Source organism: Pezoporus wallicus, unplaced genomic scaffold, assembly GCF_028554395.1.
Source record: "Pezoporus wallicus isolate ANWC-B61680 ecotype Strahan unplaced genomic scaffold, APGP_CSIRO_Pwel_v1 contig_13740, whole genome shotgun sequence".
NCBI lineage: Eukaryota > Metazoa > Chordata > Aves > Psittaciformes > Psittacidae > Pezoporus > Pezoporus wallicus.
Window position 1 is genome coordinate 259,771 of NW_026639057.1, and position 56,641 is coordinate 316,411.

The following is a 56,641-nucleotide window of genomic DNA, read 5'->3' on the forward strand; positions in this document are numbered from 1 at the left end:
CCTGCTTTGTGGGTGCCACCGGTATTCCTATTTGTAGATTATTTTATTTTGAGAAGAGCTCTGCTCTGTCCAGACACCTTAAAGAAGTATCCAGAGTTTCACAAGCAGACAGCAGTTTTAACAGCAGGTTTGGGATCCTCCTGGGAGAAACACTCCTGTTGTAAATCTAGTATATAACAACTTGTACATCAGATTATTTGCTATAGAGACAGGTGGGTTTCAGTTTTTCCTCCTGGCAGGTCTCAGTTTGCCACTGTTACTTTTGACCCAAAATGCCAAGTGCTGGAAGGTATTCCAGCAGATCATCAACTGCATTGAAAAAAATAACTGAGAAGCTTAGTACAATTGCTTTACATCTTGAGCAAGGGCTTACTAGTACAAGCAGCAGAAAAGAGGGATGTTTATTTTACTGTGCTCATCACGACAGCAGCAGGGAAAAGCTGTAGAAGAAAAATACTGAAGCCTAAATCTCTCTCCAGGCAAGTCTGTTGCATAGAGCTGGTCAGGGCAACATCTTTTATCTTATTTGGCTAGAAAATCGTGTGTAGATATGAAAGCCTCACATCATCAAAATCACACCAACAGTTTAATGTATCTCTTTTAATTGTACAAAGTCATCGTCGTGTGTCCCCCCCCCCCCCCGATTATTCAAACATTAACAACTGATCCACTTAATATGAAACTGATTCCTCTAGGCAAAACTGTAGCACAATGTACCTTTCATTGTTAATTAAACATTATCATATCAGTTTGACTAATTATTTTCCTAAATGGTGTTTTGTCTTAATTTCCTAGGGAATCTCTCCACACCTTTGATATGCCACAGTGCACTTCCAATATGCGTATATAAAGCTGTCTACATGAGCCCTTTAGAAACAAATAGCTGTTTTGTTTCAGCAGTACCAAGTTAAACAACATTGAAATTCTGTATAAAACATCAAGTATATTCAAAATGCTGAAGCCTGTGTTTGAAATCAGTCTGTCCTCAACCTGAACAGAAGGTGCTTTAAAGGCGGTTCACCCAAAAAGCAATGCAGAGGCACTGGATTTCAGCCTGCACCATACCTTGCTGCAAATTCCTCCCATGTCGTTCTTGACAAGCACCCACTAATCCCACACCCTGCTGAATCCAGTGAATCATAGTCATAGGCAGCCAAGTAAATCAGGAACCCAGACTGTCTTCAGGCTCCACATCAACTTAACTCTTCCATAATACTCAGAACCAGCTTTTCTTTATAGCAAATCGATACAAAACCAACACATTTTGACTACTGTCAGGAACACAAGAAGGCTATGGAATGCACGTATTCCAGAGACCTTATTCCAAAGTCAGGGAGCCATCTAACCTCAGCAACAGAAACAAATTCAGTGTCATAATAATTTGCTGCTTCCACCTGCTTAAGCGGGAAGCGATCTACCATGGCTCTGGAAAACCTTTTTTAAGAACAAGGGCTTTACAGTGGTAGGGAGGCAGTGCCGTGAGCCTGGTAGCTCTAACATGATCATAAAGTGAGGCAGGGGACTAACCCCCTTCTTCCAGTGGTTGTGACTGCTCAGTGACTAAGTGTCACTCTACCCTCACGTTAACTAACACTCTCAATAGCACTGCCTGCTCCTCAGCTCTTCTCCAGCCCATTTATTCTTTAGAATACATTCTACATTCATCTTTGCTTGTTTCTTCTGGGGAAGATGCTTGGCCAGGTTCACAAACCTCCCCCGAATCCTGACTGTCAGCTTCAGTAGCTGAAACACAAATTAAGAGCAGAAAAAGGTCAGAGTTAAACACAAAGACACAAGCCCCAAACCCTGTATTTCCGTTTCCATTATACTCGGTATCAATCACATTTTCAGTTTGTTTTTCAGTGCAGTTAATTAAAAGGTGCTTGACATCGAGAGCTGCAGCTCTGCGAGCTGACATCCTGCACTTCAGACAGCAGCTGATTGCTTCAGCCATGCTTAAAGAAATGTAGCAAGTGTGCTTCAAGATGGCAAGTGTTGAAGCTTCACTGGAATAGGCTCTTTTGCCCACTTAACCACAGTGATTCTATGCCATGCATTTTTAACACTCCTGTAAAGTCTCAAAGGCCATGACAGACTGAATAATCCCTGCTTCAAATCCAACTAGGAATTTTCATTTTATAAAGTATTTACTTGCCAATTTGAATGAAAAGCTTCCTCATTTCCTCACCAAGCCGACTTGGGGGTTGGTTTTTCTGTGGCTTGCTTGCTCTTTTAGAAAGCCAACTATCTGCAATAGGCTCCATCCTCAGATGCTCTACTGGCTCTTCTACTGGACATACCTTGTGTTTATTTTGTCAAATTTCCATAATGTTACTAATCAATACTGGATTGTGTAATGACACGGCCTATACATCACATCACTGTTGTAACCTTACTGGCGTAAGTCATTCAACTGCAGTGAACTGTTGATTCAAATCTTTCTGGTAGCAGCTCCTAGCCTTAGAAAACCTTTCTCAAACAGGACTTTTTATTTGTCTTCATCCTGGATTCCCTCTGGGGCAGAGATCACAGACATTTCACCAGTTGACCCCTGCTAGAGTTTTCTATATCCATTTTCCTGTGACAGTATTGCAAGACAGCCCATTTCACCCCTATATTCCTGAGGTCACTCTGGAGGAAGGATCTTCCCAAGTCTGACTGCAGGTTTGACTCAGTTCCTTTCTTGGGGAAAAAAGACAGGATGCAATCTTAACACACTCCTATGCACTGTTATTTTTCCAAGCATCTTGAATACCAGAATCAAAGAATTAATGATTTCACTGTAGCTTGCCTCTACATCTGCATCTTCTGCTTGCAGGCTATTTTGTGTATGACCTCATGCAGAAATATCCCCCTCACTGGGTGACAGTTCCAAATTACTGCTTACCCCAGAGCACAAATGCAATGTAGTGGAATTAAATTGTACTTTCTCTGGAGTACTAAGAAAACTGGATTGTTCTCCGAGCAGCACAATCCATGATGCATTGTTTCCGATGGCTTTGTGCCCGAGTTGTCATTTCCCCAGTGTGTAATAAGGGCTGAGATCATTAGATGGCATTTTGCTCTCTGGGGGGGTGCTCTTACGACCTCTCTTCTCTATCCAGTTGCCTGTTTTCACGATTGTTTGGCCAGTACAACTTCACCAATACAGGACTGGATTTCCTGTGTTCTCCTCACGCAATGCCACTGCTTCTCTCCATGTCCCTCATGTTTGGCTGCTACTCCCAGCTCCTTCCCATTCTCACACACTCCAACAGAATAGCTGCAGCTCCCTATGTGTTCTCTGCCACTGCAGTTTCCACCAGAACTTTTGTCCTCTCCAAACCACAAACCCCATTAATCCTCACATACACTTTCTGGTTTGACTGCCAGCCCTTGTTTTTCTTTCTTCCCTTCAAACACAGTCCTGTCATTTCACCAGGATCTCCTACATGCTGCACTGAAGTCCTAATGCCTTTGTGAGTATCTTAAAAGTAGCTTTACATTTCTGTGATGTCTGTACACACATACCGCTACATTTTTCATATTCCCCTTATCCACCAAATCTCTTGCTTCCTTTTCTTTGGCCTTCCAGCCAGACAAGAAGCAGGTATGCTCCGACTGCTCTGGAGATACGTGCTCACTGCTGGCTTGACAGGCAGGCATTTGGTTGTTGGCCAAAGTACCCACACGTCAGTCAGGAACTGAGTGCAAGCTGACAGCCAGCCAAACACCACGACATGGCTGCAAACAAATGGTTGTGTGGGAGGCATCTGCTTCCCTTGCAGATAAATATTGTGTAGGCCTGTGATCACAACAGATATGTTTGGCTGAAAATAACTAATGGGTTGAAAAGTTATGAGAGGCCTGACATTAACAGAAAACGAGACTGCGTGAGCCTTATGTTGTTGAGAAACCAGGCCAAAAAAAACCCACCCTAATTGTATTTTGTCCTACATAACCACCATCAGCATCTTTTTATTTCAAATGAGAATTATTGTACTGTATTTCTCCTCCCTCTTATACAAGAGATTTGATTTTTCACTGGGTGATTATAAACTGCTTCATATATAGATTTACAATCTTTTATTCTCATGTTCAAGAAAAGAAATGCAGTTGTATTTATTTTTCTGCCTTTTTAGAAAGACTTTTAACTAAAACTGGCTATTCCCTCATCCAGTGCCGGTGATTAATTCTCTGAGCAGCTCTACCCTCTTGTGGTCACAGCCAGCTGCAACCAAATGAAGAACTTGCAAATATAACCACAACTATGTCCACATGTAGGCACAATACACAAAAGAGACCTCAAAAAACAGGGGCACAAAGACTTAACCTATGCTGTAAATTTAAAATCCTATGAGATTCAATAAAACAAGTCAATCTTTCATTGACAGCAATTAAAGTGTAGGATTTTCGGATGAGCAAGAAATTTTGTCTTATTTATGCTATTAGTCCTCTTTTTTTTTTTAATTTTGTCTAAATTGAAACAGAGCCAAATAATTTTGAAAACATGTCATGCAATCTGGCTATTTAGAAAAATATTTGCATTTTGAGAACATCAACAGCGCGTATTCTGGAATGCCCTTCAGCGTCTGCATAGGATTGAGGTGTTTCTCAGCTGGAAAGCCTGAGCATGTTAGGCTGCTCCCCCTAAGTAAGCCCTTCCCAGACCTAGACAAGATGACAATCCCTCCTGGGACTTCAGGATCTGTCCTGCCTCTATCACAGGGATCCGGAAGCCTCTGCAAACTAGCTAGAATTGGGGTCTCTTGGGGCTTCTACATCTGTGTTTAGATAGTGAAAACTGGATCTCCCAGGGCTCATCTCACACTCCCTTACCCTGTGCTTCCTTGGTTGTTTCAGCCAACACATTCAGTGAAAGGGGAGGTGGAATGTAATGAATCCCTGGCAGAAGACTTGGTGGGATGAACTGAGGCAGAGGAGCGTAGTATCCTTGGTGTAAATCTCCACCTCCATCTGGAATCTGCGGAAACATGAAGAAAAGCATCTTCCATCTAAAGGCTCTCTCTAGGATACATCTGCAGTATCAAACAATTTATGTTTCAATTTTTACCTGTGAATATTTTTTTTTTGGTCCATTTTCTGGCCATATACTGCCACATCCATACACGTATTGGCAAGTGCAAAGCCTGTGTACAGTGTAATGAGCTGAAACTGAGAAGTAGCAGCTTCTCAGACTATGTCATAGCTGAAACTGTCCAAGTCCTTGTCACTTGTCACATCTCATTAGAGCAGCTGGTTTAAAAGGAGGAAGCTCACCTTCACCAGTGACCTGGTACACTTGTCACTGAACAAGTCTGGGAGTCTTAATGCAGCAGAGAGGCAACCTAGAAAAATGTTCCTTGCCACCATCTCCATGCTAGTCATGGATTCTCCTCTCTGAGCCTAGGGAAGAGAGTGGCTCTACCTCCCACAGGGTGCCCCACAGCCAGGGTGCCCCACAGCCAGGGTGCCCCACAGCCAGGGTCTTCTGTGATCCCCAGACCTGATAAGAGTGTGATAAAACTTACTCCACACGGAAGGAGATATTTCCATCCCTCAGAAACACTAGCATGAGAGAAATAGAGGCATTTTTCTCTTGGCTCTGGCCATGCACCCTGATACAGAGAACATGTGTAAGATCTTTCCATCTATTTCAGAACAGTTAAAAATGAAATTCAAACCCACATACAGAGATGGTTTGGACAAGGCATTGTGTGCAAGAATAATTTATCTGGTGCTCAGAGTGCTGCAAGCCAGCCTCTTTCTCAATAATCCCTAAGATGTGACAGGGAATCTGTTTCTCTCTGCAGCTGGGGCTAAGCCCTGACACTCTCCCTCCCCATTAGATGTGCCCTGCACTGGGGAAGAAGAACCTCCCAATGTACATTCTGTGCCATCTGCACTGGCACAACACAACCATATTAAGTGTCCAACTGCCATCATTCCAAAAGGCTGCTGCAGATGACAGCAGGATATGTAAGCCCCAGAACACTTCACAAGATCTGGCCCCTTGCAAGTTCATGGGTTTGCTTTTCTGGGTTCTCATCAGACTATTAACACCACCATTTGCTGATGTTTTCTTCAGCATAACATACCAGAATGCTATGAGGTAATGCTATGATAATGTTATATATATATATATGTATATATATATAAATGCTATGATAAGCAGAATAACTTTCATGGGTGCTTTAACAGCAAGAAGGCAGCTAAAAGTAGACAGCAGCGTTTCCAGAGGTAATTGAAAGACTGCTACTTACTGACACAGAAGCTGTGTTCCCTGGCCTATAGTTGTTAGGAATGTGTCGGAAACCTCTCTGAAGTGGTATCCCTGGAGGCGATGATGCTCCTCTACAGCTTGACTCACTGATTGCAAATCCCATGGGAAATGGGTGGTAAGGATATACCCCAGAACACCCAGGGTACACTTTTGGAGGTTCTCTCTCCAGGTATTCTGGTTTGACCATGTATTCTGGAGGAAAAGCAGAGTGAGCTAGGAAAAATGAGAGAACAAATAAAAGCATCCATGTAATTCTGTGGAGTTCAGCAGATGTAGCTGCAAGGCTGAATTCCACTCCTGGGCAGGAGGTTCTGGCCTTTGGTTTCATGCTTAGCTCCTCATGAATTTATTTGGTCATTTCTTTTTAAGGAAGTAAGGAAAGGTGCAGCAAATGATCCTGTGACACAGAACGATCAGTGTTCTTTTCTACATGTGCCTTGTGAAGCTACTCCTTAGCTAAGCACTGGCTGCAGAATCTTATTCTTTCACTACATAAGTAACAGCAAAGCAACGTATCTTGAGGCTTTTAACTCTAGCAGAACTTAAACCAAAAACCTACAGAAAGAATAAAGCTCTAACTTTAGTCCTACCTATCACTTCATAAGTTAATTTACAGATAAAAGCTCAGTTTTGGGGACATACACAGGCAATTTCAGATGCAGAAATCAGTTATTTCCTTTTTTATCTGGCATCTGGAATCTCATATAGCCTCTCTGAAGTCTAAAAATGCAGAGAGTGATTATTTGAATATAAATAGGGTCCTTCTTGTCTGCACACCCTCCTGTTGGTGCAGAACTGGAAGAATTTGCTTTGAAAGTAGGTTGACTTCTGGAGTACTAGAATTAATACTATTTGTCCCTCACCTTTTCAGTTGGTCAGCAGGTTAAAAACGTTATTAAGGGAAGGACTGACAGGCACACATCCATAAACATAATTTTCTTAGGAAACAAAGCTAAAAAGGAAAGGGGGAACAGTTATTGACAGATTAGGTGGGAACTGGATGTCCAAAACGAGTCTTTCCTCTGGGGTTCTCAGAACAGCATTTTGTCTTGCCGGCTCCCAGCTCTCCAGAGGCTCAGAGTAATGACTACTGCAGTCAGTAGGGATTTCTGTAAAATTACTACAGTAAACAGTAATAGCATGAAGTTACTGAAATAAATAGTAATAAATGAGACAAGTCACATGAAAGACATTAAAGGAAGCAATTTAAGAGGTCACTGACCATGCAACTATTCCACCTGCAAAAATCTATGCTCTGCCCTTACGCAACACATACACTTTTAAACCGAGTGATCCCAGCCAAGTGCAGATTGCTATGGGAATTAAGGCCAAAAGGTCTCTTTCTTTTAAAATGCTACCATAAAATGCTTGCTTCAGGAAACTGCAGCAGTAACTTCCCCATTTACCGAGGTTTTAGCACTTTTGTTGCTGGAGGCTTGTGCCTGTGTATTTAGAAACAGTGAGCCAGCACTCAAGAGAAGATGGAGGAGCACCTGCAGTGCACACTGGATCACAGTCTGGTTTCCCTCTCACTAACTTCCCTCTTACAGAAAAGCCGCTTGATCAAGCTTCAACTTTGCAATGAGCAGCAAGGTTCAGCACATTGCTCCTGCTGCTGCAGAGCTGCATGACTGCATTGCAGACCCTGCAGGAGGGAAAACAAATGCAGGGTTGCACATTCAACATGCAAGCTGGGTACCTGAGGAAGGAAAGCAGGAGAGACAGCATGAATGGTTCTCAGGAGCCTGAGGAATCAGCGAGTGCAACCTGCACAAGGGGAAGTGTTTGACAGGGGAAGAGGATGAATGTGGAATGGAATGTCAGACAGGGAAGAGACTTTGGGGACAGGTCCTTACCATAGTCCCAGAAGGGAGGGCCGCTGGGAGGTGGTGGCAGTGGTCCCTTGCATGCCGTGCCTTTGCTGTTGCTGCCGGTGGGGTGGGCGTCCTTCATCCCCTCGTGGCTGCTCTGCTCAGGAGCACTGGCTGCGCCGGAGCCTTCGCTCGGAGGAACGGGCCCAGCGGCTGGCTCAACAGGGGGGTCAGGCACCTGCTGCCTCAGGGCCTTCTGGGCCGCCATGATCTTCTGGCGCTCGGTGATGAGGGCACACTTGTCGCACAGGCAGAGCTTCCAGCGGCAGTGCCCGGCATGGCCCTTCACCGGCACCACGAAGCCATGGTTGCGGCAGCGGGAGCACTTGGGTGTGCGCAGGGCTGCCTTCGCTGCCGCAGCTGCTGCCTCCTCTGCCTCCATGGCACACCCGTCCCAGCTAATCACCCTGAAATGGCTGGGCCAGCGCCTCAGGGCTCTTATATAGGGCATGGCCGCTGCTACCCCAGCATGTAGCAACCTGAGCGGGCGGGGCAGGAGAGCCCATGGCAGCGGGTGGGAATGCCCTGCGGCTCAGGAGGTGCCTTGCCCTCGCTGGGCTCCCCTCCCTCAGCCAGGAACGGCTGCACCTGCTCACCTCCCCCTGCAGCCCCTCGGTGCAGGCTGGACCCAGACCTCAGCCATGGGGGCTGGAGATAAAGAGAAAAGGCTCTTTCTGCAAGAGTAGGAGGGATACATTTCCCTGTGCCCGTACATGCAGAGATGGGGAATTCTGGACAGGTGGGGTGTGCATGGAACAGAAAAGCAGTATCCCTTACAATTTGCCTTAAGTGACAGGTTTCCCTTTTGCCCCTTTAACATTTGCACTCACTTTCATACCTCTCATGCATTTACTTGTAATGTGCACAGGGTTTCAGTTCCGTTTTGTTTCTAATTTGCAGCATGCTTCTCTTGATCAGGAGCATCTGCCTCAGCAGAATGAAAAGACTGCTTTCATCATTCTGTTTTTCAAAACAAGGTACTGAGATGAAGGCAGAAAGCATATGTCATTGGAAAGACCTGTCTCCTTCTCTCAGAATTCCTTCTTCTCTGAAAACAAAGACAGGTTTACAGTTAGAAACACAGGAATGCTCCAGTTCAGTATTGCTTAGAAAGTACTTGTTATTTGTTACTGCTGGTAGCTACAAAACCATGGTTTACACAGTAGCCCATTACCAGGAGAAAACTCTTCACTGTGCAACGTAAAGCATGACAGTGCTGGTTTTTTTCTCACATGTGCAATAGCTAATTCTGTTTTAAAATCCTGAGGTGCCAACAGCTTCTTCTACATTAAAGAGTATACCATAAAGATAAACCACCAAGTGGCTGTGCAGTTTTTTACCAGTTAGTTCCAAGAGAAGCAGGTAACATCTATCTGCTGCTCTGAAACAACTCTAACATGCAACAGAGTATGTTTTGCGGCAGCCTTGCAGAAGTCCTTCCCTTGGAGCAAACCTTCCTGCAAAACTTGGGTGCACCCTCAGTATTGGGGGGGCTGTGGGGGGCGTGGGGGGTGTAGGGGGTGTGTGAGCCCCTGGCACAGCAGGACCTCTAAGAGATTTGGCAACAGTCTAGTTTGCCTGAGCAGTGAGCACCCAGCTAAGTGTTCTGTGCCCTGCAAGCCCCCAAGCCTCAGCCTGGATTCAGCCTTTACACTTTGCAAGAGATCCTGTTGGACTTTGCATCTGAGTTCTGGAGGTTTCCAGTAGGATTGAGTCTCCTGGGGAGATGAGTTCGTAAGTGCAGTACCAGCATACAAGCTCAGACTTGCTCTTAAAACAGTTCAGACTCAAATCCTCAAGTGCGCAACATCCCCAGATCAGCCAGCCTGCAGATTTTGCTATTGCAGTTGCAGACTCTTTGGTAGCTGCTGTTTGTGCAAGGCTCTCAGCTGTGCCTTTGCACCCATGCATTCAGGCATCCCGTGCAGGAGAAAGGCCGAATCTGCCCAGGCACACAGCAGGTCACGTAAGAGAGACTACAGTAGTGCTCTGTAGAAAGCAGGTGCTAGATTCCATGCACAGCACCTCCTTTTCTGAGTGGCAGGCAGCAAAGCACACATGCAAATGCAAATATAATCAGCTCCCTGTCCTCCATTGCAGACCATTTTCCCCAGAAGACTTCTAAACACTATCTAGAAAGCCAGCTTCATGTGCATGGCTAAATATATCTGAACATTTGACCTGTAAATGTTATCGTTTCTTCCTAGTTGAAAAAGGAAACTTGGTTGATAGGCCTGCAGTAGAAGCTACTCTTAAACACAGCCTTGAAGTGCTGCTCGCTTGTGCCAGCGCCTTGATGTTCCTGTAATGGTTCTAAATATCGATTCTGTTTTAAATATAGACAGATAATATATTCCTAATTTTATGCTCCATATCTTTTGCTGTATTTTGAAGATGTGCATATTTAGTTGTAGAATGGAAGGGGATGGATGACACGTTTTAAAAAGCTGTCATTTCATTTTTCCATAGATACACAATCTGTGTTCATTTGGCTACTTAAGCAGTGGAGGAGAACGGTAAGCTCTGTACAATTTTGCCTGTAATTTTCTATTCTGAATCACATAATACTATTATTCAAGACATTTACTCAAAAATATTTCTCTTCTCTTTTGAAAAAGGTAGACCAGTCTTTCAAAGTCATATGGATTTTTCTTTTGAACAATGTTCACCTAAGCACTCAGGATTTATACTCTCCATATAGTTTGCTTTTAACATAACTAGACTTTCTTTTTGTAGGAAAGTGAACATTTTACTTTGCTTGTGAGGTAGGTATTTACTTCTGCAGACAGCTCAAAGAATGCTGCTATTCCAATCCTGTGATGTGTTCATACCTACATTTGAGTTAGCATCTCACACACCGTCAGCAAGACCATCACACGGCAAGACAGAACAATTTTGAAATACATATTTGGAATGAGATGTAGAATTAAATGTGGATGCAGTTTTGTGTCTATTATCATTTTCTCCTTTAGTCATATTTGAAAGAAAATGAGGCACAATAAGGACTTTTCTCTAAAACTTACTCAGTTTAGCATTTTATGTAACATATGGTGGGAGTGTAACATAAAGTGGGGACAGAGTTCTGTCTTGAAATAGCATTTATAAGAATTATTATCTTGCCAAAATGAAAACAAAGCAACCTGCTGAATTCATGTTACTGAAATCAATAGCAATAATGCCTCCACTTCTTTCCAACTTCTGAACTATATGAAGTGTATGAACGTTTTGGTATGCAGTTTGCCTTGAATGTGAAACAGTGAATAAAAACAAGGATATCAATAAAAGAGAGCAAATCAAAAGCCTGTCTGCCTTTAAACTGAATAGCAGAAAATTGGGTTGGGTTTTTATCTCCTTTTCAGACTTCCCAGCTAACATTTTCTGCAGTAAATGTTTTTTGGCAAGGAAATTGTTCTGCTTAGATCTGACATTTCACAGAGCAATAGCAACATAATCAAGAGATTTGTTCCTTCTGAGAGCTCTATTAACAAATATTTGCAAACTTGGTTCAAAATAAATGGGGGACTTTACGCAAAACATTGAGGAATATCTTTGGAAATTTTAAGACATCACAAATGAAGATAAAATCCTTGTAAAAACAATCTTTGCAGTTTGGAAGTGTCTGTTATGTACTGCCATAAGTCATTATATTAAAATGGACACAGCAATAGTGTTATCAGCTCTTCTACATTACAGATGATTAGTTCCATGTTTATGGCTATCAGTTATGGTATAATCAACATGAGGACATTTACCTGCACAGGCAGAACTGTCCAAGGAGCACTAGCTAGGCTTCAAATGCTCCACCTGTGGATTGGTAACTATTCTCCTGCCATCATTCACTTTTGAAGTTACAGGGAGAGTACTGAGGCTTCCTGTACTTCCAGATGAGCTTGCGGGTTAATTCTGATCCCTTGCTGATCCCCTGCTCAAGTCAGGTGTAGCCCATAGGCTGGCAAGAAGTCTTCAGTAAACTGCCAAGGAACATCAGTACTCCTTCCCTGGCTTGTTGCTGGGAAGACTCTCTTTTCATCTCCTGACACATCCCTGGGGTATTTGTTCATTAAAATACAGCTTGGTTATCTCCGCACTGTTCTGCAGTCATGTATGTCTCTTCTCTCCACCCACAAGACGAGAAAACCTTCCTTCCCCTCCCATCTAGATTAGGATTGTGCCAGTACCCTTTCCTCTGAACTCCGCATGTGCAATCTTCTCCCACTTTTACACACTCAGAAACCTTCAGAAGGGATTGTTCTGGATTATGTTGTGCATATCTTTGCCTTCCTCTTATTTCTCTTTTGCATTAATTACATCCTGCTTTGCTCCCCTTTCACAAGGGAAGAAGGATCCCTTTCACATTTTATCCCAGTCATAGCTATCAGCTCACATTCACTGTCAAGATGTGGACTGTCACTTTCACCTGGCCCAGAACATCATTTTACTAAGTGGCACTGATAGCACACCTTCTTGATTTCTTCTGTAGCCATTCTCATCTTTAGAAGCTCCTTATAAAAATCACCAAAGCCCTTAAAACATTCTCTGCCTGATCTGTACCACAAAATCTTCCTTTCACCATCCATATGCAGTAGCATATCCATCAATGGTATGTCACAGGTTTGCAAGGTTCAGCTCTCTGCTGACGTGCTTTTGCACTTGTCTAATCCTGCCCGAAGCAAGCCCACATTACAATTAATAAAATTCTTCAGATTGCTTCTGTAGACTATTTTCTACCTTTCTAATCACTGTGAAATTGTACTGTAGTAAATATTGTGTTTTAAATGTGAGGGAAAGTGCAGTATAGAAACAGTTCAATTTGATGAGATCATATCTGCCTTCAGATTTGAAATGGCTAAACTGTGTTTGGGTTACACCATTTTTAAGCCTGGTTCCAGTTAAGTTGTTTAAACTGATATAAACAGATTCACCTTTTCAGTTCTTTTTCAGTGTCAACTCCTTTACTTTAAGATGTTGACTTCAGTAATTCAAACAGCAGTTCCACTGGAGTGGATTTTTTTGTTCTGGTTACACAAGTTTTAAATGGAACACAGTTAGATGTTGATTTTCATCTGTTGTATCAAAAAGGTGAAACTCTATGCTGTGATCAGAGAAAACTGGATTGAGTTCATACAGGAGTTTAGAATCTTAAAAAATTATGAAAGTTATATAAAGTACTTCTGGTTTCTTTAACAAACACAACTGAAATAAAGCTTGAGTACTTAAAATTGTGGATCTTTTTAATACATAACAAGAATCTCAGTTCTTAAATATTAACAACAGAAACTTTATTAGTACAACGGCTGTATGTTACTGTAACAAGATCTTTATTTAAGAGAAAAGCAATAGTGATTAAACTGGAAAGTCTGTGATGTGGTTATTTCATGAGTACCAGAAGTACCAGGAGAGAAATGAACCCTAGCAAGGAAACAAAACACAGAACAGTTCTTACTCTGCATTAATGTCTTCCATATAAGGAGGAAATAAAATGTATTGAGAAGAGAATGAGACAGACATAAACACACACAGACCATTTCCCCGAATAAGTGATGGAGTGTTTAAAAATCCCTATCTAGAACAAACAGATCTATGTTAAAAGCCTTCTGTGGAAGATGTTCCATCAATCTGTAGTAAATAAGGATCAGTGTGTCATCAAAGTCTGATTGTTTCCTTATATTCCTCTGTCTAAGAAATGGAATAATTATCCCTTCAGAAGAAATCTTTTGTCTCTTTAGAAGGTCACCTTCTTAGGCATTCATAAAAAGCCCTGAAAACCAAATAGTCCACTCTGTAGTGCTCTGGCAGCTGCAGGGATGCCTTAGTTACACCACCATTTTACTTTAGTAAGCCCCCAAATCTAGCGGGTTTTAGCCTGGATACCACTAGGCTTGTCAGTCAGCCTTCTGCCTAGAGAAATAAACACAGTTTTAATCCAATGTCCTCACTCTCCTTCCCCTCAGCTATAGTTCTTGTCATACTCTCTTAGATACAAAGAACACAAAATCACATTTGAATTCTCCTAAACAGCAAAAAAGGATTTCAGGCAGAAGCAGTCACGCTCACCACTGTAAGTAGGTGGCCTGTTTAGAGTCATCTTTGCTTAGCACCTACTTTGTGCTGAAATTGTCATATTACCTTGTCAGCAACCCTGAAGCAATGCTAATAGATGGATGAGGCAGGGGACAGCTGAAAGACTACTACAAACATCAAGTATACTTGCTGTGGGCAGGATTCCATTTGTGATTGTCAACACTGGTATATATCCTACGTTTTCTAACTGTGTTTCTCCACCTCACATCTGAATTAGATTTCAGAATATCTGAAGTAGCTTAAACAACGCAAAATAAATAAAACCAGCTGTTTGCCATAATTTCTTTCTCTTCAGCTTGGACTCTTTACAGATACATCAGTGAAGCAAATGAAAATGAAATGACCAAGTGGTTACTTATCAGCATAGCATGGAGACTATCATCAAAATATTTGCCTTTTAGAGAGAACTGGCAAGAATAGTGACGATGAAGCTGTGGCATGCACGCTGGAATTGGTTTCTGGTATTCATACCAATAGCGTATCAGCTGCTTTTTGGACATGATTCTGGGGGTTGATAGATTCCCAGTGAGGTGATAAAAGCTTCTTGCTGGCTTCTTAGCCCCATATATCAAACTGTGGTTTGTAGTGGGGCAGAGGAAGCGAGCACTAGCATTGATGAATTTGCATTAGCTGACTCCAGCCAGGTGTAGTGAAGAATGCTGTTCAGGAGCATTGCTGCTTTTCCATGTATTTCCTTAAAATTCTCCTATAGACAATAACAATGGAATTTTCCCAGGTTATTTGAATATATATGTACACTATATGTAAATATACATATGTTTGAGGTATTTTCACTGGAGAGGACTTCTGAAAATATAAACATAAAAAGATGAGTTGAAAGAATGTCTGCCTGTCTCCAAATTGAGGAATTAAAGCTCTCCTCCCCTGACAGACTTGTTTTCTTGGTAAGTTAAGACAACTTGCCCTTCTCTTTCCAGCATGAAATGTGTTGATAAGATACCTCCGCTGGCTACTGAAACCTTGAAGTCCACTAACAAAATGGAATAGACTATAAAATGAATGCATTGATAGGGCATCCTTCTCTTCTACCTCCTTGATGCAGCACGTTCAAAACGAGTCCACTTATTCAAGAGTGGACAGTAAATCATCTGTGACATCAGAGGTTATGAACAAAGAAGATGTGAAAGTAGCAGAGGGCTGACCAGCAGCTTTGGCAGATACTATGATAAGAGGACACTGGTGTGAAGCCATACTAAAGTATTTTCACTGTGGAAGCAAAAGGGAAACAAAAGAGACAAATTTTCTTGGCATTTCGTAATTTGTGACCAAAAAAATAGACTGACTTTCATCATAATAAATGGAACTATTTGTAAGATAAGTTATTATGAAGCATAAAAATAAAAGAATCAGACCACAGGTAGTTAGCAGATTTCTTTTGAATCTAAACCAAAACTGATTTTAAGTCAGGAAAGTTTAATTTGATCAACTCCAGAAAACAAATAGAAAAAGACACCGAATCATTTCTTCAGTTTCCCTGGAGCTGTGAGACTGAACTGTCACAAAAGGTTGCCTTTTCCTGCAGGGTTGTGCTGTTGGAAAGATTGACCTACACGGCAGTGGCTCTTCCGGGCAGCCCCTCTTTAGCTTTTTCCTCAGCAGCAGGCTGGTGCTCTGCTATCAGATCCAGCTTCTCTGAAGCTCCATGCTTTGGGCAGCCATGGCAGTCATAAACACACTCAGGCTCTCAACAACAGCAGGAAGAAATGAAAGGGCAGCTGAATGCCCAGCAGCAGACCATGCAGCCTTCACCCATCCAGTACACAGATGTGACGTGGCTGCTTGAAACCTTTTAGACTTATGCTTATTTCCATGCCTGTAATATACATATGAAATAAAAGGAAATAGAAGGGCAGCAGTGGTGGGAAGTCATTGCTATGGTGAGAAATGACCTCTGTTAGTGATCCCTAGTTTTGGCTGTGCAATAGTGGTCTTTCTATGTATGTATCTTCATCTTTGAAGTAACAGCACCAGCAAGCACTCACATTATTATTTAAAATAAAATACTGGAGGGTTAAAGTCTTATTAAAATTACTTCTGTGGCACATTTAAACTGAGGACAGCAGTTGAATTTCTGGGAGGAGGCGAGGTACACCTGCCTTGACCCCAGCACGAGGAGTGTGTTTCATGCACAGTGTCCCACTTAGGCATAACATGCTGTAGGGTGTGCTGAGGTTTACCTCAGGCATCCTCAGCCTCTACCACCAGAAATGTCTTTATTCCTGAAAGAGCTTTCAAAGTAGATTGAGCCCACAGATTTCACACTCTAATCAGTTCACACACAACATTACTGTTGTCTTAAAGTTTATTAGGACTCCAGTCTCTTAACATATGGCTCCTGTTTTCCATGGATAACGAGTCTGAAAATGCTGAACTGGAGCATGCTGTTTTGCAATACTATGGTAAACATTCTCATATATATTTAACAGAAGAGTTATCTTTTGATAAACACTGACATGGCTACACATACTAAAGTGGATTAATAAATTCACATCGTGATAAGTGTTCCTGACTAAAGCGGGTATCTACTCAGTTCATTGAAATTGCATATTTACAATATTTGTATTTCATTTTAGCATTCTTTGCCTCAGAGCTTATGCAAAACCAAGCAAGTTTGGTATTTTTTGAGCACACTGTATTCTTAAAGGTTGAAGTGTTAATGATAGTTACTGTTATTTGCAGTTAGCAGGAATTTTCACAGAATATTTACTGGAAGACATCCAAAGGCTTCCTTGCTCTTTAATAGCAGATCTGTACATGTCTGTACTGTACAAATCTGTACTGCAGTGGTGAACTGGTGAGTATTATAGATTGCTACTTACTTGATAATAAGCCTGGGGAAAGAAGCTGAGCTATCTTCATTATCTCAACTAAGACAAGCTTTCCTATTTTTATAGCAGTCTCTTTCACCTGTCCAAGCAGTCAAACATGGAGAGTAAAAATGAATATTTGACATGAGATTTCGGGAATGCCTTGTACAATGGTTTTAATATTTTCATCTATCTACTAGCAATACCAAACCTGGAACATTTTAGGATTGTGTTTAGCTTTTCCACAGCTATCTTCACAGTAGTGACTCATAAGTAGCCTGTCTTCAACTAATGGATCTCTTCCTTGTTTGGTTTCCAAGTGCTGAGGTCCTGCTCATGTTTTTTCATACATACATTGTATGCTGTTAAATTTCATTCCATTTCTGTTATTCCAGTTGTCACAGTATCTATTCCTTTCCTATATGAGCCTTTAATCCTCTTCTATATTAGCAATATCTCTTAGTGTTTGCTTTCTACAAATTTCATTAGCATACTCTCTTTGTGTCACAGTCATTACTGGAATAATTAAGTAAGACAGATTCCAACAGTGATCCTTTAAGAATCACAGTGAAATCCATACTTTTCAGAAGCCTAATGGATAGTACCTACAACACATTCTACTGATTAAAACAGTGGTTTTAATCAAGAGAAGTATATTCACTCAAGCCGCTTTACCTTTGGTAAACTTAAGTTGCATTTTATCCCATTTTCCATTTATGTCTACTTACGTAGACATTTTCTTAAAAATGTCTTCTAGAGCCTTGAATATTGTAGAGGTCACTCTAATGTGTTCTGGTTGTCCTTTCTTCCCCTTTCTGAAATACAGGCGAGAGGTTTGCTTTTCACTGGCAATATGCTACCAGTTGGCAGCTCTATTAAAAATCCTTGCTGCTGGACATGCAATTTTATGTGCCAGTTCTTTCAGAACACAGGGACAGAGATTATCGTGTCCCTTCAATTTCAGTGCTTCAAGCTCTATGAGTCTTTCTTCTACCTCACATATGACAATTTCCATTTCTGTAGCTTCATTCCATTTACATGTTACATTTCTCGCTTCTGGATAGTTTTATCTTTAATTGCAAAGTGCCTGGCAAAGCCATTCTTACTAGGATTTATTTTCATAATAAAGGTCCTTTGATTAATCACAGTTCTATGTGAATTATTAGGCTTTGCCACAATAAATAAATAAACCACAGTTGTGGGGTTTTACAGCCAATTCTATATAAAAACTTCACTGTGAAAGGATAGAAACAGTTACGCATCCATGCATGTAATAGTGCTATGACAATGTCGCTATCAGACCATGCACTATTTAGAATACAAATACATCTGAAAATAACTGGATTTGTGAAGAGCAAATGGCAGAACTGAACAGGAAACACTGCAATTAAATGACTTGCGGGATTAGGGATTTCAGTCTGTTATCAGACTATTTCATTCAGGCACCTCCACCACATCCGTCTGAGCTCCACAGGACAGTCTAGTTTTCTGGGAACTGCAAAACTTCACAGATTAGAGTTTAGGATTGTGGGTGGCTTCTCCTGTGAGGTACTTCCTAAGGTAGGGTGAGTTCTCATGGGCTGTTTAGGAAACAGCTATAATTACTGTGAGGGTTTTCCAGGGTAAAGTTCTTAAGAGTCACTGGTCTGGGGCTGTGAATTAGCACAGCGTAATCTTTAGTAACTTGTGCTAACAAATGGACAACGAACAAACAGTCTGTTTCTTTTGTATTTGTCATATGGTAGTTAGCTTCCACCTTGAGCTACTGGTATAGTAGCCCCAGATACTCAGAAAGTGGATGTAAGCAAATGGCTACTCCATCAGTTTTGGATTATCAGAGAACCTGATGTAAAGAAACTCATGTAAAGAAATAATGAAATATAAACCTTATAAGGATAATCCTGATTTGAGATTATTTTTTTTTTCCTCAAATTGTGCCTGTATCTGATTTTCTGTGTGCAAATTATTCAGTAGCTGTAAGGGCAAGTACAAAGTTTATGTACTGTATATGTAATAACAAGGAGATAAGGGAAAAATTGCAAGACTGTTGATTGGCAAAAAACAATTACACAAGACTCAAAGTAAGAACTAAAGAAATTATATTAAATAAATTGTTATTACTAATTTTCCTAGTTTGAACTCTGTGCACTTGTGTATGAAAAATGACGAAGCAAAGTGTCTCCCTTTTACGCTGATTTCCATGATGAAAATGGGGTTCACATAGAGAAAAGCATGAGACAAATAAAGACCAGAATACATGGTGAAGAAAGACTAGAAATAGAATGAATGAGGAATAATTTAGAAAGAAAATGTATACCCAGGGGAAAAAAAAAAAGGAAAGAGAGGGAATGAACATGTATGGGAGCAGAAGAAAGAATGGAGGTTAGATTTACAGAATTAAGGGAAAACGGGAGATATTGTGCTCGGGGTTTTCAGCCTGATTTTGATCGGTCCTACAGAGGCTGATTAATAGAAAAATAAAACATCTGTGGGGCACTGAAAGAGCAGGTAATTTATATTTTTAATTTCTTTATGTTCATAATAAGGCTTCCAGGATACAGCAATGTAATGTTAACAGAAGTTACTATAGGTGACTCTAATTCATTGGGGGGAAAGCCTTTGCATTCCTCACATGGAACTGTGGAACAATACAAGCATTTTGGCAATTCATGTAACAATAGAAAGAGCTCCCCTCTGGAGTATCTTACCTGGTGTCAAAATAGAGCAACCACCAATGTAAGTGCTTTGTACCAGCCCTGGTGCTGTTGATGCTTCTACATGCAATTTAGGCAGCCTTAAACCAAGCAGCAGTGAGGATGAACTGGTTGATATGCATCTCATAATGCGGAAAAGTCCACCCTGATTTTTCACTAGAATAAAAAAAACCAACACAAAAGCTCTCCTTAATTTAATGAAATTACACTAAATTGATATCAGCATAATCAAAAGCAAAGAAAAAACCTCATAAAAGAATCATACCAGTGTGTTTTACCAGCAGGCCAGAACCTGGCTCACAGATGTTCATGTGCAGGCAGATGGTGTGCATATGTAACACATGTAACAGGACAGATATTTAAGCATGTATAATGACTGTTAAAAGCGTAATTGGATTTCCCAGAGGACTTAAAAGGAGGGCTTCAGTATATACTCAGCTATTTTGTTTCAAACTTTGGTGCTTCACTGAATCTTTTCAGGTACCAGTGACTTGACTGTACATACCAGGCACACCCTGAACTGTGGCATTTTGTGAAAGACAAGCCAATTTCTGTGTAAACGTGGAACTGGGACACACAATACCCTTCAGTTTCAGTCAAAATGCTGTGGAGGAAGCCACGAGGGCACTTGGCTCCTCAAATTGAGCCCCAAAAGTCACCTAGGGCAAGCAGAGCTCCTGCCTTTCATATTGCTGCTTCACTGCCTGGGTCCCCTCACTCTCCACTGTTCTTTGTGTCTGAACAATGAAAGCCTAGATTAAACCAATATAGTATTTCCATTGAAAGAAAACAGCACTGTAGCAGCAGAAAGCTCTGCCTGCTGCCCTGTGCCCCCCAGTCTCCCTCACAGTGTGCTTTCCCTGCCCACAGCAGCCATTTTGCTGATGACAGAGCACTACACCCCGAGCCCGCAGCTAAGTCTCTGTGATGTCTAGGGGCTGGTATGTTCCTCGGGGCAAGGTGAAGGAGATTTCCGTGGCAGCTTTCTCACTTGTGTGCGGTTTGGGGTTGCTCAGGGGTCCTTGCATACTGCCTGCCATGGTGCTGTGGCAGGGCCCTCTCCACCCCTGCACCACAGTGAAGGGGCTGAGGTGGGAAAAATAACATGGCTGCCTCAGGGGAAACTGAGGCACAGTGCTGTGGCTGGGGAGAAGAGCTGTGTGTGGCACCCTTGGAGATGAAAAATGCCCAGGAAGAAAGGAAGAAATAGGAAAAAAGACACCAAAATGCGGAGTAGCTAAAGTGGGCATTGCTTGGTGGGGAGCCATTATTCACGCTCCTTGTGTTTAGGCCTTGTGTCTCTGCCCTGTGCAGCGAGGACAAGAGATGAGCACCAAGGGCCACCACAGCACATCCACCAGCAGCTGCCATTGCTGGAGATCCACACAGGAAGCATGAGCCCATGCTTCACAGAGGTGCTGCCCCAGCTGAAGCATGGCATGGCTGTCCCTGAGGCGGCAAGAGAAGCGCTCTTACCAGCCTGGCAGATGGTGCAGGGCGGCAGCACGCAGGAGGAGCAGACAGCGCTGGGAGGATACCAGGCTTCAGGAGAAGAAATTGCTGAGGAAAAGGTTAGGTTTTTTTAACTAGGGAGGGTTTTTTTTGTGGGTCTTCTGCCATTGCGAGTGTCACCGCAGCTAAAAACTGTCGTAGCGCTTGCTGTGTAGTACCTGGAGTTGTGGCAGCAGCTGTGGTAGCTGCTATGGTAGCTGCCGTGGCTTGGTCTGACTAAAACTCAGGGATAAAAATGAGAATGGGAGAAAAAGGAGGGCTAAACCTGGGGGTTATATTCTCTTCAAAATGGCCTCCTAGAGCAGTCTGCTCTGCAGTTCTTCCTTGGGAAGGACTTCCTTAGCCTGGCACTGCAGAGCTTTTAGTCCATGGCATTGACAGATTTTGTTTGCCAGCCGCAGTCCTCCCTGGTTGGAGCGAATGTGCTGCCGATGGTGTCTCTTGTAATAAAAGTTTGCTGTGTTTCGGGTGGATCTAGATAAAGAATGCATGGAATGGGTTTGGGAGGGATGGTGGTGGTGGTGGTGTGTTTTTCGACAGAGTGCTGTTTCTAGAAATGCAAATTAAACTGGACAGTTCTGTCAAGGCAATGTTGCAAGTTTCTGCTAGATCTTACTCCTTTATGCCAGGCATTTACTCTTTGTTTTTGTCACAGTGGCAGGTGGAAGGCTTCATATGGTTAAAAGTGTTCATGGCTAGGATTAATTAGCAGAATATTATGGATTAGGTGGGTGTTCCATGTACAAGGGCAGAAGCAAAGCAAAACGGATGAAGAGAAGCAAAAGGCTGCAGTGATTAATTTGTCCTAATGCTGGTTCTGTTCACAGTGACCTGTGAAATCAACAAAGCTTTTAGGGTTTCCATCACATCAGGCATATTAATAAAGAAAAATGTAAATGTCCAATACATTTGGGAAAAAAAAAAGAGTTGAAAGCACTGTTTCAGGAATTGCAGCCGGGTCCAGAACAAACTACTGCCTCTGTGTACATGGGCCTGGTTTCATAGTCCATATTCCTGAGGGCATCTTGATTTATTGGGTTCTTGAGATGGTTGGAAATCATCTAGTTAACGTCATTAGTGACAGCAAATTGCTTTCCATAGCTAAACATTTTTGAGACTTCTGTCTAGTTATATGGGGTCTACTCTGTATCTTTTGCTTGAGTTCCTGGATGACTTTGTAGAAACAGACAGTATGATTTTAATTAATAAGTGGCAAGGAACTCAGGATAGAAATAGAATCCCACAGAAGTATTTTTGTTGTGCTTTATTATATGGACAAATCCCCAAAGGAGACTTTTAATGTCCTAGTTTTCCTCTTTGAATATTCGTATATTCTTCTTTAAGTAGAATCCAGTTTGGACAGAGGTTAGCGCACATGATGTCTGGTTGGGTCATTTTGCTGTCAGTTGTAACTGCACTTGCCTGTAGCATTCTTTCTCTTTGTTGGTAAAATGGTGTATTTTTGACCCTACGCTTCCCTTTTTTCTCTCTGTTGCCAGCAGGCTGTGTGCAGTGCTAGCACAGCCAGAGTAATCCCATAGATTCTCCTGCACTGAATTCCTTATGAAACCCGGAGCCTAGCAGGGCATGCCAGGCTATGGAGCAAAGTGTTGCTGCTGTTTCCTCTATACCACAGTGGTACATCTTCCTTTCTGGAGACCAGTCTTACACTGTGAGCTGCATTTAGGATGGCAAAAGACTAAGTACATTTGGGTATTTTGCTACATGCAAAGCTGTAGGTGTGCAAGCAACTGAGCTGCAAAGTAAAGCATCTCTCAGATCTTCTCTAATCAGAACTAGATGCCAGGTCAGGGAGATGCAAGTCACATCTCATCCATCCTTTGTCAAGAATAGGGCAACAATAAGATAAATTTAGTCCCAAATACAAATATACAGTCACTTGCCTGTCTCCATATAGCTGATGTTACAGAAAGTGTTTGTTCTGTCTGCATAGTTTCCAGACTTTGAAATCTCAGTTACAGTCTATTTCCCAATGCCCTGTTACCTTCATACACGTTTAATTTTCCCTGGGCTCTCTTTAAGCAAGTTGGTATAGATGATTGGAAGTAATTCAGTTCTTTCTAAAGAGATCTGACATTAAATCTGTTTTGAGTGCTTTTCATGCTGAATACTCAAGATGATGGCTTGCGTGACTTCTGTTTTCTAAAACAGAGTGCTGAATATATTTATGAAACCAATAATGGACCAAAGAACAATGATTTTAGGCTGATGCATCTCATTTCATCCTAGTGAAGTGACAGTGGAACTGTCCAAGGATAATCTTATGCAAATATACTTGGCTTTTTATAGGAAGAGGATCTATTTGTATTCATTCTCTAAAGATGCATTGACAGTACATGACATACATTATTTCAATTTGAATGTACTTAGTCTGTGCAGGGCTTTTCTCAATCTTGGGGAGGGGTGGGATGGTGGCTGTGCTAGCCTGGGAAAAGGTTGCTTTCATCCCAGAACATGGGACTAAAACAAGTTGGAATTTTCTAAATTAGTTCCCTGTGTTCACTACAAAGCCTGGAAAATAGCTTTACAAGTGTAACTGTGGCACCAGGAGGTTTAAGAACTGAACATTTGCAAGTAGGGGATGCTAGAGATTGATGCTTGTCAAACTACAACGTGTTAGCTGCAGCAATGAAGCAGAACATTGTTATTGCCCTCCTATATGCACCAGCAGTTCTCAGCCTTGTTTATTTGGCTCTTCTTGCAGTGGGATTTACCTTGGTTTGAAACAGAGCCAAGTTCTGTCTGAAGGCTATGGGATGGTTTATAACACGTCGTGTCACCTTTGAATCAGTAGATGGAGCTCCAAGATAGATCGTTCTAGCCCCGAAGCGTTGCAATCAATTAAACATACAGCTGTTAAGAGACGACAGTAATTACAAGACTAAATTATATCCTTAAATAATCGCTAGGGATTTATACATCTTATTCTACAGATCTTATCGTACATACATGGAGGTTTGTTAGAGGGAGAAAATACATTCATTTTGTGCCTCTCTGCCAGATCTCTTTGGTGTCTTTCCAAAGTGTTTAGAAGACTCTGAATGATAGCCAAAGTCATACGTGTAGCCTTGGCTTCAGTGTTTTATCTTTAGCTGCCTGTCACAGTCTAGTTTATAGAAAACTGCTTATGATAATGGGCTTTAATTTTCAGTCTTAAATTCAGTGCATTTTTCCCATATAATATGAACAGTTAGTATTGACTTCCATGTTTTCTGCACTTCACCATTTTGGCCCTTGGTCTCCCAGATTATGGTCTATATTTAGTACTACAATCATTGTTCAAAAATCTAACCCTCTAATGCACTTTTCATTATTCTTCAGATTGTCTTTGTCCTCAATTGTTCACAGATTTGCTAATTGTTCCCACTGTTTAAATGCATCACTTAGAATTCCAAGAGGTGGAGACTGCTGAGTGCCTGCCTGATTAAAACCTGCTTTGAGTAAACTGGTAGAAACATCAACAATAAGAATTACCCCCTTAAACTGTGGTGTCTAGAAAAGAAACAGTTTACCAACAATATTGTGATTGTGGCAGCAGTAAAAGGGAAACTGCCAGAGCACAAATAAACGGTCTTAAAGTCATTAGTGATTGAGGATATGACAGGAATGACAGTTTGTTTTGTGAGAATTGGATCTTTAGTAAGATAGTTGTCAGATACATACAAATTAATCATAACACATCAAGAAGAATGCAATGCCACTTCCTTTTGGGTAAGTGAAATTAGGCAGAGTTAGAAGGTTATGAGAACAGGCCCAGCTTTTTGGTGGTGAAAAACAAGCTAAGGATTGATTCTTATAGGAGACCTGGGTTAGGTCTGAATTAATGTCCTAACCCTAATTAATTTCCCATCCCGTGTTGTAAATGGGATGGTAAATGCTGATGGCTTTGTCTTATATTTGGCTGTCTGATAACTTCCTGAGGTACCAGTGAAATCGGGGTGTCTCTACTAATTTATTGAGACTCTGGCTGCATCCTGTTAGTTAAAAAAATATGTATTTGCTTCTTCTGATGTGTGAGAAATCCACAGAGAAGCATTAGCAATATTATATATTAATGTAAAAGGAAATTAATGGTGATATGAGCTAATAGCTGGGCTTTGAACTTTGAGGGCAATAGGAAAGATTTCTTGCTTGTTCTTCCCACTCAGACAGAGGGATAATAATCTTCAGGAAGGATGCTGGGACCTAGTTTTGGGAATCCTAGGAATGTGAATTGTTAGAGAGGACAAATCACACACCCTGGGGACCTGTTTCCATCTTCACTTAGATTCCTTGTGGTGATTCTCCCAAGGCTGCACCTCACACTGCATCCCAGTTTACCTTCCTGTGCCTCTGGAAGAATGTAACCCAGCTTTGGGAGAAGAGCAGATTGATATTGAAAATGATTGGACATAGATTTATTTTGAGTGGTTTTTGGAAAGCACATTCATTACAGCCAGAGTGTGCAGCTGACAGTGAATGCTGAATAGTGTTACCTCCCATGAGAACAGTGCTGAGAGGTAGAGGACAAAACCCCTTACTTAGCTCCCTGCTCCAGCATGCTGCGGGCCCTGCTGCAGGCTAGCAGGAAAATGCAGATGTGTTGCCTTCTATGAGTCTCTGCTGCAACATGGCTGTACTTTAGGGAACCAGCTCTCTCCTCTTCCACTGACCTTGGAGTCTGTGCTTGTAAAGAGCTGGGCTCTGTTTGCTAGAGTTTCGCAGTGGAAATTTTCTCTGAGGTTCTGCAGAGTTTTCCTGCTGTGAAATATTTATGAAAATGTTTGGCTGAGCTTCTGAGGCCCTGTGAATCCCCAAGAGAGCTGCATGCAGGATTCAGGACTTCCATTGACGCCACTTGCAGCTGACTTTCACCAAAATCCATGTGTATCCCCAACCCCCCCCAAAAAAAAACAACAAAATCAACCACAAAAAACTAAAAACTTCAAAGGGGAAGGCTTTAAAGAAAGGAAATTAATGGGGGGAAAAGCAACACACTTCTTTAAGTTTAAACTTAAACGGGGAAGAAGTTCAGGTTAGATATAGGGAAGAAGTTCTTCACTCTGAGGGTGGTGAGTCACTGGAACAGGTTGCCTCAAGAGGTGGTGCAAGCTCCATCCCTGGCAGCGTCCAAGGCCAGTTTGAACAGAGCAGTGACATGGTCTGGTGTGAGGTGTCCCTGTCCATGGGAGAGGGGCTGGAACTAGATGATGTTAAGGTCCTTTCCAACCCAAACCATTTTGTGATCCTATGATTCTGCTGTTTGAAAATCCAGTTCCACTCAACTATAATGCTCGGTATTCAGAACTGTGGCTGATTTTTCAGCTATGTTTTGTACTGCAGTCCAGCTTTGCAATAGGAACCTTGTCAGAGAGCACTGGCTGGGGAGCAGCTTGGAAAAGCTAATAGCCTTTGGCTTTGCCTGTGACCTGGCCTCACAAGTTGGGTGACATGGTCTAGGGTGATGTGTCACTGCCCAAGGCAGAGGGTTGGAACTGGATGATCTTAAGGTCCTTTTCAACCCAAGCCATTCTATGATTCTATGATTCTATGATTCTATGATTCTATGAAATACCCTCAGTGTTGATTGTTAATTTTTAATTATTGAAGGTAAATATAGCTAAGTATAGCATTTCAATTAAAGGAATATCTAAAATACATTAATGGTGAAATTTCCATATTTTAAAATCCTTTGGGATTTTTTGAAAGAAGGACAGCCATATACATGATGAAGTTTATGATGGAGTTTATGACGAAGCAGAGAAGCCAGATGATTTTGGTAAGAAAGTGCTACAGAGTCCATTCTGAATTCTTAAGCCACCACAGATTAACTTGACCATGAACTAAATGATCAGAGCTAGTTCAGTCTCAATGTACCTATGTGGAGGTACCTATATGAACAGCCCCTGCAGGGAGAAAAGTAGATAGGGAAACGCTTTCTATGTAAAATATTTCATTTCTTCAGGTTGACTGTCTTTGCATGAAGTGGAAAAGTCAGCTGAATGAGAACGATGGTATCAAGAAGTTACACAGGAAAAAAGAAATACAGGATAAATCAGGAGGCTTTGACATTTCCCTTTCCACCTGGCATAACCAGCAGAGTAGCAAGCACTCATTATAAACAGTGCTCTAGGAGAAATTCTCCTGGAAAGATACTGAATGTTCATTTTTTACATTGCACCACCTGCCCGAAGGCCAAACCTGTCCAGAATTTTAAACAAGCAGTCCCAGGCAAAAGTGTTAAAACCAGCTACAACTTATTTGTTTTTTTCTGAAGTAGGTACAGTTTGCTCACAGACACTGCAGTTTTCAGGGAGCTTGCTCTCGTATGTTTGTTAATGTGGGTAAAAAATCCACTACGGAGCTAAAATATAGCAGCAACAGGAGGGAAATACTAAGGGGAGGGGGCCCATGTGCTACTGATTGATAGAAGAAAACATTATTCTATATATCATATCCTTTCTTCTACATCCTGTCAGCAGGACACACAGATATTGAACACTCTCTGGACAGAAAACAAGAGCACAAAACTGCATGACAGCACTGCTGCTCCCTCTTAATGCTTTGTCTTTCTGCAGCCTCTGCCTGGGAATCCTGAAGGCCTCTGATCATTTCCTCCTTTATCATCCTTCAGGACTGGAAAGGTTTCAAAGGAATTAGGGAAAAGCAAAGAAATAATGAGACAAATTTAGCAACAGAATTCCAGCTCCTCTCATAAAATTCTTGCAGCTTTAGCTGGAATTTCAAGGCAAATATTAATGGTCTGATGAGACTTAGAGTCATGGGAGTTTTTTTAGATAGCAATAGCATTGATAATACAGTGAATGATTCAGGAAGTGATCCCCTTTAGACTGAGACTTCAAAGGTAGACAGGTTAGGCTCATTTACTGGAGAAACAGCCCATGTGAAATAATACGCCTGAAATCTCTGACCAAGGAGATAGCTTATTTCAGAGAGAGCCACCCAAGACCTCAGGCAGTGTAAATCAGCATAGCATGATGATCGATTCCTGGGGAAACATAATTGGGTTGTGTATCCCCTCCACTCCATTTCGTGAGAGAGGAAAGGACAGGCCAGTTCTTGTGAAGAGGAGAGAAGCTGTCACAAGTAGAAGTCTACAGTACTGACAGATGAAAGAAAAGAAATTTGTCTGTCAAGGATTCAAAACTAGTTTAAAACAATAAAAAATTGCATTTTAGCTGCTTGTTTTCAAGAAAGTGTCCTAAAAAGGCTGATCAAAAACTCCATCCCACTTTGCAGTACAAAAGATTATGTAAAATTATACCATTTTCAGTGGAAAATCGTAGGCAGAAAAAAGCAAAAGACCTCGGCTCTCATTCTGCAGAGTAATTACTCAGAGATACCTAGTCAATAGCTTTGTTCTGTCAGAGATCATGATAACATACAGGAAGATAAAGCCAGACAGACTGTTTGGCTCGACATCATTAATATAAACCCCACCATTTAGAAACTACCTCTCCAGATAGAAATCTGCTAATGAGCCATGATTCAGTTATATTCCTAATCAGGAGAATGTCTTCCAAGCTGCAGTCTAACTGGGCACTATTCTGCTTCATATGTCTCAAAGACCAATTAAGCAGTTTGTGTTCAGCTATGCTCGAGATAACGAATGTACTGGTACAAAAATGCTTAATTTTCCATTTTGAAGAGAAAAACAGCTTATGTTGTGCTCTGTTCAGTAAAAAGCCAAACTGGATGATTCATGGGGCCTCTCTAAATGGAGTTGTACAAGGAAGAGAGCAGAGCAATTGTAAGTCAGGTTGGGAGCATGACAGTTACCAAGATCTGCTGCTGAAGAAATTGGTGCCTAACCTGATTTTGCAGCATGTCAGTCACAGTATGCTAATGCCACAGTCTTTAGTGGGCTTCCACCAGAGATAAATTTGGTCCACTTAACTTAGCTAGAAGGTCTAGAAGGGGTGAGGTCCTGTCAGTAAAACCTGGGAACGGCTGGGAAACATAAATTCATCCACTAATAGAAAGCAGGACTTTGTAACTCTCTTCTCTTCTCACAGCCACATGGATCTACTTCAGGCAGCTTTTTTTAACCAGGTCTGAACTCTGCATGAAAATCTTCACTGACTGAGTTTAAATTAAATCCTATCTAGCCTTGCAAAGAGAAAATACAGAGGAAATCCTAAAGCAGAAATATCCATATGGATCAGAATAGAATCCAACCTAGGCACCAGACTTCAAACAGTGAACTACTATTTTAATAAATAGCATTTTGAGGAAGATCAGTAAAAAGCTTTCATAAAGGTTCTCTTTCTCTCCTAGTATAAGCAGGCAAGCCATTTCACTTCAGTCAGAGAAGAATCGTCATCTCTGCATCTTAATGTTAAGGCTTAATTGATATTTGAACATTTATCAGCCCAGGTTTCTCCCCAAAGAAACTGGGGTTTATGTCTTTGTCCAGTAAAGATTAAAGAGAATGTGTGAAAAACAAGAAAAAAAGCTCTTTGTTTATGTCTGTGAAAATCTTTTGTTGCCAGATATTTTGCAGATATTTCATCACAGACTGTTTCCTGGTGGCTTGAATTCTGATTACTTATCCTCAAGAAGTCAATGTGATATTAGTTCCACTGATCTTGTTGACTTTGCTTTCATGTGCAGCAGGTAACGCTGGGGAAAAGCAGAAAAGATGGAGTCATTACAGATTCTGAAAGAAGTAAAAACAAACACCCACCACAGAGCACTTGGAAGAACATAGGAGACCCTGCAGCGCAGTTCTGCTGGAACAACCCACTCATCCCCACAAGCTTTATCTTTCTGAGTGGAAAATTTGCATGGCAATACAGACAAGCTTGTGTGAGAGGTGCAGACTAAAGCCTGCGGGTACAGGCAAGCAAGTCAGGGCTTTCCAGCAAGAGACACCTAGTAAATGCACAGTGCTGGACAGAAAAATCTTGATGGATTCCAGCTCCCTGATCTACCCAGTTTTGAGGGACATGTCGCTCTAGGTAAGCATTAGGCTCTGTCCCCATATTTCAGTTTTATGAACCAGCTGTAGAATGGGCAGGGTTTTCAGTGGTATTTAGATGCTGGAAGCCCAGATGTCCAGGGAGAGGAGATAATTAGTTCCAATGGAAGTGAGACAGGTTGTTCCTACTAGGAAAACTATGACACTAGATGCCTATCTCTGTTCTGAAGTAATTTTGAAAGTCTGACCCTCATTTTATTTAGCTCAGGTTGCCCAAGCCCTTGTTCTAAACACTGCAACTCCCAGGCCTGACTCAGGAAAATCTAAGTTAATCAAAGGTGATTAGTAAAGTTGATTAGTAAAGTGGCCATCAGGAAATGCAAAGCACACACACTCCCTCCTGCTCCCACAATCCTCCACAATCCTCTTAACATATCCACATGGAGCAAGCCGCATATGTACCTACATGTCTTCCTATGTATAATTGCAAGGCACAAGGAGATTCCTCACCTGGAAATATCTGTGATTTTGCTTCATTATTATGCTCTATAGGGTGTAGCAAATTTGATCTTTTTCAGTTGTGAGCTCAATACTGCAACTCCTTATTAAAAAGTGGTTCCTCTTTCCTGAAGCATCCAGAGATTCCTGGCATGAGAAGGTTCCTGTCTGCAATAAAGTTTTTCACAAATTGAGGCTGCAAAGGAAAACCTGTTTCATCCAGTTTATTCTTCAGCTTATTTGTTACATGGTAGAATGCTTAGATAGAATGCAAGGGAGAGAACAGGAGCTCTGGTGCTTAGAGAAGAGCATATAGGTGACCTTAATTTTGCAGATTCCCAAGGTATCAGTCAATTGAAATGCAAAGGTTTTGCAGCAAAACCATGGCATACATGACTGACATATCAATGGAACTACAGGTGGACAACCTAACTGTTACTAGATAGTTTTCCCTATGCAGTGCTAAAAAGCTAAGGCACTGCCACTGAAAAACAGCAAGGGAAGCCAGAGAGGGAAAACATGCACACACATCTCTGCATATTTGAGATGGTGGAATTGGAGGATCTTATTCACAGCATGTGCCAGTAATTGCTATTTCACAGTTCTCCAAACTACATTAGGTTTTGCATTCCTGCATTTGCACATTGATAGCTTTGCACTTATGTCCCCTCAAAGCCGCATTTCCTCCAAAATCTAATATTTCCAAGGAGAGACTTGCCAAGCTGTGCTAATACATAGCTCTGCATGCTCAGATGCTGACATTCTTATGACCCATTAATAATCCTACTGGCTAAGTGCCATGTTAAGAGATTGAGTGTTGATTTGATAGAACCAGAAGATGAAACCAGGTGTGCAAGCTTTGATACTTGTCTCTTACAGCTGGATTTGTATACCATCATAAAATCTCTCCATTAAAAGATATTGGCATCTTCTAATGAATAAAAAAAAAACAAAAAGACAAGGGCAGGACTTCATCTGAGAGAAGAAAGGTAAAGAAAAGCCAATGAAGTATTTTGCCTGGCTAACATACAGATGCAGAATAACTGAGTTTGAATTCAGAGTGACACCGCTAAAGCCAGGACTGAATGAGCAGGTATTTTGGGGGATGACTTTTTCCACCCCAGCCTGTCAGAAAGGTTGAAGCAGTCAGGGTGCATGGTCATTCCTACCACTACAGGTAGAGCAGCTATGAGGGGAAAGCTGACTATCTATTGATTTGTTAACTAACCCTCCCCTACCTGGAAGAGTTCCTCTGCTGAATGTAACAGGAATATTTTTATTTCCTCTGAGGCATGATTTAAGGCTCCTGCAGAATTCAGAAGAGCTGTGTAATGTGAAAAAAGAGAAGGGACTTTACAAAATGCAAGGAAATGCAGAGTAGGTGAAAATAAAGCTGAGTGGGGTGATAGTGGGGAATATAAGGAAATGCAAGCGTGACCCTTGCTAAGGCAGCAATCCAGACTTTATTAATTTCTACTAATATTCTCCCTTGTTTTCAGTGGTCTTTAACCAACTCCATATCTGGATCAATAGAGTTTCTTTTACCAGTTTCCCAGTGTACAAGCACCACTGGTGCTAAGAACTAGAAACAGAGGACATAACAGTGGTGTTGTTCCCCTCACAGAGTGCTCTGTACCATTGTGGAGAACCCACCAGCCTACTCAAGGTGATTTGCAAAGAGATTTTCTGTGGTGTCAGCACAGCTGCGTTTCAGGGAATGAAATGAGAGGGTAAATCATTGAGACAAGAGGGGTAAAACTTTTCTGAAGAACTAACTTAACTACCTAGTTAGAATTTGTTATATGGCAGATAGGCCAGACTGAAAGAGTGATAAATGCTACAGTAAGGATTTTCTGATGAGCACTATGGGTCTCCATATCCTCTGCCTTATCCCACATCCCAGATCATTCTGTCTTCCTGTGGAAGATCCATGGAACTCAAATCCAGAGATCTAGAAACTTTGCTAAAACAGGACTTATCAACTTGATTAAAGATCCTTAGGAAAACCAGCTCACGCTTTCTTGCCCCTGCCCAGGACAGCTTCTGTAGAAGGAACTGTTAAAGGCCAAGATGATTCCTGATTATTTTCAAAGGGAGAAATACTTTTATTAAAGGGGGATTACAGTTCACAGGCAATGTTGTTACTCAGTTTTTATATGTCTCATGAAACTAATAAATAATTTTTAGCAGCAAGTGTGCAAGTAAAGAACTGCACTAGGGCAATCCTCTGCAAAATAAAGCAACTAAACCAAAACACTGCACCATTGTAGAGCACCGAAAGGATCCTGTCACTGTGGTTATAGTCAGGCAGGTGGGATTGCAAAACACCTAGAGCTCAGCTTGCACATTTAATGTGCCTTTGCTCTGGCACAACAGTCTTGGGGCAGAGCCATCTCGGGGCATCCATGACACTGACTATGAGAAGAAACATTGAGTGACAGGGAGGCAGTTGCTGCAAAAATCCCCAGTGTGGTTTTCCCAGACAGTCACCCCTTGGGAAATATGCACTCTTACTGTAAGAGTGAACTTGTTGGATTGCAGTTCCTAGTAGTAGCCTCTTTTCACCAGCCTTTCTGTAAAACAAAATAGAAATGACAGGCAGTCAGCCTAGCTCCATATTAGAAATAAGAATGGCTGAGAAAATCGTGTTTTCTAGAAATTAAAGGGAATAATAAGTAGAAAAGCTGGTTATCATTCTTGACTATGCTTTGTGTCAGCAAAACAGCTTAATGTTCTTTATTAAGTTATTTATATAACAAGATATAGAGACTAGAGAAAAAGAGAGAAGAACTATAAAATCATTCAAGTTGTGACAATGATAAGCTGATAAATGGGTCCATGAGGAGCAGAACCACAGATGTATATTGCAAAGCTGTGTATGCTACACTGCATCTGAAATCACATTATCGGGGTGTAGATTTGGCCGTGTTCTGCACAGCAGAGCCTGAAACAGTCAAAAATCTGATGTAATTATTTTCTATTTTAGGAGTAACCATTAAACATTCTGATGTGAATTTTAACAAGCAGCATTCTGTGAAGGAAAGAGATCCTTTAGTAGTGTGTGGTCTGGTGAAGAAAGATTTAACAGACAGTTAGTAAGTCACATGGCAAAGGCAGAAGTGGCTTATAATCTGTACAGCTTTTAATTCAGTACCCCTCTCTGCTGATTATTCCTGATGCGAGCTTCAAAGAGCCATGACAGGTTGCTCTGAGAAACTCTTCTTTGACTTGCTGTAGCAATTCGTCCTGGAGGTACTCAGATTTATTCCTGTCTGCTTCACCTGGGAAGACTGAATTCTCTAAGGCTGAAGCAGTCACAGTGCCTACACACTTCGCTTCCCATGGCAGACCCTGATCTCAGCAGGGGCTTGACATGTCCCTGATAATGAAAACCGTAGCCAGTAGCTTTAGCGAGTGTATGTGGGGATAACCTGACCTTGTTTCAGTCCAAGGCAGGGCTGATATTCAGTACTTTTCTTAAGCACAGAATCATGCAATCATATATATGTGATACAAATCAAAGGCAAGTGGTAATCTGACTTTACTTTCCTTTGGGGAGAAGTCTTGATTTTCCTCTTATCACAAGAAGTGTGTTTAACAAAATGCAGACTCCTCAATCATGTGTGTAACAACCCGCTACAAAACCTTCGATTTCCAGGAAAAAGAGAAGAGTCTGCTTTTACCAAGACAGGCTTGCATGCACAGGAATTTCATAGATCATAGAATTACAGAATGGTTTGGGTTGGAAAGGACCTTAAAATTATCCAGTTCCAACCCCCCTCCCATGGGCAGGACACCTCACCCTAGAACATGTCAGCCAAGGCTCTATCCAAGCTGGCCTTGAACGCTACCAGGGATGGAGCATTTAACACCTCATTGGGCAGCCTGTTCCAGTGCCTCACCACCCTCACAGTAAAGAACTTCTTCTTTATATATATTTATCCTTACATACATATATTTCTAGGGATTCTGTCCCTCCTCCTGCATTTTGCAGCCCCTTTTCACTACAGTATCTTAGGTTTGGGCTGACAGTCCGCACTGGACAGTCCACAGGAGTGGTCTGAGGAGTCTTTGCTTATGTGCAGCCTTTTCACCTGAAAGACCATTGTGTCAACACATGATTTGCAAGTGTTAGTGCAGCAGGAATGCCTTGGGAAGTGCTCATCAGTATGCATACAGTGGCTGCTGTGCACAAATATGTATGAAATTTTGATCAGTGGTATTGAAATGGTGATCCTGAATCTAAATTAGGAGGCTTCTAAATAGATCAAATCTTAGTTAAATGGGAACCAAGTAAATACTGCATTTTAAAATTAGAGTTCTCCTCCATTTCAAAAGGGAAATGTGATGTTAGTTGGTTCTCCAGGCTAGATAAAGACCTTCAGGGAATGGAAAAAAACATTACTAAAATAACAGAGACATTTAAATGTGAAAAATTATTGCTTAGGCATAAGCAGGACTTTTATCATGCATGTGAAGCTTTTAAATCTTTAGATCTTGTTGAGATATGGCAGAGAGGACATAAAAATGCTTACCTGTGCAATACCCTTCTGTAATCTGCTCAGGAAATAAATTCTCAAGTAAAATGATTATCCTAAACAAACAAAAAATCCCTAAACAGAATGTGCTGTATGTGGTTGCAGGTCCCACTTGTGAAGAATCTTTACAGCTTGTTTTGAAAACCATTAAACCTTTGGACATCTTCCACACCATCAAAGAGGAGAGTTATTTCCATCATCAGTGATAGAGGAAAGGCAACAGCAAATTTTCCTCAATTCCCTTTGCACAGGAACTGAAATGCAACTTCCCTTTGCACTGTCAGCTGTAATCCTGCAAGCAGCTCTTCACACAATCAGTACAGAACCCAGCATAGGGAAGACACCAATGATTTTCTCTTGCTTTAGCAGTCCCCATCTCACACACTCTCTTTAATTATATTCTAACAGAGATTTTTAATCCAGCCAGTGAGAAACATTTGGATTAACAGTGCAATCTTTCAGGCTTGTGAACTGTACACTTATGCTTTTATGGCAAAGGTTTTCTATCATGAAAATACCAAGATTTATCTAGCAAGATCCAACTACTTCTCCCTATTTAGGAGCCGTTATTGCCTTCATTCCAAATTGCACTTGAGCAGCAAATCTGCTATCTAACTCGCTGTGTATTCAGTCATGCTCTGTAGCTTCTGTGCATTTTTCTTGTTCAAGAAACACACAGGATGTTGGTAGTGCATATCTTCAAAACACCATGTTGTCAATATTTGATTAGTTATCTGTTCATCTTAAGCAAGCCTATGCTTAACTCATCAAATATCTATGCTTTAATTGTGGAAAAGGAGAATGCAATGAATAGTAAAAGAAATAACGGGAAAGCATGTAAAAAATTCAAAATCAGTTGGAAGTAGCAGTTGGAAAGCAGTACAATGCAGGCAGAATATTATCTCAGATTCCAAAATAACACTGGTACAAAATGCATCTGTGAAATAGAGACACTATCTTTGTGGTGCAACTGTAAGTGTAGCTACTTCAAATATTTCCAGTGTAGCATTACTTGAAGCATATCAGATGTGCTGGACATCGCTCTGTCCTGCTGCTGTACATTCTGGATTCTGTACAAACTGGGATCTCAAAAATGACAGTTGCTTTCCGTTGTTTCCCCCTTCCAGAAGCACAGAGGACATTGAACATCTATAGAATCTCAGGGTGGGAACACAAACACTAATAAATCTAACAAACAACTGTAGTTACCCTGACAGTCTCACATGGATCTGAAGAAGACAGTCCTGTTCGCTTTCAGCCATATTCCATATTCCATCCTGGGAGAAGGGGGAGTGAATGCATTTTCATGCTCCGCTACGTCCACACTTTCCTCTTACACTGCATATTATTGTTGTCACCTACTTGTGTTTTCTCTGGCTTCCTGCAAACTCATTGGGGCCTGAGCATATTGTTTGGTGTTCATGTATCATGCCATATGTGCTGCCACATGCCTGTACTGCACACTAAGTAATCCATATTTTGTATTCTGATCCCTCCAGCATGCTTAGCATTTAACTGGGAAATTACAGCAAAAGGAATCTTCTTATTTTTGGTCACCTCAAAAATAATAGTTGTGTAGGTATAATCAATAAAAACAATCAACCCACAACTGACAATTCTCTCTACAATTTTGACATGACAAATAGTTGTGAACCCTATAGAGAAGAGTGAAATTAGTACCATCTGATACATCTTCGACTGTCTTCCGAAATCATCTTCATCAGATTCAGAATAGCTGCCTATACCAATTATATTGAAGACTGTCCTTTTGACCTGACATCATTTTACCTCCACCACAGCAAGTTACAAACTCTGATCCTGACAAACATCCTGCCCTGAGTGCCAGTGCAAACAGGGTACCTGAGTCTCTATTTTGTCAGTGTAAGTGGAGCAACTCCAATAAAATCAATGAAATGATGCGCGTGCAAAAGCTGTGCAATATTAGAACTGCCAAAACCCCAAAAGCAAGTTTTCCTTAACCTGATACACCTGCTTAACCTCCTGTCCTGTGGTGTATTAGTGTGTAGCTCTGCCTTTCAATCAGGATTCAGTCATGCACTGCAGCATTTCCAAACAAAATTCCTTTTAAAATAACATGTAAATTAATTTTCAAAGGTATTACTTCTGTTTCAGGACAGGGACTCTTATTTTGAGCATGAATCTGGCTTCAAATAAGACTTTACCTGAGGCTCTGAGGATTTAAAAAGTAGCAATTAAAACCTTTTTCTTTATATAAGACTTCTGTAGATCGGTGGGGCTGAGTTCTGATGCTGAGTATCTGGTGTTTGTGGAAAATACTTCCCCAACATTTTATGCTGATATATCTCCTCTCTAGTTGGAGTATGCAGATAGAAGAAAAATCAGGAGCCTTTCAAATGGTGAATTATTTTGAGTGGATGAAAATCATCCCTCTAAGAGGTTAGTACTTACAAGCACAAATCCTCCTCCTGCCTTACTGAAAATTAGGAAGCAATGCACTTTGTGCTGGCCCTAGAAAGGCATCTGATATGTCTTTCTATGTGCTTTTTTTACTTTAATGATGATAATACTTATACAACCAGTAAGTATATATAAGAAGGCATGGAAAAAATAACAACACTTCAGTGGAATGGTATTTCCACTTGCAGATGACATAGTTAATGTTTTATTGAGAAGATGTAGGTCGTCTATATACGTATCCTTTACTTCATTTCCTTTGCAGGCAAGCAAGAAATCTATCATTCACATTTGTCTCTACAGCTTAGTCAGTATTCTCAGTATATAAGACTGTAGCAGTATCATCTCTCATTAAGTTGGTGGCTAACAGCCTGATCTTGTTCAATCACTGTCAGTGGGCTGAGAGATTCCACAAAAGTTTTTCGGTACATGAATGTCTGAGACTCTTGAGTTAGGAAGGACAATCTGCTGTTAATCTGCAAAAGCACTCAGTTCATTTTTTTACCCCTTCCCTCGTCTTCCTTATCACAGTGCAAGTGTGAAGGTGCAGACTGAGCAATGACAGAGGTGATAGAAATGTTCACATACAAAGTCATGCTTCTTTCTAAAGTTGCTTGGATGGAAATCTAAAATTTAATGGAATCGTAGGTTCACCATCTTCACTGAGTTAGCATGTGTTCACTTACAGTAAACTTCATTTCTGTGCAAAGACTTATGCACTGTTTCAGTATCCCTTCAGCGGCAATAAATGTGTCTTTAGCACACTTACTTTCATTCTGATTTATAATTCACTGAGTCAACTCACTGGTCACGGTCATCTTTTGTTTCTATCTGGGCATCAGAATTATTCCTTACGCTTATTAACTGAATCCCTTTTGCAATAATGGTAGAAAATAACCTGTAGTTTTGATGTGGGCATAAAGAGAAGGTTGACTTGGGTACAACATGGAAGTTAGGGATGGCGATCTAGATTTATGCCACTGATTAAACTGCTCAATGGATTTTTGTATTTGAATCCCTGTCACTGTGAATCAAAACTGACAATGGCAAATGAATTGACTCATATTTTGGTTTTTATTTAATTCATACATATTGTAAAGTTAGTTCCTGATGGTGTGTACTTTATTACCCTATCCTGGATCTCACACCTAGTTTTCAGAATGTTAAACCAAGAATGAACTTCATGATGCATAAAATAACAAGTAGAAAGAGTTCAATAGACTAAAGCAATGATTTCTGCAGCACACAAACATGAAAGCTGCCCTGAGGAGGTCCCTTAAGCACAGCATTATAAGAGATTTTTACAAATTGAGTTTTCCATGCCACTAAAGTCTACTGCTACAAAATACACTGTTGCTCAAAGTTAAACTGAAAAGATGCCTTCTGGCAGAGTGGAATCACTTAGGAGCATGGGGATAGATCACCCCCAGCCAGTGAAAGACAGCAAAGAAACATTTCTGTGCCCATTCTTGGTCACTCCTCTTTTCCTATTAGCCAGCAGCTCCAAAAATCTTACTTATTTTCACCAGGCCTGCTTCCACTGTAAATTCTGGCTTTAGTTTCATGTGTCATTTTAATTCCATATTTGAGCAGTGGATCTGGTGGCTCTGTCTTTGTTCATTGCTTTAAGAGTACAGTTGCTGAGGTCTTGCCTGGTTGGTGCTCTTTTTTCCCCAGTGTTATCTTCCACAAGTATGTGTGAGTGTGTATGTGTAAGAAGAAATAAGAGAGCAGGTAGGGGAAAAGAAGAGAATGAGCAAATAAGCACTAGTCATGTCTTTAAATTACATTCTCAAAGATACCTGGATATATTTAATTTTTGGTGGTTTTTTTTTGGGGGGGTTATTTTTCAAAATATAGCTCCTTTCTCCAGGGTTCCCACCCTGCTTTACAAGTAGGAGAATTTATTTTCCCCTTCAGAGAGACAGAAAGATTGATACACACACAAATAATGCCAAGTTAATGATCAGTTTCTCTGTTTTGCTTTGATTTTTGTATTGCTCACCAAAATATTCCCTCATCTAATTTGTATCTCAACATTTCTCTCTAGGAAATACCTATTTTTGTGTGGTTTGAGCTGTGCGTTGACTTTAAAGTTTAATTCCTTTGGTACAGCGACTGAGTCTTCTTCCAAAAAGCACCCGGATGAACTGCCAAGTCAAGACTCAATCTAATAATGCTATCTGAGGGAGACTTTGAAAACATCATTAGCTGTCCTTACTTCTACATGTGTATTTGAATCTATATGTTGTCATCTTTGGAAATTTTAGAAGAGTGTAAAGTTTTGCTTTTCTGCTGCAGCAGTAATTTATCACAAAATGTATTTTAAAGCAGGTCAGTAAAATGTTGATCTCAAATTTTCAAATCTAGTTCTCTTTTGCCTCATATACAGTAACTGGAAGAGCACATGATTTACAGACAGTGCATGCTCAGCACTTTCTGAAGGCAAACTCCCACTCTTATCTTTCAAGTTGAATGTTCAAAAAGAGAAGCGTCCCAAAACCTCAGACACATTTTGGAAGTCAAAGTGAATCTTTGCTATAGCATATTTGTTGTCACTGACTGATTTACTTTTTCTCTCTACTTTTTCAGGCATAAAACACAGAGATTACTAAGTCTTGTAGCCCATGTATGTGGAATAGAATTTGTGGCCCTATAAAAAGAACGCTCATGTTTATGTTCATTATTTTCAAGAGATCAAGCTATTGAGGTCTCTGAAAATAACCATTCCACAGGATTAGAAGTTCTTCATGTTGCAAGTGTGTTCCATTACACTGCAGCACTAGGCCTGAAGGAAGATGTCTGATCAAACCTTCTTCTGCATCTTTCAGACTTCACACCTGCTTGGAGACAAGACAGTTTTCCATTCATAGACTTGGTCACCCCATCACACTCGCCAAAGCAATTCTTAATAGTAGTACTAAGCTGCAACAGCATGTAATTCATACTTGGAAATAAAGGACCAACTTCTACTGATGCAGATGCATGCAAAACAACACAGTTCTTACACTGAAACCTTTTCACTGCTAATACAGACTCAAAGGCAGTCTTACTTCCTGCCATAATACACATTTACTCATCCCTTTAGATCTCACAGAGCAAAAATGGTTTTCACCTGTCACAGAACTACTGGAACTTGTCTTCATGTGCCACTAGCATAAGGGTTTCTTTGAAAATGTCATGGGAGAGCCATTTGCATGCAGTACATTGTGGACATGCTCCAAATGCTGCTGAACCAGAGGCATACAAATGTAGAAGTCTTATAAAATAGGGTTTGTTGTGGCTAGTCCTTGAGAGATGGCATATTGGAAAGAGAGAAATAAATGCATTAATTGATACCATAGCCATTCTTGCCTTAGGAGATACATGTCAACTGCTCTCTATTGGTAGTGCTGGTTAATGGCAACTTTACAGAGACCTTCACATGAAGAATCTCTGAAGAAATAAGTGGGAGTGTACATGGACTTAAGAACTGATATGGAGCAACTGCAGCATTTGCAAATAGAATTTGTAAGACTCTTTATTCAGGATATGCAGATGCGCGTATTGGCACACTTACAGCTTAGTTTGCATCTAGTAATAAAGTGGCAACAATGGGCAAAAAAGAAAAGGTCTTTTGTGACAGAACTTGCACAACCATCTTATAGGACCTATACAAATACAGGGATTAGTGGGCAGAAAGGCACAGAGTTAAGGACATACTGTATCTTTTCTGCATCTTGCTTTTTTGCTATCACAGATCCTGTAGCTACCAAAAACAACCAGCAGTGCAATTAATCATTTTGCTGTATAGTACTTCCTCTGCTTTTATTTTCTTTCACTTACGTGATATATAAAACTCAAGAGATTTCTGTGTATTTTGTTTTCTATTCAATCAAATATGCTATACTTAGTCTCAAGGTATGTGCAACAATGAAAACATAAGGAACTGACATAGCAGTTCACAATATAACTTCCCAGACAGCAGGGAAGACAAATGTTTGTCTTCTTACCAGTTATCTCACTGGCATAAGAATATTTTGAATCTCTCATTGGCTATTCCCTATCCTAACACAAATTCACCCTGGAAGTGCATTGTTAGTTCCACTACAGGAACTAAGACTCAGACTGAAAAAATGACACTATAACCTTTCATCAGAAGAGAAAGGACACGTAAAATGGGCTGAATATAGAGCTCTGAGTTAGGAATCCTGCACTATTTCCTGTGGAATACGCTTCAGCTTTGGAGACCAGAAAAGATAATTAAAAAGCTCTGTTATCAGGAAGCTTAAATTTGTCATATGTGGACGTTTGACATCCCTATGTCAAACAGGGCTACTCGAGCTGAAAATGTTGTTTAATAACTTAATTAATGATTTCAGCGAGGTATTAGAGAATGTGGTGATTAAATTTGCAGATTAACACCAGGACTGAAGGGCTGCAAGCATCCAGGAACATAGGATTAGTATTCAAAGCAATGTTTATAAATTAGAGAAATTAAGTGAAAAAATGTGAAGGCAACGTGGTAGAAGCAAGTGCAGCACAGGTTGGAATGATTGCTCCAGCATCAGGAAACCAGGGTGATGGCTAAAGGGAGTTGTGCAGAAAGGAATCTAGAGGACTTCAGAGGATCATAAATCAGACTTAAACCAGTGTTGTACTACTGTGCACATAAGAAACACCATTTGAGCTGCCCAGACTGATGCACAGCAGTAGGAGATAAATGCTCCATATTTCCCTTACCTCTACTGCAACAATCTAACTCATTTGGCACACTGCACAAAAGATTTGGACCAACTAGTTCTCAGTGATGGTAGCCAGAAGGATCCCAGGTCTAAAAAAAACATGGCTTTGAGGAAAGACTGAAGAAATTGGGATGATCCAAGGATGTCAGGGCTGATGGGGCTGGGAGAGAGAGAAAACAAATTGCCATCTAGTAATAAGAATCTTCTTTCTTACATCTGTGTTCTGTCAGGAATATTCTGTTATCATTGGACTTCTAAGGGAATATCTCTAGACAGCAGCATTTAACTTTTTTTTTTGCTTGCCTACATATTTATATCTGTTTTCTTGGCTGAATAGATAGGAGGATGTCAAATAAGTCCTATTTTTCTAGGCCAGTTTGACAGAAGGAATTCAAATATTGCTGTTTATTGTTACCCAGTATGGCTTTAAAGTTGAAATTCAGTAAAAATGCCTGACTTTGTGATGAAAATATCAAAGTTGGAGTTAGACTTTGTATTTACCTGCCTCTAATGAAAGAGAATTCCCCTACTTAATTTCAAGTACCCAGTTCAGCAGGAACAGGAAAATTATGAAGAGTGTTAATATGTGACCTGTTAGCATTTTACATAGAATAATAGAATAATAGAATCATAGAATCATAGAATAGTTAGGGTTGGAAAGGACCTTAAGATCTTTCAGTTCCAACCCCCCTGCTATGGACAGGGACACCTCACACTAAACCATGTCACCCAAGCAGAGCAGAGGGTCAGGATCACCTCCTTAGACCTGCTGGTCACGCTAAACATTTACTTTATCTGTTTATTTTATGGTATTGCTTAGACCATTCTGGGATCCACACCAACTAGGGCATTAGTGATTTTCCTTTTCCTTGTCTTTGCAGAAGAGGATGGAATTGGGAGTGATTTATAGACCTAAGACTGGTATGTGAGCAAAACATGCTTTGGACACTAGCAACCTATTCTCCCCCTTTAACAAACAAAACATCTATTTTCCTTGGTTTATGTCTCAAAACTAAGTACAGAATAAAAAAACAGAGAGAGAACAAAGGGGACAGTGCTGCTCTGGGTCTTTGTTACCATCAAAATGCTGATGCTCATTTTCAGGTGAAGATAAAAGAGGGTTTTGAACATCATGCCATTCTGCAGACAGAGGTGGACTCTTCTCCCAGAGCATCACAGTCATTTTGCCCTTGACTATTTGTATCAACATGTGAAAGCAGCTATGATTGTGCAACTCTGTAATTTTGAAATGATTTTTAATGGATTGACATGTAATTCGTTGAACTATTTTTCAAGCATCAGCTGTTCCACCAACAAATCTCTGACACTTCTCTAGCATCTCAATCAGAATCAGCTAGGTTGGAAAAGACCTTTAACATCACCAAGTCCAACCATTACCCCAGCACTGCCAAGGCCACCACTAAACCATATCAGTAAGGGCCTCATCTACACTGTTTCTGAATGCTTCCAGGGATGATGATTCCACCACTTCCCTGGGCAGCCTGTTCCAATGCCTGATTACTCTCTCTGTGAAAAAATGTTTCCTAATACCAAATCTAAACCTTCCTGGCACAGCTTGAGGCCATTTCCTCTTCTTACTTGTTACTTGGGAGAAGAAACTAACCCCCACCTTACTATAACCTCCTTTCAGGTGCCTCCTGAACCTTCTCCTCTCCAGACTAAGCACACCCAGTTCCCTCAGCTGTTCCTCATAAAACTTATCCTTCACAGACCCTTCACCAGATTTGTTGCCCTTTTCTGGACCCACTCTGGCACCTCAATGTCTCTCTTGTAGTGAGGGGCCCAGAACTGAACACAGGATTCAAGGTGCAGCCTCACCAGTGCCGAGTACAGGGGGAAGACCCATCCAGAAGGGCTGCAGTGTCTATTGATGATCCTCAGCCTCTTCTATATTCGCTTACATTACAGGTATTTTCCCAGCAGTTAAGTTGGCTTGCCTTCTCTTTATCTGATGAGCACTGGATTTATATCCAGGTTATATAGATTTGGCTTGTCAGAGACAGAATTCATTGATAAACAAGTCATTTATTTCCAAGGTTAGTTATCAAGGGCATAGCTAACACTTCTAGTTAGGATACATCATTAAGAGCTGAGCTGAAGTTTTAAAATTCAAACAGCCAGAAACGGATAATGCTTTGCAGGGCACCTCCAGTAATGACAGCAATTTTCTGAGAATCACATGCTCTTCCATGAAGTGCATCTGTAATTATTTATCTCATTAATTGTATAATCTGTTTTTATCAGCATGACCATGAGAAAATGCATTTCAGCATACAGATACAATGCTAATAATGCCTTGTGTGTGGTTTTATGAGTTTTTCAGCCTTTGAAGTATTAATGCCCTAAGAATGTGCAGAGAAGATACTCTTAAGTAATTTTCTGTCACTAAGGACTGGTTTGCATGTCATCATTACAGATGCATCCAACTTCACCATAGTGGGAGATATACCTTGCTGTCTTCTATGCTGCATTTACATGATGAATCTTTCTTCTCCCCAATACTCATTTTAGGAAAATTACTATTTTCTTCTTTTCTGGTTTGACCTTTCCACTTTTTTAGTCTTTCACTTTGCTCACTAAACTAACTTAATAATAACAGAAACACAGAATGGTCTGGATTGGAAAGGACCTGAAGGTCATGTAATTCCAATCCCCTACCATGGACAGGGATGTCTCACCCTCAACCATGTTTCCCAAGGCTCTGTCCAACCTGGCCTTGAACACTGCCAGGGACAGAGCATTTACCACTTCTTTGGGCAACCTGTTCTAGTGCTTTACCACCCTCACAGTAAAGAACTTCTTCCTTACAGCTAACCTGAACTTCCTCTCTTTTAGTTTTGAAGTATTCTACTCTTAAGTAGTTAACCACAGCTTTCTAATATGGTTAAGTTTGAATAAGTAAAATGTCCTTCAACAGGCTATTTAGCCATCCAACAGCAAAGGAATATTTGCAAAGAGCATTAGAGTTGTTGCTCATCTCCAAGAACTGCTCCTTAGGGAAGCTCTGAGCTTCTATATGGGATGCTTGTTGACGTTGGCATCTTTTCATCTTTCCCTCTTTCCTCCTATCTTTATCCCTCAAAACCAATCCAACCGCAGATCAGTTCCTGTAAGGTGTATGCAAACCTGTCCCCAGTAACTCAGGAACAGAGATTAGTTCAGGAGTCAAAGGAGCTGCAAGAGTGAATTGAATGGATGTGACATCTCTATTCTCCATTTCTGCATTACGGCTCTTATTTTCCTTGAGGAATGAGACAAAAGGAGCTTGTTTCCAAGCTAGTGAGTGTAAAGTTGAAGTAATTGCATCTGCAAATACGTGGTCATGGTTTATATGGTTGGAATAAATGACATCGTTGTCTCAGTGCTCACTGATGTAGAAAACACAGTTAGAGAAAAAACATCATTTTGTTTTTCTTTTTTCTTTTTTTCTTCTCCCTGATTAACCCATATGTCACATCTTCCCTTTACCTGAATTCTACCTCATGTGATGATAAGCAGCTGTGTGCTCATCGGGGTAGAATCTGCAGCAAAACACCTGTGACATGGACATTTGCAAGGGACTGTAATGGTGCTCCTCCAACATTAAGCATGGTGTGATTTGTTATTCACTTTCTGATAGCCTGAGTATACAGCACAAGGGGAACCATATTGATTTGTTATGCTTTAGCAAACAAACAGCGTTTGTGAAACATCCAAAACAAGTCTGCTGCTAGCCATGTGTTGTGTATAGGTTACTATCTTAAAAAGTATGGAGGTTTCCATCAGTGGGATCCTGCAGAATTCAAGTTAATAACGTAGTAGTTAAATTTATTAACTTAATATCTAATACATACTTTGCCATAGTTGAATGAAGTTAAATTCCAAAGAAAATTCACCTCAGTTTGATTTGTTATTTTAAAGGAAAATTATCCTAATTTTCAGGAGTCTGTTACAATACCTGCTATTGATTCATGGGTGTGTTTTATGAACTAAAAGCAATATTCTCTCAAACTATATTTGGGTTGATCATAACATTTGATCTTGCTGTCTTATTCATGGGAAAGAGCCCTTAGATGATAGAATGATAGAATAGTTAGGGTTGGAAAGGACCTTAACATCATCTAGTTCCAATCCCTGCCATGGGCAGGGAGGCCTCACACCAAAACATGTCGCCCAAGGCTCCGTCCAACCTGGCCTTGAACACTGCCAGGGATGGAGCATTTACCACTTCTTTGGGCAACCTGTTCCAGTGCCTCACCACCCTTTCCTTTTATCTAACCTGAACTTCCCCTGTTTAAACCCATTCCCCCTTGTCCTACCATCCAGTCCCTGATGAAGAGTAAAAGATCAACCTGCCACAGGGGAAGACCTGCCTGCTGTAATAACAAGCCAGACTGATCACATCTCTTCTGTGTACTGCAATGGGGACACGGTATCCCTCAGTGCAGCTATTTCCAAATCTCTGTGCTTATTTGAACTGGTTTCTGCTGGAGATTCAGAGTTTGCTGGCTGCTTTAAAATACAAAGAGAAAGCTCTGCCTGTCCCAAAGCAGGGGACTTGGATACATACAGAGATGTAGTGGTATGGCTGTGGATTGTTATATTGAATTGCCACACTGCTCCTGTAGAGGAGCATGTTCTGAAGGAGAGGTTGGATGGAGTGGTTTGGAAGTGAGAGAATTGCTGAACCTGTATTCCCCTGCCAGTAGTAGGAGTGCTGGTTCAGCCTCATGCTCCTGGCCACTTCCTCTGGTTTGGTGAAAGCCAAAAGGAAGAAGGCAGCAAAAGGAGGAAAGAGCAGAGAACAGGAAAGTACACAGGGTTTGGAAATTGCTGACAGAGAAGGCAGGAGGATTGTTGGGATCTAGGAGACATTCCCAGATTGCAGAGAAGGTGTTAGGGCCTGGCAGAGAAGTGAGGTGATTTTCAGAAGAACAAGGAGAAATAAGGCAGCTGAGACTTGAGCACAGTGTTGGTGATGGAGTGGGACATGAAGAAGTGGGACTTCTCATCCCAAGAAGGAATGGTGGAGCACAGCAAAGCATACCAAAACCTTGCCATGCAAACCAAACACATTAGGCTAGAGCATCTCAGTGTGGGCACAAAGTCTACTTCTACATCTGTACAGTTAAAAAGAATGCATTGGAGTATCCTTCCATACCCTGTTCAGAGAGAAAGGTCATGACATACTGGGTAAGAGAGAGATGCACAGACAGCAATAGCTGCAGTGGATATCCATTCCTCCTTTTTCCTAGCCTGCTTGCTGCAGGCAGCTGGAGGGAGTGCAGCCTGGGAGCCCTGAGCACTGCTGCATAATTTTGCACTTAGTAATGATTAAAAATCTGCTCAGTTACTGATTTCCGAGGAGTCAGTTCCAGTTCAGCTGTGATAAGTTCTTTTTCCAGCTGCATCTAAATGATTGTTTTCATATTCAGACCCATCATTAAAGATTTCAGAAACAATAAGGAAAAGTATAGTTTTCATGGGGATATTTGTAACCCGTGTGAATCTGGAAAGTTCCTGTAAATAACCTACTCTTATCTTCATTTGTGTTGGTTTCCTTCTCTTCTTTTTTGCTTTACCTGAACACTACAAAGGCTTCTAGATGAGTGCCATGTGTTTAAGTAGCCAGTGTCCTAGTTTATGCTGCTCATATGATGCAGTTTAACGCAAACCTGCCTTCAGTGCAAATCTGGAGTAATCGCACTATTGGTAAATGAAAGTACTCCAGAATTACACCAGTTCAAATGAGAATAGATTATAGTGCTGTGATACAAACCCAAAGCAATCCACCTGAACTCAGCTCTTAAAGTAACCACCATAGATGTATTACAGAGCTGTGGCCACACAGAATCGCCTCTTCTCAGTTGTTGATTTCAGATGGGTTTATTTTTATTCCCAGCAAACCTGAAGTGCCATCAAACAAAATTCCCTTGATCAGAATGTGAAATCTGAAAATATTCAGTGTTGCTATTTTGCGTTCAAATACCTGACCCCAAATTGTTCCAATTCTTATGTTACTTTCATGGGCAGGTGAAACTAGTGTCATGGTCCTGCATTCTTGGATCCTTCCTGTAAATCCCGTGTACTATGCTTCGGATTGTGTTTTGGCCTCTGCTGGAGAACTGCAGCAAGCACATGTGACAACAGTCAGATGTTTTGGGCTGTTAAATTAGTAGGAGTTGGGTATATGATCGACTATATGAAAACTGCTAAGAGCATTTTATTAAAGAATTGTCATTGATTACAGGTCAGGTTTGCTGAAGTGTCTCTCATAATAGGAAGTGCATTCAACATGGTGATCCATCCTGCTGTGAATTCATTTGGTGATGCCAGTTTGAAAGGTATAAACAGATATAACTTCAGATCCAGTGATCCATTGGCAACTCCACTGAATTCAATCCATGAAAGGACAGACCTCATATGGCTACCTACAGAACATGTTTTTTCCTCATGTCGTGGTTTAAACTGAACCCAGGATATCTCATGTCTCAGAAACTGATTGCAAATGTACTTCAATAGGTTTTTACCACAGCTGGTAATTTCTGTCATGTCTTACACATGGGCTTTATCTAGCTATGGGGGAGGACTGTTTAATGCTTGGCTTTTGTGATGATAATCTGAGTTCCTAGCACCATATTCCTTATTAGTGGCATTTTGGGGATAGTGCATTACTAAACTTTTACCTTACCAACAGTCACCATTAAAATAACTTTGTCTTAGCTTTCTCTTAACAAATGCTTATGAGGAAGTGCACTAACATGGTAAGTTTATTTGGCAAGCTGCAGGTAAGGTCTTACTTCCCAGGCATCATTCCTTCATTTAAAAGCTGTCCTGTGCTGCAGACTGAGGCAGACTCTTGGCAGAACCATTTCCTTAAGCACCCTGGATAAAGGAGATGTGACTGACAATTTGTCTTCAAAATGCTCTGTTTTCTTCAGGAAGCCTTATCATTAATAGGTGCCTTTAGCAGATAGTGAATCTTTTTATTGCCAGTTTCCAGCCTGTAAAAATCACTCATACCTCACCACAGCAACAGTCATTATTACCTTGTAAAGACCTTTTGTTTGCTCCTTATCAGGAGCTCCTTGTCACTGCACTCATTAATCTGAATAAAGTGCATGTTGTTTATCTCCATCATTTCTGAGAGCTGGCAATGAGCTCTGTCAGTCTCACAAATATGGAGATGAATGGCTTTCCTTGGAAAATCGTTGCCAGGGCAGGGAACAACAGTGACAACTGAATGAAGTGCTGAGGAAAAGAAAGGTAAAACTTACAAACTTGAAAATTAAAGCTCCTGGATTTAAAAATAAGATGAAATTCTCTTTTGATTAATTGCTGGTACATTGACTTTGAATTCTCTGAAGTCAGTGGAATTTTTTTCTGTTTTCCATGGGAGCAGGATCCAATGGGAGAATGGGTACATATTTAATTTCTCAGCAGATACAGAGACCTTTGAGTTGGTTGAGCCCATTGATTAAGCTCAATACAATATGAGTTTACAGACCACTCGGTTGATGAGACACACGTGGCAGCCAGTGTGGTGGATTAGAGCCTGAGGCCCTAACCCAGATTATGGTCATCATATGAGCAAAACCAAGGTGACTGATTTGGTGAACCTTCTCCATTTCCACAGAGTACTAACAAGGCTGTTCCTTTGAAACCCACAGCTGTGAGGGGATATAGATGAAAACCAGGAAGGGAAATGTGCTTTACACATTTGTAGCTATGTGCAGTGTGTATGGTAAGAGAAATTACAAATGAATAAATGATGATGTTACACTGCACAAATTATTTCATTGGGTCACTTTAAGAGAAATGGCTTTATTTTTGTTCTTACACTGACATCTCAAAGTGTTTAATGCTGATGTGGAGCAGCTGTGAAGAGACATTGGTACCCACATGCTCTTCAAGTCTCATTTCACCTTTGAACAAAATGAAGCCCCTCGTAGTTGCTATGGGAGAGTCGTCCTGTCTTGCTTCTTACCATGTAAAGCACGATGCAGGGAATGGTGGAAGTGTACAGAAATCCTTTGCTGAAGTTGCTGTGAATATGCAGACATCCATCTCTAGCAGCAGAGAGGGAGAAACCTTGATCTTCAAGGTTTATTTCTAAGGATTGAATAATGTGAAAAACTTGCTAAAGCTGAAAATCTTGGGATTCAGATAAGCTTTTCCCATATATTTCTTATCTCTTATGGCTGCTGATAATGGCTGGCCTTTTCACCTGCAGCACTGCTCAAGAGCACATGAGAATGTGAGTGGTAAATGAAAGCAGGCTGCATATATTCATGAATGCAAGTGGTAGCTTATGTCCCAATTTCCAGTGAGCAGCTTCATTTGATGTGACAGAAAGCATGCAAATTGGGATATTGGAATGAGCAAAAAAAGGGGTCTGTGCATACGGTGTTACAGAAGAAAGCATCAGTGTCTACATATATTAAGACTAATCTGTTTTTAAGGTAGCAGCACTGTGAGGAACAGCTCTTCTCGCATTCACTGTTTTAAAAACAGATTTGGGATTATACAACAACCTATACAGAGGGTTTTCATACCAAAGCAAATGTAATTCCTGAGGGTGACTGTCCACAAGTGCTATCAGTGGAAAGCCTACAATCACGAGTCCCAAACCACAAGAATGATACAACCATGTCTGGTCATGTGGCTAATGGCAATTAGATACTGAGCATTCAGAGACTTCTGACCTAAAACCTCAATTGGTGTTTAAAAAGGCGGGGGGAAGAAACCCAAAACCTAGAGGTCAGGCAAATTCAAAAGTTTTTTCCCCATTTTTCCCTTCCTAAAGTTGATGTAGATTTAAATGGAAAAAGCCACTGTTAACGCTTTTTTTTCTCTGGTTTCTGAGGTTTCTGACTTTCTGTTATAACTGACAAAGCAGAGGAGAGAAAGCTCTGCAGAACAGTTGTTCAAAATACCAGCAGTAAGGAGATATGAAGGAGCAGAATACAGGCAGATTTGGTAGCCCCCTTTCCTTTTTGCCTCCTTCCCTGCTCTACTTGCTTGGCCTTTTTCTTCCCTTCTTCCTTGAGGCATGTTTTCATCTCATGTTGATGCTCGTATTAGAGAGCTCCATGTTGTGCATTGAGTACCCAGATAATTCTTACAGAGTGAACTCAGTCACTTGGAGAGAGTTTCTTTACCTGCTGCTCTCTTTTCCTTTGGCATTGACCAAACCCACAGGATCAATCATAACGCTATGTTCCATCTTCTGTATATAGGTCAGCTGCTGCTTTTGTGGTGGCACTCCTCCATAGTGCCAAAACTGTTACCAGTGCTTTACTGAGAGCTTCATCCCTTTGTCCTACTGTTTGTGTTTTAAATTTCCTACTAAATGGCCATTTAAAGCAAATTCCATTTGTCAGTAGAACATCAATGTGATTTCAGATGTGATTTCTAGAGCAGGACTTGTGATGACAACTGTTTCTTCATCTTGGACTGTGTATTTGGTGATTTATTCCCCTAAATAAAATCTGCCAACTCCAGATTCAGACATAATCAGTTATATATTTTTTGCTCTGTCTACCTCCAGACACTGATACATCCTGATATCCCAAAGGGACTCTCTGAAACTGAAACTAAGCAATATGCTTATTAGGGAGGAAAAGGGAAAGAAGGTGTTCTTCCACTGGCTAGTTTCAAGATGATACGGTGGAAAAATTGAGGTTTTGTCAAGTGTTTAAAAGTGGAAGGAGCTGGACACAGAATGGAACTTCACCTTTCGATAGCTTATGTTCTGCAGATGGGTATCTTGGAAAAGGCTAATCTTGTATTGTAATGCTGGCCTGTGTTCCAGCTGGAGAGAATAAATTGAGTTGGCAGAAAATAGGAGCTGCACTTGGTTCTATAACTGACTTACCAGCCTGAAATGAAAGGGGAAGGGCTGGCATGTGTATGCTGCCAACCCAAGCCTCCAGCAATGTGGGGACACCTACTTCCCTGCCATGAACGTTAATGTCAGCAAGTCAGGGCGTGCTGAAGTGCCCCTTTGTTAGATGGCTGCAGCAGCTGAGGAGGTTTCCACCTCAGACAGGCTGTAGTCAAGGCACCTGGAACAGTTCAGAAAGAAAAAATGCTGAAAATGTTTTCTTTTCCCATTCCTTTTCACTTAGGCTGCTGTTCATGAGGGCTTGATCCATGCCCACCGTCTTCCTCTCATTCCTGGAAGCTTGAAGTCCTTTAATTCCTGAAATATTTGGCCATCTTTTGCATCTCAGATTATTATTCACTCCTTTCTTATTCCTTGAATACTTTGTCCGCAGTTTTGATCAACCGACTTCTCACTCACAACAGTCAAAAGGCAAGTAAAAATTTTGCAGGACGTTTGGTACGTTCTGGTGACCTGTAATCCATCCTGTCCTGCAGGCCTGCATTGGCTTTGTGTTTTATTTCCTGAGCTCATTTCAAATGGTTTCTTGCTGTCAGCTTCCCTATTTATCCCCTCTATTTCTCCAGGTTGCTCCTGCCAGTATTCTTGCCTGCCACCTATCGTACGTTTGGAGATGTCATCACTTCTCCCTAAGCCATGTTTGCACTGAGCACACACATTTAAATATGGATGAGCCTGGATAGATTCCACTTTGTCTTTTGCCTGGCACTATTATAAGCTTGTCGTAAACACTTCCTAAAGGATTGCCACATTGAAATATTTAAGAAGGCTTTTAATCTAGTCACACTGATTAAAATTATTTAGTTCTTTAATGCACCTCTCATGCTCACTTCTATTTGTTATATTTACGGTGTTAGCTTGCAAACTTGCTGAGGAAAGATCAACAAATAATGATACTAATCTTAGCAACTCACATGCTTTTGTCATGAACCGCTCATCTTTTACCACTTCCCACAAAAGAGGAGGTGGCAGGAAAGAAATGCACAAAAGAAATACAAATATAAAATATTTATGAAGTATAAAAGAAATGGGGGAGTGGTTGTTCAATAATAACTTAGGCAGGAAAAGATCTATAACTGAAAAGGCTTTCTAATCATTTGATTCCAGGACTTCAAGCCTGAATTGCAGTATCAGTTGCAGTTATGGCAATTAGAATCATAGAATCATAGAATAGTTAGGGTTGGAAAGGACCTTAAGATCATCTAGTTCCAACCCCCCTGCTGTGGGCAGGGACACCTTATGCTAAATCATATCACCCAAGGCCTCGTCCAACCTGGTCTTGAACACTGCCAGGGATGGAGCATTCACAACCTCAATTCTGCCCTTAGGGAAAACTTCTTACTGCCCTTCAATGTCTGACAAAATCAACAGTCCTCTGAGAAGCATCAGGTTATTCCTGACTTTGGTTCTGCATGCAGCAAGCTCCTGCTTTATGTGTTAGTTCAAAGCCAGTAAGGACAACCAAGTTTTGCCTGTTCTTTATCTTTTATTCCCCTGGATAGCTTGCCATATCTAATTAATACTTTGTCATCCATCACTATATAAGTTCTCAGTGCTGTCTTCCATATGAAATGTTTTATTCTGTTTTCCTCTTTGTGCCCTTGTGTTGTGTAATGGGATCTAGCCAGCAGACAATAGAAGCAGCCGGCTCCAGTGCCAGAATGTGTGGCAAACATCTCCTGTTCCTTGCTGTGCTGCTTTGAAGCTCAAACCTCATGGTAAGGCTCAAAACTCAGAAGCACAAAACAAAACTAATCTAGAGAGACAAAAACCTCTATTATCACCAGCAAGTAGTAGGAGTCCATGTTACCTTGCTCATCATTCTGAGAGTGAAACGAATTATGTATGTGGTGGTGAAGAAATAAATAATAGGAATAATAATAATTTCAAAGTTATTTTCATGATACATATCTGTAAAAAGACATAGCTGTAGGTTTGTGGAAGCCATTATGAGTTTGGAGATAACCATCTGTTGTGGTTTAACCTCAGCCAGCAACTAAGCACCACAGAGCCTCTCACTCATCTCCTCTCTCCATGGAGGGATGGGGGAGAGAATTGGAAGAGCAAAAGTGAAAACACTTGTAGGTTGAGATAAAGACAGTTTCATAGGTAAAGCAAAAGCTGCATGCACAAGCAAAGCGAAACAAGGACTCCATTCATGAATTCCTTCATCACTTCCTATCACAGGCAGGTGTTCAGCCACCTCCAAGACAGCAGGGCTCCATCATGTGTAATGGTTACTTGGGAAGCCCAGCACCCTAACTCCGAATGTGTGGGGCTCTCTTCTTCCCCCACCTTTACATGCTGAGCATGGCATCACATGTGATGGAATATCCCTTGGATCACTTGGGGTCAGCTCTCCTGGCTGGGTCCCCTCTCAGCTCCTCGTGCTTCCCCAGCCTGCTCGCTGCTGGGCTGAGGAACAGCAGAGGCCTTGACTCTGTGCAAGCACTGCTCAGCAGTAGTGAAAGCATCAATGTGTTATCAAAACTGTGCCCAGCACAAATCCAAAACACAGCCCCATACCAGCTACTATCAAGAAAATTAACACTATCCCAGACAAAATCAGCATGCCATCAAGGCTTTTCAGGCCTTGAAGAATTAGTCCAGGAGTTTCACAAAGAAACTGCTCAGGAAAATTTAAATACTGGTTCTCTCTGTTTTTTTTTTTTTCCTGAGATTTATCTACTTCCTGGATATTGGCACTTCTCTTTTTGGTATGAAAGGGGGAGAAGAAGACAGCTACCACTATTGAAAGGTGCCTCTACTCATTTTTTTCCACTTTGGTTAAATTTGGCAGCTCCCTGCTCATTCAGAATGATTCCAAAAACTCTCTCCAAATGCCTTGTGGAATGAAACTGGGTGCACGAAATGCAAGTCTGCAAATGCCAGATGATTTTGCAAAGCACTATGTGACCACCCTTTAAAATTCTCTTAAGGTGTCATAAATTAGCCTTCTATTTTGGGTTTGTTTGGTTTGGTTGGTTATTTTTAGTACTATTCTAACATGATGGCTCTCACTATTGTCAAATTATTGCAAAATCTTGACTGACATTACTTTGACCTGATTAATTTCTAATTCTTTAAATCTGTTACAGTGTTTACATGATTATTCCTCATTTACTTCACAGGTTTTCAGGATCCTGAGCTTGTTACTCTGGTATTTATCTCAGCACTTCCATGTAACTGACGTTTTTGCAGCCAGATCTTCTATTTCAGTTGAGAACAGGAAGGCAGAATGATTGGAAACAACTTACGGAGTATTTCTGCATTGTTGGGAAGCCTCAATATGCTGTGAAGTGTCTTAGAGGTGTCTGTGTGCCAGCATGCTCTCTCTGTCTCTGTCATTGCATGGGTGATGGTGCACAGACAAGCTGCACTGACCTCTTAGAATAAGATCATTTATCTTTTTATTTATGTTGCCTACTCTGTGCTTTCTCTTGCAGCACTTCACAAGTGGAGATACAGAAACTTCACTGACAGGGAATTGTCCTTTCACTGTCTCTTATGTGGCTTTCCACAAGATGTTTGAGATTTAGGGGGAGCCTGAATCTGGATATCCCACAGCAAGCTCAGGGCATTTTAATTTATCATTCTTGGGAATCCAGCAGAGAAAGATAATTCAGATGGGCATTTAGGCTGATGGTGCCTTCAGGGAGCACTTGGCTTAGGAGGGCACAGTGCACCTGCAGCTGGGCTTCCTACGACTTACCTCCATGCATCCAACCCCCTGACTCCTGAGTCCATGATGCCACCATGCATCTCTCCTCTATCCTTTCACAGCTGAGTCCTGTGCCATGTTGCTCCCTGGGAGCTGCTCAGCAGGCAGAGGGGCTGGAGGTAGACTCCTCTGCCTATCTCTTGCCCACCAGGCCTTTATGCAGGTGCTTCTGTGGCTGGTTCCAGTAGGGATGCTCTGGCCCCACTGCAGCAGCTTTGGTGATGAGCTGAGGGAAATGTGGCAGACCAAACCTTAACTTACCCTGTCCAGTACTACATGTGGTGTGGGCACAATCTAACCAATCCTATGTGCAACTTAGCAGCCATTCCCAGCTCCATCCTGCCTCATTTGGACTGAAGGACATTTTTGTACTTTAGTTTTTCTTGGGAGAAAACTCCTTTAGAAATTGAATCTTGGAATATACTGTTTTGCAATCAATACAAATGTACTTGGCAGCAGCCTTGGGCTTGAGAGGCATGTAGAGTGTGGCAGTATCTATTGCCTCTAATAAATATGCTGACTAAAGTACTTTCCAAGCAAGCAGCAGTAGCAGTTTGACTTCACAGTAATGCTGCACTCCCATGTATCCTGTGAGGTAAACATCTTCA

At 41.1% G+C, this 56,641-nt stretch overlaps 1 protein-coding gene and 2 long non-coding RNA genes across 3 annotated transcripts; all 3 read right to left on the minus strand.

Annotated features, from left to right (window-relative positions):
• Positions 1–644: 644 nt before the first annotated feature.
• Positions 645–8,644, minus strand: DMRTB1 (DMRT like family B with proline rich C-terminal 1). Its single transcript, XM_057413561.1, has 4 exons — positions 8,119–8,644; positions 6,243–6,475; positions 4,819–4,963; positions 645–1,743 (listed from the first exon to the last, which is right to left on the minus strand). Exons 1-4 carry the CDS (start codon positions 8,582–8,584, stop codon positions 1,637–1,639), a joined length of 951 nt encoding a protein of 316 aa, XP_057269544.1. The 5' UTR covers positions 8,585–8,644; the 3' UTR covers positions 645–1,636.
• Positions 8,645–13,387: 4,743 nt separating this feature from the next.
• Positions 13,388–31,634, minus strand: LOC130601456 (uncharacterized). The gene is made up of 4 exons (XR_008972673.1): positions 31,495–31,634; positions 30,720–30,875; positions 29,838–29,911; positions 13,388–14,027 (listed from the first exon to the last, which is right to left on the minus strand). It is a non-coding gene; the product is annotated as an uncharacterized LOC130601456 (long non-coding RNA).
• On the minus strand, positions 18,673–20,293 carry LOC130601457 (uncharacterized). The gene is made up of 3 exons (XR_008972674.1): positions 20,022–20,293; positions 19,751–19,912; positions 18,673–18,885 (listed from the first exon to the last, which is right to left on the minus strand). It is a non-coding gene; the product is annotated as an uncharacterized LOC130601457 (long non-coding RNA).
• Positions 31,635–56,641: the final 25,007 nt, after the last annotated feature.

Excerpts from the sequence above, each read along its gene's own strand:
- DMRTB1 (XM_057413561.1), bottom strand. The coding sequence starts at position 8,584 with ATGCCCTATATAAGAGCCCTGAGGCGCTGGCCCAGCCATTTCAGGGTG. Across the intron at positions 6,476-8,118 it reads CCCTCCCTTCTGGGACTATG|CTCACTCTGCTTTTCCTCCA; the intron begins GTAAGGACCTGT and ends CATTTTTCCTAG. Across the intron at positions 1,744-4,818 it reads AACAACCAAGGAAGCACAGG|CTACTGAAGCTGACAGTCAG; the intron begins GTAAGGGAGTGT and ends TTTGTGTTTCAG.